Raw genomic sequence first — 60,948 nt, 5'->3', positions numbered from 1 at the left:
GTGTTCAATGGAAAAAAGCCTTGAATCAAATGACTACTGCAGTCGTTTGTATTTAAATTGTTCACTAATGGCCTGTGTTCTTACGTTTGTTTACATTATTTGTTCTTATAGGTTCATGGTATGTGACCTTAACTTTTCAGTGGATGCATCAATGTCAATTTTTCAACCTTCTATTACGACTATCTAACCATGATTTGATTCGGGTTCTTTGTCTTATATTTTGAATTCCACCTTAGTTTCACTATTCCATACAATTTCCAGAGCTGAGGCAAATCCACACGGTTTCATGTGACAAACAAGTGAATCTTGTAAATTGATTTAGCCTAGATTTGGTTTACATCTGAGAATCTATATTGTAAGTAATAATCATGAAACATATTGGAACCAGGTGAAAGAAAATCAAGCAAATACAGAATTTATTATCATGTTTTTTAACCCTTCTGATTAATAGCAAATTCGAAGATTAGATCATTGTCATCAAAATTTTACATAACCTAATGATAACAATAAATCGTTTTAACTGGTACATTTTTTACAAAAAAAACTATAAACCCTGCTCCTGTTCCTTAGTTCCTCGGTCTTCCATAATCTTTTTAATTCCAAGATGCACACTCAACAAGATTTACCTTTCAAGTTCACATAATCTAATAGAACAAATATATAAAGAGTATCTAAAGTATAAATGCAGACTATCCAAAGTATGAAAAGTTTTGCCATGTCGAGAGCAAAATAGCATTTCAAGTTAAAAAGCAGTTTTAACTTGTTGTCACAGACCTTCAATGGTAGGTCATTTACCAAAGGATCCCCATTTCAAACCATATAGGTAGGATGTTCTTGATTTTCAATTTCATTCTTCTCTTACTCTTCTTCATCTTCCTTCTCTCTCACAACAAAATCCTTCATCTTAGTTGATGATTTTGACTTTATTATTCTCTCGGCAAGCTTCTTAAACTTCCATGTAGGCCTACTGTGAAAAACGATATATTACAAGACTTATTTTGATTACAGATTGAAGAAAAGTGGTAATTGATGTCCTGTGAAATATGTGCGGCAAGTTAACAACCTCATGGCCATTAAGTAATGGAGAAGAGAATAGAACAGAAGCTTAACAATCGCGACAAGGCTAAATGGAGGGGTGTAGAAGTCGTAAACATGTTATACCTAGTGAACTTGCAGTGCCATATAAAAATCAGAAGCTGGAATTTCATATAATATTTTAGTGACAAGAATGTCAATTATTGATCTAATCAATGAATGTATTATTATTGTGTTATATTTCAGTCCTCTGTGGCTATGTGTATTTATCTAAGGCCTAGCTAACGCATTGGCTCTTTTTCTTCCTGTGGAATGGGTAGAGACATAACCAACATACATTGCTATCTTCTCATAGCCATTAGTAAAAAGCCCAATGTAATTCAGCTTCAATTTCAAACCTGCAAATTGTAAATTGGGTAGAGAACAAGAATCCACAGAAAGACCATTGGATTAGAGTAGATGCAACACACATCATTTTAATTCAATGTTCGAACTAAGATGCAATTCAAAATATAAATTAAAGAAGTCGTGTCAAATCATACAGTTATAATACAGACCTCATTTTGTTCCTCTCTGTCTGCAATGCATCAAGAATGTTATTGAGAATCTTTGTAGCCCGGACAGCATGCGGATGTGAAGGAGGCAACAATGCGTTTCGTTGGAAACTTTGTTTGAATTCTTCAAACTGCCTCTCACCGCTTTTTGGCCGGGACTGCCGTCAACTCCAGATTGCGTCTTTTTCATTGTAAGTTACGCTCTCGATGGATTGGACCATTCAGAGTTACAAGAGTAATGCAATTTGGTGCTGTTGAGATTCAAAACCAATCATCGGGTCCTTTTATTGTAAGTGGGCAAAGACTCCAACATTATACTAGCAAAGATAATCCATCTTACTACCCATGCGACACATTGACAAAGCCTCCGTTTGTTACATTTACATCCTGATTTTGAGGCCTAGACAACCGTTGAGCTACAGACGATAAACAAAGTGTTGTGTGGGAGACAACCAACATATTTCTTTTCACTTTATTTCATTTCTAGTTTTTGCTAATAAATATCTAACTTGTGTGTTTCTCTTCTCAGGGACACTGCATTTTCGCTTATAGTCTATTTGGTAAAACTAACTGGTAGCTGGTGATTGGTGACTGGTAGCTGGTGATCGGTGATGACTGGTAGCTGGTAGTTGGTGACCGATAGCTGGTAACTGATGACTGATAGCTAATAAGTTAATTTAAGTGTTTGGTAAATTAACTGTTACACTAGCTGATACAAAATGACACAAAAGAACATTCTTATTATTAAGAAATTTGTGATTTATTTATCTTATTATTAAGAAATTTGTGATTTATTTATCTTATCATATTATATTTATTATATTATTGAATTAATTTATATTTGATAAAAATAAATATATTAATACAAACTTTCAAAGCAATTTTAATATATATGATTTGAATATATGTGAAAAATTTAAGAAACATCATAATATTTTAAAGGGTTAAATACTATTTACCCCCTGGCCAAATTAGCGAGATTCGGTTTTCCCCCTTATTAAAAAAATATTTAGCCTTGACCCCTTAACAAAAAAGATTCTGTTTTCAGGACCTCCTGTTCCATGTTTGGCTGACTGGGCTTGTGGAATCTTCCTAGTTGGCACAGCCTTGACCCCTTAACAAAAAAGATTTTGTTTTCAGTCACATGCACTCCCTCTACCACTAGGCTATAGAAGCTTTCATGTTTTAAATATAGAAGGATCTGTATATGTAACATACTTTCTACTTTTCTACTTTTTTTTCAATAATAGTATATATTCATTATAAAATAATGTATTATTTATTTATAAATTTATTATTAATATGTATATATTACTTTATGCATTACTTATTCATTTATTTATTTATTTATTTTATATAAACGTTTTTTTAATAATTTTATTTAAATGTTTTTTTAATAATTTTTTTAATTAACGTTTTTTTATAATTATATAAATGTAATATTTAATAATTTATATAAACATTTTTTTAATAATTTTTATAAACACTTTTATTCAGTTTTTTTAATTTATATAAACGTTTTTTTAATAATTTTATTTAAATGGTTTTTAATAATTTTTTTAATTAACGTTTTTTTATAATTATATAAATGTAATATTTAATAATTTATATAAACATTTTTTTAATAATTTTCATAAACATTTTTATTCAGTTTTTTTTAATTTATATAAACGTTTTTTTAATAATTTTATTTAATTTTTTTTTTTAATAATTTTTTTTAATTTACGTTTTTTTAATAATTTTATTTAGTTTTTTAATTAACTTTTTTATTTATTTATTTATTTTATTTATTATTAATATTTATATATTTATTATTAATATTTATATATTTATTTATTTATTTATTTATTATTAATATTTATATATTTATTTTATTTATTTATTTATTTATTATTAATATTTATATATTTATATATTTATTATTAATATTTATATATTTATTTTATTTATTTATTATTAATATTATTAATATTTATTTATTACTTAATTAATTAATTAATAAATAATACATAAAGTAATATATACATATTAATAATAAATTTATAAATAAATAATACATTATAAATATGAATATATACTATTATTGAAAAAAAAAGTAGAAAAGTAGAAAATATGTTACATATACAGATCCTTCCATATTTAAAACATGAAAGCTTTTATACCCTAGTGGTAGAGGGAGTGCATGTGAACCCCTTGGAGGTGGGTTCGAATCCTCCCCATGGTGTTTTATTACTTGTGTTTTTTCAAGTTTTTCCAAGCTTTTTCAAGTCCGCAAGCGCCACGTAAGAAGATTCTGTCCTAACTAGGAAGATTCCACAAGCCCAGTCAGCCAAACATGGAACAGAGGATCCTTTTTCAAGTTTTTCCAAGATTTTTCAAGTCAGCAAGCGCTAGGAAGATTCCACAAGCCCAGTCAGCCAAACATGGAACAGAGGATCCTTTTTCAAGTTTTTCCAAGCTTTTTCAAGTCAGCAAGCGCCACGTAAGAAGATTTTGTGCCAACTAGGAAGATTCCACAAGCCCAGTCAGCCAAACATGGAACAGGGGTGCTGAAAACAGAATCTTTTTTGTTAAGGGGTCAAGGCTAAATTTTTTTTTAATAAGGGGGAAAACCGAATTTCGCTAATTTGGCAGGGGGTAAATAGTATTTAACCCTATTTTAAATTTGTATATAAATTATATAAATAAATTTAACAAAATACATGAAATTAGTTAAATTAATCAAAATTAATGATAAAAATAAGTTTATTATTTAATATTATACTATAAAAATATAACAAAAATTTTAATTTTCTTCGTCTCGGTTAATCTCACTAATTCTTCGATTACGTTTCACTAACTTGAGAATTATCAACACTATTTCAAAATTTATTATATACTTTAGATGTTATTAAAAATATTAAAGATTAAAAAAACATTAAACATTGAATCATAATATATCGAAGGGTAAAAATAGATTTTTGTTAAAATAATAAGAGTATAAATGGAAGAAAAAGTCACAAGTTAAAAGCTACAAGTTCAAAAGCTACTTCAAATAGCTTTTAAAAAAAAGAAAAGACAAAAGCTAGTAAAAAAGCTAAAAGCTAAAAATAGTTACCAAACAAAGCTTTTTTATTTATATGAGCTGAAAAACTAAAAACTCTTTTTATGACTTTACCAAACAGACTCTTAGTCAGATTTTTTCCACTAATATTATTTCAGGATGCTGACACCCGACAAAATGATGATCATTTAAAAAAAAAAAAGAGGACTAGAGAAAGTGCTTTGATATCCTAGCTGAGAAAACCATCTCACCTACCCGATACCTGGATTTTTCCTCTTTATTTTCCCTAAGTCTTATTGATAGCGTCCTTTTTATGTTCACCCTGATGAGTTTGGATAAATTTTCAGTTGCAAAACACCCAACGTACATAAACCTCACAGTGGAATTCTTAAGTTCATTATGTTTCCAGCCCCACATGGGATACAAGCAAGATAGAGGCTTAGCCACATTTAGACTTTTTGGCCGGGAATGTCGTCAACAAATAGAGAAATAGTCGGGTTCCTTGCTTTTCAACATAGACCCCTAGCTTATTCCAAAGTGTAGGATGATATGCAAGGCGAGTTAGACCATTTCTGAGGAGAAATCACTGAAGATCTTCACCCCGATCATGAGGCTATGAATAATACTCTCATCAATAATCTCGCCATTCAGAATTTTCATATAGTTACAGCCCAAACATTCTTCGGAAAAGCGCCAAATCAAAATCGTGTGAACAAAGAAGAGATGTTCTTCATCCTGAGTGTTTTCTGGAACCACCCTGTAAACTCTGCAACCTTCCTATTGACAAATCTAAATAAGCTTGCCAATTAAATTGTAGAAAACATCTATGTGGGCGGACTAGTAACCCACATTGCTGTAGCACTAAGCCTACACAATTGTTTGACTTACTAAATACCTGCTTGACATCAACCACTGCATAGACTATAGCTTAGTAAGGTGCAAAGGACCTGACAAATTCAAAATTCTTACTCTCTCCGTTCCTTTTTAATTGTCACACTTGTCAAAAAAATTTGTTTCTATTTAATTGTCACTTTATAGGTATAATATCAAGTATACCCTTGTTTTTTTTATAGAAAAGCGGAATGGTGGGCTGAATAAAGATAAAGGTAAGGGTAAATTAGGAAAAAAGGTGAATATTTTTGTTCTTTTTTTGTTTTCTTGGTTATAGAGATTTTGGCAATTGTGACAATTAAAAAGGAACGGATGGAGTATTAATTATGAAGTAGTCCATCATTTCACGTTACCCAACACCGAGTTTACTAGCATCTATGGTGTCTAAATTTGGAGGATTATCGCTTGTTTACCAAAATCAAGGATAAACTATCATGTTAGTATTCTAAAATTTAAATGTGACTTGGCGGGATACTTGATTGATAATGTAAAAATATTTTATTCTCTACGTACATATTTTTTTTCTCATTAAAAAAATGAAATAAAAGAACTAAAAACCGAGATTATAAAATATAGAGATTAAAATTTAAAAATAATAATAAAGAAATCAAAATTGCTATAAAGAAATCAAAAATGAAAGAGCAATTAGGTTTGAACACAAGACAGCAGCACAAGACTTACACTAAACTGAATCACGAAGCGCTATTGTTTTCATATCAATGTCGTTTTCCAATTTGAGATGTCTTGTTTTCTCTCTTTTTATTCCCAATTTTCGACGTTCAAACCCTAAAATCATTCCTAATTTTCATCACTCAAACCCTAAATTCATTCATCACTTTCCATTTTCAAACTCAACAAGAAGGTTGTACTCTCGATTACATGAAGAAGAAGAAGACGAAGACACACTCGTTTCCTCATTCAATCGCTTGCTCAATCAGAATCCTACCCCACCCATCATCCATTTCGGTCAGATTTTAGGTTCCCTTGTTAAGGCCAACCATTACTCCACTGCTGTTTCACTTCATCGACAATTGGAATTAACAGGAATTGCTTCAAACTTAGTCACCTTGAGCATCTTGATCAATTGCTTTTGTCAATTGGGTCATAATTCTCTTTCTTTTTCTGTATTTGCCAACATTCTTAAGAAAGGTTTTCACCCAAATGCTGTAACTTTGACTACAATCATCAAGGGTCTCTGTCTCAAAGGTCAAGTCCATCAAGCATTGCACTTTCATGATAAGGTGGTAGCGCTTGGATTTCAATTGAATCACGTTAGCTATGGGACGCTTATCAACGGATTATGTGAAGTTGGAGAAACAAGAACAGCCCTACAGTTGCTCAGACGAGTTGATGGGAAATTGGTTCAACCTAATGTGGTAATGTACAACACAATTATTGATAGTATGTGCAAAGATAAACTTGTCAAAGATGCTTTTGATTTATATTTTGAAATGCTTGCTAGGAGAATTGCTCCCGATGTTGTCACTTACAATGCTTTAATTAGTGGCTTTTGCATTGTTGGTAAATTGGAAGAGGCAATTGCTTTGTTTAATAACATGATTTTGGAAAACATCAACCCCAATGTCTATACCTTTAGTATATTGGTTGATGCATTTTGTAAGGAAGGAAATGTGAAAGAAGCCAAAAATGTGTTTGCTATGATGATGAAAAGAGGCATAAAACCTAACATTGTTACTTATAACTGTTTAATGGATGGATATTGCCTAGTGAAAAAAGTGAATAAGGCCATGGATATATTCAACACTATGACCCAGAGAGGAGTGAGTGCGAATGTTCGGAGCTATAATATCATGATCAATGGACTGTGTAAGATTCAAATGGTTGATGAAGCTATGGGTCTCTTCAAAGAAATTCGTTGTAGAAAAATTATTGTTGATACTATAACTTATAATTCTCTTATTGATGGCTTATGCAAATCAGGGAGAATCTCATTTGCTCATGAGCTTCTTCATGAGATGTGCGAAAGAGGTCAACTACCTGATACAATTACCTACAATTCTATATTGGGTGGTTTATGCAAAAAGTATCATGTTGAAGAGGCAATTGCGTTGTTAAGAAAATTTAAAGACCAAGGTATTCAACCAAATTTGTGTACATATACTATTCTTATTAATGGACTGTGCCAAAGTGGAAGGCTTAAGAATGCACAAGAGGTTTTTCAAAATCTTTTAATCAAAGGCTACAATCTAAATGTCTATACTTATACCGTTATGATCCAAGGGTTGTGTGGCAAGGGTTTGTTTGATGAAGCGTTGGCGTTGCTATCAAAAATGAAAGACAATGGATGTGTTCCAGATGCTGTAACTTATGAAATAATCGTCCGTTCATTATTTTATAAAGGTGAACATGATAAGGCAGAGAAACTTCTTCGTGAAATGATTGCGAGAGGTCTTCTGGAAAATTGAAATTAGGTAAACAGATCTCTTGTTACACATTTTTATTTTGAAATTATATTTCATTTTTATGACATTATTTAGTTTTGGTAGTTGCATCGCCTAATGAGAAACAAACTTCTATTATTCTTGTTTCTTTTGTTGAGTGTGTTTATACGGCTAAAACCGAGAGATAGTGAGTTTGAACTTAAGAGGAAGTTGTAGAATTATACTATAATAGTTGGTGTTGTCTTGAAAATATTGCTGTGTTGGGATTTTACAAATAGTACTTCACTTTCTACAGTTCCAGGAGACTTGACTTAAAATTCAATTTGCTTTGCTGGAGTTACCATTCTTCTTTTTCAGAAGTTTTGTTGATTCCTTAAATGGAGTACATGTTGAGATTTACAGTTTAAAAACATGTTGAAAACGGGCTTTCTTTTGAATTTTTCATGTTTCTAAATCTAGAGAAATATAACTTGTTCTATTTCCTACATTATCCTTATTAATATAGGAACTTGTTATGGCTTGTATCATGTTATGGATATACTAGAAGTGATTTAAAACGGCTAGTAATTCTGAATGCCCTGGAGATTGATTGCATTTCCGAGGCTTGTTATTCTTAGAAGTACTTACATTTATAATCAAGGACACAAGTGTGGCGGGCATTGGAGCGGCTAGAGTTGATTATTTGGATGACTTTGTTGTGGATAAAAGTAAGAACCAAAAGTACTAATGTTGTGAATAGATAAGGGATGATATGATAAGTATTCATGTATGATTTATGTATAGTTAAGAATACATAAATAAGCCTATATGCAAAATTTGAGGGGATTTAAACTTGAATTACTCGGTTTGGACAAATTAGTTACAATTCTGAATTTAGTGACTACAGTAGCAAAATTGGCTGCACAACTTCTGATACCAGTTAGGTTCTGAACTCTAATAAAGTCCAACAAGTTTTGATCACATATAGGAATCTTGCTACCAAATTTAAGAGGATTTCTACCAGTTTCATATACTCAATTATGAAACTACAGGTACACTTTTCATCAACGACGACGAACGTCCGGAAGTAAAGCTTGGAAGTGGATATTCGAGTTTTATCGATCTATACGTGAGTGTGAAACAAGGAGGTGTGAAAGTGTGGTCAGTAGTTCAAGAGGATAAGTTTGCGTTAGACAAAGGTTTGACCATGTTAGATGGAAAACCTTTAATTGGTAAGTCAGGTTTGGATGTTACAACTTCTGAACATGTGGATTTGAATGGTGAAAGAAATGGAGAAAGTAAGACTGTGATGGTTGCATTGAGAGGGTTGAGCATTCATGTTGCCACATTCCTAGTAAGGTGTGGAACCTATATTGAGCAAAGGAAACCAAACTTGAAACAATGCTGTGCTAAAGAAAAATGACATTCATTATTTATCAAATAAACGATTGACACTAGTATACTTTATTGATCCTCGTTGGTAAAGTTATATTAGTATACTTACAATATCTTTAGTCAATATAAAATTAACTTTTAATGTTTATTTCCTACAAATATTTATTCAATCTTAGAAAGTGTGACATTTTCTAAGAATAAAACAACACTTAATCCTTTCAAGAGTTGTTGTACCTCCTCATTTTTTGCACATGCTTTGAATATTTCTGAGTGAGCAGCTTCATTTTTTGTTACATTACTCTCTCACTCACCACTAGTCATTTTTGGAACAAGAAAACCCAATGAGAAATCTCACTTTTCATGTTTCTAACAGATTAGCTTCAAGAAATGTTGGCATTAACAATCCATTTGTTACTATGGCCAAAATATTTTACTGCATGGAATCTGAAAAAGTGCCTGAAGGCTTCATCGATTTTTTAAAGTGGAAATTCAGAACATACGAAACTGTTCCTTACACTAAACGATCACGTTATCTTTATCTATCCATGGCTTTAGAGAGAAAAGGCGGTGAGAAGCAGTTTGAAGAATTCAAACAAAGTTTCCTAGGAGAAGCATTGTTGCCTCCTTTACATCCACATACTGTCCGGGCTACAAAGATTCTCAATAATATTTTTGATGCATTGCAGACAGAGAGGAACAAAATGAGGTCTGCTTCTGATTATAGCTTTTTGCAACTTGTTTGGTTGCGTCTTATTCGAAGGCCACCTCCTTCTATGTCGCATTTGGATGGATTAAATTGGGAGATTTTGGTTGTCAATGCTTCTGATTTAACTTGCCAATGTTACCCCGGTGGGAAGGTGATTCTATCCGAGGTTGCCATTCACCATTTTTCAACTGATGCAGAGATTGCAACTTTTATTTCACACGAGGTATTTGATTATTTTCTTTTGTTTTTTTCATTTTATTTATTATATGACGATGGTTTTAAATTGCTTCCGCAGTTGTTAATCTTTATGTCATAGAGCTTACACCTCGCAACTTGCTAATTTTAACTAATGATAGCAAACACTTAGTAGCTTATGTTGGTTTTCGTGTTAATTATAGGTTGCACATATTGTGGCTCGACACATTGCAGAAAAAGTTGTAAAAGTAAAGAGTGTGTGGACTTTAATTGTGCATATGGTGCTTGAGAAATTTATCAGCATTGATTATTATAAGCAAGTGTGGCCACTTGTCTCAAGACTACCTTTCAACCGACGGTATGATTAATTCATTTTTTCTCTTTTTGTATTCCATTCATATTCATTTCATTGATTTGTGACTTTATCTTTTCTATTGATGCGTCTATATCAATTTTGTAACATTCTGTTATGGCGGCATGGCTTCTTTAGTTCATTTGAATTGCACTTCACTTGGAGCATGAAATTAGAATGCTGTGATCCAATAGATCTTTCTGCAAGTCAATGTTATCTTCATCAAATATATGCCTGTGCATGTTCTCAACCTAATCTATTCACAATTTTCAGGTTTGAAATCGAAGCTGATTACATCGGGCTTCTACTAATGGCAGCAGCTGGCTATGATCCTCGGGTGGCACTTAAAGTATACGAAAAGATTGGAACATTAGAAAGACATGACAACGATTCTATGCTTACACGTTTTTTCGTTACCCATCCTTCAGGAAGAAAAAGAGCCAAAGCATTGGCTCGGCCCAAGATAATGAAAGAAGCTCTTGTTTTATATAATGACGTAACCACAAGGTGTGGGGTTGAATGATTTCATTCTATAGGACTGCACATTCACCATGTCCACAAACTACAAATTCATGTAGTTGAAGCCTGTCATAAATATTATGTTTTCAATTCTAGTTTAATTTCATCTATATTTGCAATTAACTTCTATGTTTGTTTCAGTTTCTATTGAATTCAGCATGTTAAAGAAACCTAGTACCACCATAAATACTCAACTGCATCTCGTGCTAAAGTTCGTAGTGATTTAATTAAAACTAGCCTAACCTATTTCGTTAAAGAAAACATTATTTGCTAAACATGACAACCTATTCAAATTGTGAGTAAAACACACGCTATTTCTTCTGAGTATTACACTTAATGTTTTATGTGCTTGCTTGCTACTAATTTTGAATGATATAATACTACTGCACCTTAAAGGAAAATGCATGAAAGAAAAAGTAAAGCAGTGGATACTAAAAGTGTTCAATGGAAAAAAGCCTTGAATCAAATGACATGTGTTCTTGTGTTTGTTTATACTACTTGTTCTTATAGGTTCATGGTATGTGATCTTAACTTTTCCGTGGATGCATCAATGTCAATTTTTCAACCTTCTATTATGACTATCTAACCATGATTTGACACTGCTTCTTTAGTTTATATTTTTTAAAACCTACTTTAATCAAAAGAGAAAGATACAAGTACATAAAGTGTGAAATCATTATCGTCTCTGCTCTCGTTTTAACAGTATGAGGAAACAATGCGTTTCCTTGGAAACTTTGTTTGAAATCTTCAAACTGTGTCTCACCGATTTGTCTCTCTAAACCCATGGATAGATAAAGATTTTCAGAATCCACACAGTAAAATATTTTGGCCGTAGTAACAAATGGATTGTTAATGACAACATTTCTTGAAGAGAGCACATGAAGAGTGAGATTTCTCATTATGTTTTCTTCTTCTAAAACAGACTAGTAGTGAGTGAGACTGTGAGAGTAATGTAACACAAAAATTAAAAGAATGAGTAGGTACAACAACTCTTGAAAGAATTTAACAACCATTAAGTAGTTGTGACACATTAAAACTTTCAGAATATGAATGATCAACCCTCTTCAATTTTTATAACTAATTCATCTTAATAACTTTTTTTTGGAATAAAATAAAGGATTAAATATTGTTTTTTATTATTTAAAAAGTGTCACACTTTCTAAGTTTACTTTCACAGATAAGTTGTTCAGTATTAATTATAAATTTTTTGTGTAATTCTTTTTAAATAAGAATTAAGATTGAAGAATTTTTGTAGAAACGAAACATTAAAAATTGTCAATGATGCAGATAGAGTTTTGGTTACAACAAAAAAAAAAAGAAACAAAAATTTTATATGTAGTGTGTAACCAAAAAATATATGAAAATTTCTTTAGCCACCTCCCTATGGGGGTCACCCTCCGCAAAAAACCCAAAATACCCCTGCTTCGGAAATGAACTTCCGAAGCATTGATTTTTTTAAAAAAAATTCCACAATTCGGAAGTGCATCTCCGAAAACACCTCATGGGGGCGTGTTCGGAGATGAACTTCCGAAAACACCTCATGGGGGGGTGTGTTCGGAGATGAACTTCCGAAAACACCTTTGTTCAGATTTTGAGGGGTTTCGAAAATGCACTTCCGAATTATGCAGAAACAGAGAATTTTTTTTATGTTTTTCTTAACAGTTTCGTATTTTTAATTAAAAGAAACCGGGAAATAAAATAAACGACATATAAAGGTGAAAATACTAATATGATAAAAAAAGAAATATATACAAGCTCAACCAAATCCAAATAATAATAATAATGTGCTAAAGATACAATCCGAAAACAAAAAATAAATAAACCCGACCACTACTGGGTGTGCCTAACCCTCTCTCCTTGGGACCTCCTCTGCCGCCTGTATGTCGCCGCACGGCCCGCATCAGTGACGATCATCTCCATCACGGCGACTGCCTCTGGACCGCCCTGCTGAACGACACCTCGATCCAACGCGTCCCGCCCAAGCATCTCTATCCACTGGCAGATCGGCATGAGATCAATGGCGTGGTCATCCTCGGCCTGCTGGTTCTCCAAGATCTCCTCGTGTGCTGGCCTAGGAGCGCCGGGAACGTCGGGTCTCAGAAGAGGATGTGACACCCGGTAGAACCATGTGACGTATCCCTCCTCACTGTGCCAGTCCTGGGTGACCCGAATGCGACGATACTCCTCTGGTACCACATGACGCTCCCAATCCTCCCATATGGCAGTGAGCTGCACTCGGGTCACAGTGTCGGGAGCAGCCTCAAAGGGTGACCTGGGTATCCGCTGCACGAATCCGAACTGACGCATGCACCGCTCAGGGAGATACCGGACCATGATGCCGGTCCCGCATGCCAGCCAGCCTGAATATAGAGCAATGCCGTCAAAGGGGACAATCTGAGCGTAGTCGCTGAACGGCCTCCAGGTGACGTCGTCGTGCATCGTGCGGTTCAAGTACAAACGGTATGGTCCCACCGCATCGTTCCCCATCTGGAGAACGTATCTGGCGGCCCTGGGCATGGCGTCCACGTACGCAGGATCGATGTGAAAGTCGTGGATGCGGGAGAAGTAGGAGATGATCCAGCTCTGAAACAGAAACACGATAATGTATTAAAATTAAAAATAAATACAAAACATAAATAAATACGAAACAATTAAAATGAAACGTACCGTAAGCAGTGTGTAGGATCCGACCAATTGCCTCGTCCTCCAGTTGGAGGCCTCATTCAGCTTCTGGTAGAGATATGCCAGAGTAGCTGCCCCCCAGTTCCACTGGTGAACGATATCCAGGTCCATGAAGTAGCGGAGGTAGGTCACGTCGACGTACCTTGCACTCTTGTCCACAAAGCAAGCAGCGCCTACCACATGCATGTACCAGCACCGGAGAGCGCAGCCGCGGTGGTACTGTGTGAATAGCTCGTCACCTGCCTGCTCGGCATCGGCCGCCGCGTCCAGGTGGTGCTCGAAATAAGCGCTCAGTGTGGTGAACCGGACATGAGGCCCAGATGCCGTGATGCACTCGAAGTCAGCAACTTCGGGCTCCATGCCCAAATAGAGCGTCATCCACTGACTGGCCTCGACCCTCTGGATCCGGGAGTGTGTCAACAGCGGCCCCCTGATGGGCAGGTGAAGAAGACACTGCACGTCATGCAAGGTGATCGTCATCTCCCCCACCGGCAAGTGGAAAGAAGACGTCTCCTTGTGCCAGCGCTCCACAAATGCCCCCTGCATGCCGGTGCTGGTGGTGGTGTACCCCGTCATGCAGAGCCCGCTAAGCCCTGAACCTCGCACATGGTCGTTAAACCACTCAGCTGCTGGTTTAAACAGACTGAAAATCTTGCGGGCGTGGTTCACCATTTTCAACGGCTTTCTCTCCTGTTACAAAAAAAAACAAATAAGCGACATATATTAAATAAGCGACAAATAAACGGTTAAATTATAAAAAATGGTGACAAATAAACGGTTAAATTATAAAAAAATACCTCTCCCTCCCAGATCCGCCGAGCGACGTGATCGTGGTAGTGAATCAGCACGGAAGTGTCAAAGGGCCCTCCCGGATAGCTGTCCCCCTGCTCATTCTCCTCCCCGGCTGGAGGGTCAACATCCGGTACCCCCTTCGGCAAGTGGTATGGCACTGCCACCTCCTCCTCCTCCTCCTCTCGCTGGCGGGAAGAAGATACCCGAGCCAGCCGACTCCTAGATCCAGATGAAGAGGTACCCTCTCCCACGTCCACGGGAACTCGCACACGTCGTCCCCGGCCCTTCCCTCGTCCCTGTGTCGACGCCAGCTGCGCCGCCGCCCGCTCGCGTCTAGCCGACGCAGTCTGGGTCTCCCTACCATGTCTGATGTGTGCTGGTTGGTTGTCTGACATGTTCCTGTAAACAATTGAAATCGATTAATATGCGAGACAAAAGAAAAAACTAAAAAATTTGAACTTCTGATACAATTCGGAAGTTCATTTCCGAAAACTGGGATGGAGGTGTTTTCGGAAATGAACTTCCGAAACACCCCTTGCGATGAAGTTTTCTGCAACTTCCATGGCAGACCCCAAAACCAGACTTAAAAACAACTCAAAATGCTTATAAACAACCTAAATACTACTAACAACCAACCCATATATCATTTATGCAATTGAAAACCTAAATAACATGCATTTGAATAATGGATCTAACAAATTCAAAACTTACAAATTGAGTGATTTGAGGGCTTTTGAATGTTGTATAGCAATGTGATTGGAGCTTTGATGCAGCCTTGGAAGTGTGTTTGCACTAAATTTCTCCTTTGGTTGTGTTTGATGTTGAATTAGGGTAAATGAATGGGGGAGGGGGAGTGTTTTGATAAATCTGCAAAACGCGCAGTATTTCGGAAGTTCATTTCCGAAATGTTGTTTTCGGAAATGAACTTCCGAAATAAGAAAAAATTTTCAAAAAAAAGGCGCTTTCGGAGATGCATCTCCGAAAACACCTTTTTCTTGCATTTCGGAAATGCATTTCCGAAGTCAGGGGTACTTTGGGGTTTTCACCAGAGGTGGACTAGAAGGTAGGGAGGTGGCCAAAGAAATTTTCAAAATATATATCGAGTAAGTCTCACCAAAAACAAAAAGAGATATTGTGTGAGTTTTATAACTGAAAACTATTGAACAAGGTAATAATTTGAATGCCTTATAGCAAACTTTGTGTGCACTCAACCACCATAAACAACATCCTTTTGCAAGTAGGGGTGGGAATAGGCCAGGCCGGCCTACAGGGGCCTATAGCCTAGCCTACTTAAGGCCAGGCCAGGCCAGACCTATTTAATAAAAAGGTCAGGCTTGAGCTTTTTTAAAAGCCTATTTAATAAAATAGGTCAGGCCTAGACTATTAAAAAAGCCTATAAAGCCTTGTAGGTCGGCCTATATTTTCCTATATATTAAAATTAGTCTAAATAGATTGGCCTATATATATGCATATATATTAGAAAAAGTGTTAATTAGATTGGTCTATATATGCATATATATTAGAAAAAAATGCTAAATAGGTTGGTCTAAATGTTCATATATATGCGATCTATAAGGCTTCTTAAGTAATATGAATTAATTGAAAACATTAATAAGAAATAGGCTTTTAAATAGGCTTTCAGGTCAGGCCAGGCTTTTAAAAAGGCCAGGTCAGGCTGAAAAAACGAGCCTATAGTAGGCCATAGGCCAGGCTCAGGCCTTGTAAATTTATCGAAGGCCAGACCCAGGCCTTATAAAGCCTAGCCTAGCCTATTCCCACCCCTATTTGCAAGTGCATATGCTTAGGGCCTATGAAGCACGGACACGTCTAGGAGTAGGCGTGTCCCAGTGTCGGATACGCGTCAGTGTCTGACACTTGTATAACACCCGTACGTCACGTGTCGGAAAAGTCAGTGAAGTGTCGGAAAAGTCAGACCGGTGTCCTCAAATAAATGATTTATTTTTATTGTTTCGACACTTTTTAAATTGGTATTCAACACCCGGTTGACACTCATACAATACGTGTCGGACAATTTAGACAAATATTTAAAAAAGAATTTGTTTTTTCTTTCCTTCAACATACCTTATACATTCTTTAATACAAATCTCACACAATTTAAAGGGTTAAACATGTATTTGAAGCAATGTTATCAATGAAAAATTAAAGACAATAACTTTGATTAAGATATTTTTAACTCTTTTGATAATAAATAGATAAATAAATTTTAAATATTATCATATATGTAGCGGTATCGGTGTCCTGTGTTTTTTACATTAGCAGTGTCGAAGTGTCCGTATCGTGTCGTGTCCTGGTGTCAGAGTCTATGCTTCATAGCTTAGGGCACAGTTGTAAGAATTATGTCATGCTTTCCACATAGAACTCTGCCAAAAGTCAAAATTGGATCATTGGGTCTTCATATTCTGAAAGTTTTAATGTGTCACAACTACATAATGGTTGTTAAATGAATTATTGTAATGTTTCATCAAGTAGATGCATGCAAAAGGTAAAATACACAAAGCAGATGGCAAAAATCAATACTCATTCATAAGAATGAATTGTGTCGAATCAAATGTTCTCACTGAAGTCACATTACAACACACATAATACGCCTCTAATGCGCTCCTTCACTCTCTCATACCGCATATAAAATAGTACATGTGGTTCTAATCCTATATCATATGCATTAGAAGAAGAAACTGAGGTAACCACAATCAATTTTCGGAGAACAGGGCCTCGGTCATTGTAAAATTATATACACATAACATAAGATTCATTAGCAAACATTAAGCTACAATCACTCATTTGCTTACAACAAAACTCTCATTTGATAAGCAACCAAGAGACGGAATGGCGGTCCATAATATCATTTGCAACCCAACGGCAATATAAAGGTCTTACATGTCTTCTCAAAGGCATCGCAAATGCAATTGTGGTCATTTTAATTCAATATCATAGTATGTAATATGATCACAACCGCGACCCCAAAACCTTTAATAGAGAATGAACCTAATCACAATTTTAGACTGATTTTATCAGGCAAACTAGTAAGACCAATTGACTTTCCTTACACAGCCTTACAAGCAAACCATCTTTCTTTAACATGGAACACCCTGACTTTCTCTAATCAAGTATATGGAAAACATTGACTTCCCTTTAATGTGTGTGTTTCTCCTGATATAACAGAAAAAATACTAAAGTTTTAGTGTGTATTATCCCTTATAATGCCTCAATAAGGTTCTTGAATATTGATATGAACACAGTGACATTTATTATCTTGATTTGCATCTCTAAAGACCCCAATTTTGAGCCAACACATTTACTAAACCTTATAATATGTTTTGACCCTTCTATAAGTTATAATTTAGTCCACTATCATACCAATTCGTCCATGCCAACCTTGTATCCATGCAACATCAGAAATGTGAAATAATTTCCTAAAATAGATTTTTCTGAGTCAAAAAAAAGTAGAATCTTTCTCTATATTTTGAACTAACTCAAACCTACTCTTGTTATATATAGTTTTTTTGTTGAGCAACTTGTTCTAGTTCAACAACCTATATTATCAGGAAAATCTGATAAACCAACTTTAATAATCCCGTCTCTTCCAAAAAGAAACTAATTAAGAAAAAATAGAAAATCTAAGTGAGACAAACATTTTGGGCTCTGCTTTGTAGTACTGCTTTCTGTTGTCAGTAGTAAGAACAACCCTTTCTCGAACAACCTTTTTCACCGATGCACACAAGAGGCACACCAAGTTTGCTGCACCATTGTTTGAGATTGATGATTTTCATAGAGGAGCATGGGTACAATGCATTTGCATTCCTACAAACAAACAGGTACACACTATTGTTTAAATCTATTCATCTTTTGTATGCTCATAGATTTTTTGAATTCTCGGCATTACTTTACTTAATAAGAAGCAAGGCTAGGCAAGATTCAATAATCTCTTATAATCACTTTTCATGGCATGATAAACAATGCACACCTCACCAAAACCTAAATCAAATCACAGAAGTTGTCGGTCTATAAGTCTAAGTGGGCAGCTACGGCCATAATTTAAGAAAGATATTTTTTTTAAAAAAAAAAAGATGCACAAAACATATGTTTTATCAAGAACAATTAAAATGCAATGGCATGCCCCCCAATCATTGCTTCAATTTAAAATGAACCTACGAAAACAAAGGTAAAATGAAATATACAACAAAGAAAATAGCTTTTAAACTAATCTAACTTTAGGCTTCATCAATCTTGTCTACCTACAATAAAATGAATACTTCAAACATAAGGCCAGCATATCTTGTCTACCCACAGTGAGATAAACGATGACCGAACCCTGGGCGGAATGATTTATCAAAGGGGTTGTCACAACTCCATTTTGGCTGGAGGGATATTTGCGATCAGTCTTGATCTTGACCCGTAATTATACAGATAGAGTGATAGACTACATATACAAACCCCAACTATGTATCAAACTTTTCCGCTCCTTCTCTCTAACTCTGCCATATATTTATGTTATCATTCTCCATACCTAATTGCTGCCATTTCACCCACTCATTACCTTACTACTGTATTTTCTATCCAGACTAGACTTTCAATATTTTAGGGATGTTATTGGTCTATAGGTTACTAAAAGACTAACTGATTCATCCTATAGGGCTGCCATTGGTCTATGGATCACCATTCATATTTTCTATTTTTTGAAGGTATTGGCTAGAGGTGTAAAAACAAAATGACAAAAATCCTTTTTTCTCATTAGGTGAAGCAACTACATATATGAAATGATGAAATAATATGAAACATAAATTCAAAAAAAAAAAAAAAAAGAGTATGAAAAGAAATATATTTTACCTATTTTCCGTCTTGTAGTAGACCTCTCCCAATCATTTCACGAAGAAGTTTCTCCGCTTTATCGTTTTCATCTTTTTCAAAGAGAGAAATAATAATTGTTTCATAAGTTTTAGCATTCGGAATGCAACCACCGTCTTTCATTTTTTATAGCATGGCCAATGCCTCATCAAACAAGTCATTTTTACAAAAGCCCTTGATCATAATAGTATATGTCCAGACATCTAGATTGTAGCCTTTGACCAAAAGATCTTCAAAAACTTTTTGTGCATCCTCAAGTCTTCCACTTTTACACAATCCTTGAATAAGAATAGTATATGTGAACATATCTGGTTGAATACCAATTTCCTTAAGTTTTGTTATTAATGCAATTGCCTTATCAACATAATGGTTTTTGCATAAACCACCCAATATAGAATTGTAAGTAATTATATCAAGAGGTTGACCTCTATCATGCATCTCGTCGACAAGCTCCAGAGCATATGAGATTCTCCCAGATTTGCTCAAACCATCAATAAGGGAGTTGTAAGTTACCACATCAGGAATAATGTTTTTACAATGCATTTGTTCAAATAGATTCATGGCTTCATCAACCATTTGAATCTTACACAATCCATTAATCATGATATTGTAGCTCCAAACATCCGCACTCACTCCTCTTTGGGTCATAGTGTTGAATATATCCATGGCCTTATTCACTTTTTTCACTAGGCAATATCCATCCATCAGAGAGTTATAAGTAACAATGTCAGGTATTATGTCTTTTTTCATCATCACAGCAAACACAATTTTGGCTTCTTTCACTTTTCCTTCCTTACAAAATGCATCAACCAATATATTAAAGCTATAGACATTGGGGTTGATGTTTTCCCATATCATCATATTAAACAAAGCAATTGCCTCTTCCAATTTACCAACAATGCAAAAGCCACTAATTAAAGCATTGTAAGTGACAACATCGGTAGACATTCTCTTAGCAAGCATTTCAAAATATAAATCAAAAGCATAATTAACAAGTTTACCACATCAGGCTGAACCAATTTCTCATCAACTAGTCTGAGCAACTGTAGAGCTGCTCTTGTTTCTCCAACTTTACATAACCCGTTGATAACTAACTTGGTTGAGATGAAATCCCAACGCTAGGAGCTTTTCATGAAAGTGCAATGCTTGATGGATTTGACCTTTGAGACAGAGACCATTGATGATTGTAGTGAAGGTTATGGCATCTGGATGAAAACCCTTCTTAATAATGTTGGCAAACACAGAAAATGAAAGAGAGTTATAACCCAATTGACAAAAGCAATTGATCAAGATGTTCAGAGTGACTAAGTTTGATGCGACTCCCATTAGTTCCATTTGACGATGAAGTGAGACAACAGCGGAGTAATGGTTGATGAATGCCGTACGATTCTGATGGAGCAAGCGGTTGAATGAGGAAACCAGATTGTCTTTGTCTTCTTCTTCATCACGTAATCGAGAGTACATCTTCCTCGGAATGAATTTAGGGTTTGGATGTCGAAAATTGGGAATGAAAAGAGAGGAAACAACGCATCTACAATTGGAAAACCACATTGCAATGAAAACAATGCTTGATGGATCTGAAATGAATATGAATTTTGGGTTTGGGCGTCCTATCTAATTGCTTTTTTATCAACTTGTTTTAGGTTCTGTTTCATAGATCCAATATCATAAAATTAAATAGAATTTTGATTTCTATATTATTATTTTTAAATTTTACTCTCCTTAAATTTTTAGGGTCTGTTTGGTTGAGAGTAGATGGAAGGGAGATGAAAAAATATTTATAAATATAAGTCTTTGGTTCATTTTTTTTATAAGAGAAGAGGGGGGCAAAATTCGTCGTAAACTTATTTTTTTCTCTTAAACTTACTTTTTGCTCTCCTTCAAATTGGAGGGATTTGGAGGCGAGGTGAGATTGATTAATCTTAATTTTATTATTTTTCTTATTTTAACCTCAATTATTTTTTAATTTCGAGATTGTCCTTATTGAATTATTAAAGACTATATTTTTTTTCTCTGTGTTATTTCACGTTTATTTTTCTCTATTATTCGATTACTATTCGTGCGTTGTTGCTCTCAAGTGAATTTTTTTTCTTTTTATTTTGTTGAGTTTCTCTTTTTGATATTTTGTTGTTTTTTTTATAATAATAACTTACTTATATCAGTTCATAATATATAATAATAATAAAGTTTTTTTAATAATAATAATAATAATAACAATATGCAAAACATGTAAATATAATATATACTCGTTGATATTTTGATAATAATTATATTAGCTCTTTTAGATATTTTGTTGTTTTTTTTATAATAATAACTTGCATGGAGTACATGTTGCTTACCATTAGTCATATTTTCTGTAGTACTTAACTGAAGCCTCCTTTTGTTACATCTTACAACATATACTCATAATACATGGAAACATGATTCATGCCTTCAACTTAATTTGATTCTCTTCCTTGGATGCTAGTTGAAAAAGATGATTTAGTTCCTTTGAGTCTTGCAACATTCATTTGGTACCATAACCATACCACCAATCAACATTCTGGTTCAATAACATTTGGGAATTGCTCAAGTTTGAAAGCACTTGCAAACATTCATCAAAAGTGACCAAGAAGCTTGATGGATTTAAGAGAGTAAATATCTAAAAATTTAAATGGAAAAAATCTTTTTTATTTTTAAATTATAGTAGCCCTCATCTCTCAATATACAGTTATTTCACACTGGGAACTATAAGCACAACTAAATACTTATTAGACTATACAATGAGTTCTTCAATTTATACACTTACCCTAGTTACCATGCAACAAAACGTAACAGATTTTTCTATAAAATTCAATTAAAATTTTCAAAAAATTTCATGGATGAATATAAAATGATTAGTGGTCAATTATATATAATAAAAAAAAAAGTATTTTTATGAAAATATTTTATGAACTGATGTAACAAAATGACTTGGTTGTGTGATTTTATCAGGGCAATTAAGGTTGTTTCCATAAGCTTTTTTATATATTTTTTATTGTATGAACTTTGAAGTTTAAGAAACAAAATTTAATGCTTATATTTTTGCTGTTTTTTTTTTGTGTTGATAAATCAGGTATCTTCTACGCACAACCGTTGAGACTAACCCTCGAGTCTGAAAAATTCTCCTTAAAGAGATTTAACATTTTTGTGTGCCTAAGACTGAGTTCGAATCCAAGATTTCTAGATAAGTTGGAAGAGATCTCTATCATTTTAACCGAGTGTTCTTGAGTTTAGCAGTTTTTCTTTGAAAACTTGTGGATGAATGTGTTTGTTCTTTCAATCCAAATTTATACATGCTTGTTATAATCGTCAGAAAATGCATCAATTGCATAGATGTATGGTATAAAAGGGCATGTTATTCAAACACATAAAGAGAAATGAAAACACTTGAAACGAGTTGGATCCCCTTTTTTTGTGTTGAGATCTTTGATCTCGAGTCATAATGCTTTGCACTACGTGACCATTTTCACATCATGACAATTAATTCATGAATTCTTGCTCAAACATAAGTATACAAATTCTGGAAAAAAAACTTGCATGTCAGGTAATAAATCTATGCCTTTTCACCAATAGGTGATTTTGTGATTGTTCTGCACTACTGTAAATGTTCACCATCATCCTTTAAGTGCTTTTCATTTCTGACAAAGAAGGATAAGGGAATTGAATACCCTTTGATTTGGTTTCTAAACTATTAATCTCTTTCGCACTTTGTCTTTGAACTAAACAAATATAGCAAATAGTCTCTAAACTATTGTCAATCCATTAAATTATTTCCTAGTTATTGTCTAATTCAGAGAATGATAGTTCAGGAAATAACTTATTATATTGAAAATAATTTAATAACTGTTTATAAAAATGTCTATAATTCAAGGATAAAATGGAAAATGATAGTTTTGGAACCATCTTGAAGGTTTTTTCTAAGAAACATTATTCTATACTAGGAAATGTTAAATAAGAGACAAGAAGAAATGGAAAATCTGATTCAGTAGCATGCTTCTACTCATGGCAGACAAAGATTTACATTTTAATGCAGATAAACGCTTTAACTTTGATGGAATGCCTTGAATTTCTCAGAGATACTTGCAACCATTTCGGAAGAGTTGTGAAATTATTCCTTGTCAGATCCAAATATTCCAACATTAACAAACCATGTTAGAATTAATGGAAGAAATTCATCTGACAGGTTACATTTTGAAAGTCCAAACATTTGTACATTTGAAGACACTTTCAAGCACAATTTATCATTTGGTTTTGGCGATAGACAACCTGAAGCATCTGTTGATAATTTTGGCTTCATGAGAATGCTATTTTGTAGTATGTGTTTTCCACGTGCCCATAATCTTACGAAGTCAAGTAAGATTTTGAAATGAAAATGGCAATTCTTGGATGGAAGTGTCCACAAAAAAAATGTATGTTAAATTGTCCATCTGTCCTAACATTTGGTTTATCCGTTATCAGACTTCACAGGATTCATATACAAGTGATAGATGCTCTTATTCATTTCTACAAGATATATTAAGTTGACGGTTTGACATACATTTATTATGATTATATGTTGCAGCAAAAGAAGGCTTCAGTTAAGCAACATATGTATGTTCCAAGTAAACTCCAAAAAACAGGAGAAAAGGAACTGATTGTGATATTGATCCACAGGTGTAGGTTTACAATTGTATATGGATCCAATCTTAAATTAGTGCAGACTATATTCAAGTTTTTATTCATTGCGCGGGCGCGCGCACACAATTTTATCAAGAAAACTGAATCTATTATAAATTTCTTAGGAAAACATACAATGAAGTAATAAATGAAACTCCAAACTATTGTCAAAAACTAATATGGTTTAATAATGACAATGATCAAGGCAGAATATTTAATACTAATCAGTATTATGCTTACAAAAAAGAAATACTTTCATGCTAAATGCTAGTTCTCTTGTTCAGTTGTGTGGTGTAGATCTGTATAGTCCCCTTATGTCCTTCACAACAAAAAATGCTCTGATTCTCCAATACTGTATAAAAGACAAAGATAAGAAACATTAAATTATCACTAAAAATAAATGTTTCTTTCTTTTCATAATGAAACAACAATAGTAATGCAGCTCTACACAAAGTAGAAAATCACAATTCTCCTCAAGCACGTGTACAATAATGAAGCATGGGTAATTGCTAAACAATGATGTACTTGTATCGGGAAAATATCTGGTACCGGTACTTGTCTGATACTCCGTTTTTTCTCATTATTTTGTTGTGACGGAAATTTGTGGCTTTCTCAAATTAACATAATAATATAATATTTAGTGTATTTGAGTTGTTTTATCGTGAAGTGAACAATTTAGTGTATTTGTGATGATTTCATTTTATCTCGCATCAACACCACCTTTTCAGTAGTCTGCTGGACAATTTCCGGTCCAAGTACAACACTCTTTTCAGATTCATACCAACCCAGAGGTGTTTTACACCTCCGAGTGTACAATGCTTTAAACGGTGTCATTCCAATGCTAGAATAAAAATTGTTATTATAAGTGAACTCGATCAATGGCAGATGATTATCCTAAGTAGAGGTGTTCGTGGTGCGGTTTGGACGGTTTTAACGGAAAAAATCATCCGAACCGCAAGAGAAAAAAATCGTGCGGTTTGATTTGGTTCGGTTGACTTTTAAAAAAAATCCGAACCAAACCAAACTAATGCGGTTTGGTTCGGTTCGGTTGGTTTGGTTTTTTACAAATATTTTATTGAGCCATACATACACATATAGATGATAACATAATTTTGTATTTAGACATTCATACACTATCAAATAACAACAAAACTCGTCATATTTTGACAACAATTTTCCATTTAATATGTAAAACTTTAATTAGACAAAAGTGAAATATTGAACATAAAATAATAGCATAAAACAATATAAAAATTATTATAATGAAAAGAAAAAAAATAGAAGAGACGAGAGATTAGTGAAGGTGAAAAAGAAAAAGAAAAAGAGTTGAGAGATTAGAGAAGATGTGCGATAAAAACGAAACTGAAATACGGAACATTTACATAAAAATGAGAAGGTGAAAAAGAAAGAATATAAGAGAGTAGATATTATAGAAGAAGAATGAATATGTATGTGGCAAAGAAGGTGCGATAATGTTATTAGAGATTTGAGAAGATCGAGACTGAAATTATATATGTAAGGATGAGAAAATTGTTCGTAATCATAAGGCTAAGGTATTATAGGTTTAAGTTTGGGTTGGATGTGAGTTAAGTAAAAGTTAGGTTGTAATATAATGCGGTTTGATTCGGTTTGGTTCGGTTTACAAAATACAAACCGTAAACCGAAGCAAACAGTGCGGTTTTGTTAATAGATGACCCAAACTAATCCAAACCAAATGCGGTTTTTTGCGGTTTCGGTTTGGTTTGGTTTGGTTTGCGATTTTCTATTGGGTTAGTTTGATTTTGAACACCCCTAATCCTAAGTACCTCGTTGTTCGAGTTCACAAGCCCTCAACAAGTCCTTCAATGACTGAATAGTTCTTTCTGTCTGACCACTAGTCTACGGATGATAAGCAGAACTGAATCTCAGCGTAGGAGCTAAAGCTTCCAGCAAACTTCCCCAAAATCTGGATGTGAACTGTGGGTCTCTATCGGAAACTATACTCGACGGGACACCATGTAACTTCACAATTACCCTGATATAAATCTCAACCAACTTCTTTGTTAACTCTCTGAAGCTCTCTTCACAATGAATATCCCACACATAGGCGTGACCCTTTCGAGTCAACTGAGTTAACAGAAGGGCTAAATTTGAGAACCCATAGATAAACCTACGATAATAACCTGTCAACCCCATGAAACTTCTGACCTTTATAACCGATTTAGGAGCCTCCCAATGTAGCACTACGTCTACTTTGGATGGATCCACTCCAATGACATTACCAGAAATAACATGCACGAAGAAACCCACCTCTTGCAACCAGAACTCACACTTTAATAACTTCGCAAACAACTTATTCTCTTTTAACACCTGTAATACAATCCTCAAATGCTCTGCATGTTCTTCATTCGATTTAGAATAAATAAGAATATCGTCGATAAAGACTACGACAAACTGATCAAGATAAGGATGAAAAATATGATCAGAATTTCACAAGTTCCTCGAACCTGACAGCATACTCAGCAACAGTAGAATTCCCAAATTTTTAGATTCACAAGTAATGAAACTTCCCAAAAAGTTGCAGAAAAATTAAGTATTTTTTACTCTACCTTATTTCAATATTAAAAATAGGTCTTCACATCTATTTAAACTGATGCTCTGTGTCCCCCAATTATAAATGTCCAAGCATCAAATTATCTTAATTCTATTCATTTACATCTTGGATTTTCCAGCCTATTGCAAGGAGATACAGTATAATATATCTTGTTAAAATGAACTTAAAACTACACTTCTAAATTTAAACAAGGGGGAACAAACCTTTAATTTTGATTCACTTCACTTCCTATTCAATCTTTCATCACCTAATCAAAATTTTAGATTGATTTTTATCTAGGTTCATATATAAACAAATTTAAACCAAAATTTAAGATAAGTGAGTACTCATTCAAAATTGCAAAAGCAGCAATATAGAAAATAGAACCATTGGTTCTAGAAAAGCATTCAAGTTCTAAACTATAAGTCTTGTTACTAGTGATCAAAGAATTTGAAGACCACAATTATATAGAGAATGCAGCTTTCATTCGACCCAGTAATTTAATGTAGCCACAAGAATAATTGAAGTCATTCTCATTCTCAGCTTACTTCATTTAGGTGCCAAAGTTTGTGTACAATTCAGGTTTTAGAAATTCAATCTTAAATTTATCATTCTAAAAGAGTTAAATTTTTGTAAGATTAAAATTATTATTATGCAGGAGTATTATAATGAAAAAAGAAAGTTACCTACTATGTGCCTATTCATTTTAGTTGCAAAGATAGGACCAACAAGAAAAATCTAAACCATTTTCCTACGACCAATACCTCTTCATGTCCAAATGAATTTAAAACTACACCTCTCTTTCAAACCACAGTTCTAAATTAAGGTCCACAGCCGCATTTGCAACCCAATCGCGATATAAAGGTTATGCAACAAAGGCATCAGTAATGCATTTGTGGTCGTATTTGTCAGCATTTTTATTCAATATCATAGTGTTAGGAACCCAATTCAAGCGATAAAAGAAATATAATATTAATGATAAAAGGTAACTATTAATGAGAATAAATTCCCTATAATCCAATGGCAAATCTCCTCAAAGGAAGAAGAAACCCTCCCCTTGCCCAATCCTAACGTTATAATACAAATGATACTGAATAATTCCACTATTTCCCTTTCACATACCTCATATACTCCCCCTTCACGTGTAACTTCCCCACTCGATCTAACCAACTCACGTGTAACTTCCCCACTCGCTCTAACCAACTTGCCAACTCAGCACTTCCCCACTCCATCTAGGCCTCTTTCTCTTAATGGGTCCTATTAAAGCCACCCTCTTATTAACAACCTTGTCCCCAAGGTTGGAAGTGGTCTCTATTCCTCTTCTTGATGCTAGGAGTAGTCATTGAAGAACCGAGGCCGACATCATTTGCACCCAAAAGCTTGAGGACCAAAACTTTCCTCTATCATAAATCAAATTAAGCAAACTATAGATGGAGGGAAAATTTCTCCATATAACTCTTCTTGTGCCAGTGTAGTGGAAGATCAAGTGTCTTACTCTGGGGTGGCTGTTGCGAGTTTGACGCACTAGCTTCAAACATTTGACCACTCCACACAATTTCAACCCCATTGCATTTAGAAGACATGCTGCAATTACTTTCTACTACAAGCAGAGAGACAAATGTCTCATCAATCACAGCTTTGGTTAAGAGAACAACAATGTTGAGTTCAAAGTTTGGTTCATAATACTAAAATCATTCTTCCATGTAGTTACATTCACAGTCTTCCCTTTGTGCTCAATTAAAAACTGGCTACCATAATGTCTTTTAAAAATTCCACCTTCGCAATTAGAGAAATCATAACTTACCTGATTCACCAGCCAAGCAACATGCAAAGACCAAGTTCATAGGAACCACAGAATGTAAATTGAGCCAGCCTGTATGCATTTCCCCAAATTTATCTCTTCCAACAGCAAGTTGCAGTAGAGTTTCAAGGTTGGAGGTGAGAAGACTAAGGTCAATCATTTCCATTTTTGAATTAAGGGTTGAAATAGTCCCAATGTTGGTTACAATTCTTGTGGTTTTGCTAGGAAAACCTTCCAGATTACTAGCTAAACCAAATATGGACTGCAAAACAGTAGTGGAAGCAGAGAAAACAATGTTGAAAACCGAGACAATCAGCCAAACTCCAGTTCCAGTGTGTCTATGCACCCACTTGTTACTTTTTTGGATAACTTGGATATGGTAATTTGCAAGAACATGTATCCAAGTTTGCCACTTGACCTTTGATGCCTTGTTACTTGTAAAATAGGAAATGCCTATGACAGTAAAATAGTAATCTAAAACTGCTTCCACTCTTGCAGCTATGGTCTTCTCTTCACCTACCAATTCTGTATAGTTAAAATCTTTGAATTCAGGAAATGCATAAGATATTGCTTACCTACTCCGAACCCATATTTTCCGGTCATCCAAAAGGACCAATTCATGGTAACATTTACAGCACGATAAAAGACAATGAAACATAATAAACACATTAAGATTGCTACCAACTATGGAGTTTCTAGGCACTTGCCCACATGAACAGTCCGCATCACATGGAAACATAATAATAAGTTCAGTGTCATCCATTGGCCAAGGAGAAGACCATTAAATAATTGAGTTGACACTGCAATAATCATAAAATTAAGCAGCTCTATGTGTAGGAGAAACCTGTTGGAACTAACCTCTATTGATGTTATAAGGTTCAATACCTTTTGCACAATATGAACTACACTACCTTGATTTGATAAATTATCCATTTTGCTGATATTTTCCCATTTTCCTGCAGCTGCGTTATTAAACACAGAGCCATGCCCACACAATGTTTTTTCCCCACACAATGTTTTTTCCCCAAGTGCTTAAAAGATTCCCTGCAGATGCTTGGTTGATCAATCCCAATAATTAGGGAATTCCTATGGTTAGTACTATCAGGAAACATCAGGTTGCCTTTAACTTTTGAATGTGACTTACTTCCATATGCGATATTAATATTTATATTTAACAAAGCACAAAAAAGTGAATTAACATGTAAATACAGGCTGCTGAGTAATTGGTGACAAAATACAAATATCATAAATCTGCAATATAACATGAGTTATTGACTTTATTGTATCAAAGAACAATTAAAATACAATTGCATGGCCTCAATCATTGCTTCCATTTAAAATGAACCTATGAATACAAAGGTAAATGAAATATATATACTGCAAACATGAGGCCAGCATACCTCACTCATTGCAGAAACAGCGGGCCAGCCCCTTGCTACTCCTTGGCATGAATACTGCAAACATGAGGCCAGCATACCTCACTCATTGCAGAAACAGCGGGCCAGCCCCTTGCTACTCCTTGGCATGATTTGTCTAAAGGGTCCCCACAGATTGAGTTTGGTTGGAGCAATATTGCAACCAGACCTTCTTAAACTGTAATTATTCAGTAGACACATGTTTAGATCCTTCATTCCCTATTTTTCTTTCAAGTCTTAGGAATGTGCCTAAACTATAAACACCTTGCACACGGTGTTGACTGTATTTTTTTACAAATAGACTAAATAATGTTTGTAAATTTACAAACACTCTGAGAAATGACTACTGGATTTCTCCCAAATCTAATGCTACCAACGTAACAAACTTTTCCACACCATCTCTCTCTAACTCTGCCACATATTTATATTATCATTCTCCATACTTAACTACCTCCATCTCACCCTTCCTCACTCATTACCTCACAACTCATATTTTCATTCTAGATTAGGCTTTCAATATTTAAAGGCTGCTATTGGTCTATTGACTACTACAGGACTAAATGAATCATCCTTTAGGGCTGTCATTGGTCTATGGGTCATGACTCATATTTTCTATTTTTGAAGGTATTGGCTATAGGTGTAAAAACAAAATAACAAAAGCCTCTTTTCTCATTAGGTGAAGCAACTGCATATATGAAATGATGAAATAACGCTGAAACATAAATTAAAAAAATTATAAAAAAAAAAAGAGTATGAAAAGAAATATATTTATAAGGATATTGTAGGAAATACATGATACAAGCCATAATAAGTTCCTATATTAATAAGGATATTGTAGGAAATACAATAAGTTATATTTCTCTAAATTTAGAAACATGAAAAATTCAAAAGAAAGCCCGTTTTCAACATGTTTTTAAACTGTAAATCTCAACATGTACTCCATTTAAGGAATCAACAATACTTCTGAAAAAGAAGAATGGTAAATCCAGCAAGTTGAATTTTAAGTCAATCTTCTGGAACTGTAGAAAGTGTAGTACAATTTGTAAAATCCCAACACAACAATATTTTCAAGACAACACCAACTATTATAGTATAATTCTACAACTTCCTCTTAAGTTTAAACTCATTGATCTCTCGGTTTTTACCGTATAAATATACTCAACAAAAGAAACATGAATAATATAAGTTTGTTTCTCATTAGGCGATGTAACTACCAAAACTAAATAATGTCATAAAAATCAAATATATTTTCAAAAGAAATATGTGTAACAAGTGATCTGTTTACCTAATTTCAATCTTCCAGAAGACCTCTCGCAATCATTTCACGAAGAAGTTTCTCTGCCTTATCATTTTCACCTTTATCAAATAGTGAACGGACGATTATTTCATAAGTTACAGCATTTGGAACACATCCATTGTCTTTCATTTTTGACAGCAACGCCAACGCTTCATCAAACAAACCCTTGCCACACAACCCTTGGATCATAACGGTATAAGTATAGACATTTAGATTGTAGCCTTTGATTAAAAGATCTTGAAAAACCTCTTGTGCATTCTTAAGCCTTCCACTTTGGCACAGTCCATTAATAAGAATATTATATGTACACAAATTCGGTTGAATACCTTGGTCTTTAAATTTTCTTAACAACGCAATTGCCTCTCCAACATGATACTTTTTGCATAAACCACCCAATATAGAATTGTAGGTAATTATATCAGGTAGTTGATCTCTTTCGCACATCTCATGAAGAAGCTCCTGAGCATGAGATTCTCCCTGATTTGCATAAGCCATCAATAAGAGAACTATAAGTTATAGTATCGGCAATAATTTTTCTACGACACATTTCTTTGAAAAGACCCATAGCTTCATCAACCATTTGAATCTTACACAGTCCATTGATCATGATAGTGTAGCTCCGAACATCCGCACTCACTCCTCTTTGGGTCATAGTGTTGAATATATCCATGGCCTTATTCACTTTTTTCACTAGGCAATATCCATCCATCAAAGAGCTATAAGTAACAATGTCAGGTATTACATCTTTTTTCATCATCAAAGAAAACACATTTTTGGCTTCTTTCACCTTTCCTTCCTTACAAAATGCATCAACCAATATATTAAAGGTATAGACATTGGGGTTGATGTTTTCCAAAATCATGTTATTAAACAAAGCAATTGCCGCTTCCAATTTACCAACAATGCAAAAGCCACTAATTAAAGCAGTGTAAGTGACAACATTGGGAGAAATTCTCTTAGCAAGCATTTCAAAATATAAATCAAAAGCTTCATTGACAAGTTTATCTTTGCACATACTATCAATAATTGTGCTGTACATTACCACATCAGGCTGAACCAATTTCCCATCAACTTGTCTCAGCAATTGCAAGGCAGCTCGTGTTTCTCCGACTTTACATAATCCGTTGATAAGTGTCCCATAACTAACTAGGTTGAGATGAAATCCCAACGCTACCACCTTATCATGAAACTGCAATGCTTGATGGAGTTGACCTTTGAGACAGAGACCCTTGATGATTGTAGTCAAAGTTACGGCATTTGGGTGAAAACCCTTCTTAAGAATGTTGGCAAATACAGAAAAAGAAAGAGAATTATGACCCATTTGACAAAAGCAATTGATCAAGATGCTCAATGTGACTAAGTTTGAAGCAATTCCCATTAGTTCCATTTGTCGATGAAGTGAGGCGGCAGTGGAATAATGGTTGGCCTTGACAAGGGAACCTAAAATCTTACCAAAATGGATGATGGGTGGGGTAGGATTCTGATGGAGCAAGCGATTGAATGAAGAAACAAGAATGTGTTCGTCTTCTTCTTCACGTAATCGAGAGTACATCTTCCTCGGAATGAATTTAGGGTTTGGATGTCGAAAATTGGGAATGAAAAGAGAGAAAACAACGCATCTCGAATTGGGAAACGACATTGCAATGAAATGGATATCAGAATGAAAACAATGCTTGATGGATCTGAAATGAATATGAATTTAGGGTTTGGGTGTCCTATCTAATTGCATTTTTATCAACTTGTTTTAGGTTCTATGAAATTAAATAAAACTAGTGTGTATACCGTGCAAGGAATAGATTTAAATTTAGTATGTATATCTCTTTCAAACACACATCTACCTATAATCTACCTATCTATCTATCTATCTATCTACCTATCTACCTATAATATAAGAAAATTTACTGTTCTAGATTTCTCAAAAATACCCTTTGATTAACTTAGTCTAAAGAAATAATTTTGGGGCAAAAAAAGTATTTTTCTTATTTACATAGTTATAGTAATAATAACAATTAAGTTTTTGTCAGCCAAATTTATTTTTTCCAAACTGCTTTTCTCCTCTACACGACAATCTAACGCACGTTTATCAAATTTATTTTTCCAAAACCTCTTTTCTCCTTTACGACTAATCAAATCCATGCTCTTCCCCAAAAACAAGTTGTTCTGCCTTTCAAAGCAATCCAAAACACACACGCAACAGTCTATTCTCTCTCATCAGAACCACCTTTCTCTTCTCATTCCTCACTCTTCAACTCAACCTTCAGCTTTGTTCTTCTTCTTCTACTTTTGATTCTCAAACACCTTAAGCATTTTCGATTTTTACCATTCCAAAATCCTCTCTATTTTTCGAACTACAACTATGTTTTTCACTCTTGCTTTTGTTTTAGATTGGACTCTGCGTGTTTGATTTTAACGAATCATTCTTTTGTTTTTTAGGTTATTCAAGTGTCATATATTGCTTTGTAGCTAAGTTCTTCGTCAACTGAAGTATGGAGGTTTCTAGGAATCTTGATAGAGATAAGTTTATGGGTTTCAATCTTTCGTTCAAAAATGTGAAAAAAGGTATGAATTTTGATGAATGTAAGACAATGGGTTCAAGAACGGGGTTGTTTTGAATGTAAGACAATGGGTTGAAGAATGAGAAAGTTAGGGTTTTGATTTTCTTGGTGTTGATAATGAAAAGGGGATAATTTGTAGTTGGTGTTGATAATGAAAAAGGGATAATTTGTAGTTAGGGTTTTTATAATAGAAAATTGGTTTGATGACTTTGAGTGATGATATGTTATTTTCTATGTATTATGTTTATATTGATTTTATATCTAAAAGCATGTACTGGTTTTAAATTGAAGAATCAGATGTTTTTAGAATAATTATTTAACTGAGATTGATGTTGTACCTATAATCAGTGTTCTTTTTTTGTTTTGAACTTACATTGTTTGTAATATATATAGCATTTAGGTTGAATATTTATTGGATTTTTCTATTGTTTTCAGGTTCAATCATTTGGTCCTGGTTTGAACTCAAATTTTTATGTGTATAAGCACTAGAGTTTATAGAGTTTAGTCCTGGTACGCAGGTTTCTAATGTACACTACTAGATTTGTTTTCACTGCAACGTCAAACTCGTGTGGGATGTACGTTTCTGATAACTCAATTCACTCTCTTAACTGTTGATTTCTTTTCATTTGCAGAGGGCAGTGTCAACAATTCATCCTTAAGGAGAGTGCTAACTTCTTTAGATGAACTGAATTAGATGCAGAGGGCAGTGTGATGCAGAGGACAGTGTCAACAATTTTTACTGATTTAGATGAGTTGGTGTTAAATTAGTTATCTTTGGTTTGTTGTGTGCTAACTGCTAAGTTATACTTTGAAACTATCTTTGCAATATCTATGGAGACTCATTTGGCCTTAATTTTTAGCTTATTAAGAAAGTCTTATTTGTTTCAGGTCCATTTGTGAAAAAACCAGGTGGCATAGCTGAAGAATTTGAATAAAATGATATTTTCTGAGATATACTATTGACTACACTGACTTCAATGCCGTAACATCATTGTTTTACCTGTCACTAATTCTTCTTGGTTGGCAAAGTCTGGCTTCAGATTGTACTTGACAGTAGTGTATCTAAGATAATCTTGGTGTTGGCAATCTAAAGTTTCACAATCTTTAGATTTTAATTTAGAATTATCATTGAAGCTTGTACTTTTCATGTTTAATTTGTGTGTAGTTTAGATATGTTCAGTTATTTATATTCTATCCATGCCTCTGATCTATTTAGTGTATTCATCATGGAAGTGAGAATTTTGTGATTTCGTTTACTGATTTGTTTTGTTTTGTTTTGTTTTTCTGTCAGTTACCACCATGTGTTTGATGATGTTTGATAACACGAGGTTCTTTGGTTCCCATGGAGAAGGAGATATTTTTATCAGGCAAATCAAACCAAATATGGTGGTTGAGGATGATTATAGTGATGGAGAAAGAGATTTAGATAGCTTGAGCGAAGGATGTGGAGGGACAAAAGGCGTCTGAAGCGATTGAGAGAACAAACCAAGGCTAAAGAAGGGATTGATGCAGCGAAGGTGAGGCAGACTCAAGAACATGCAAGGATGAAAAAGATGTCAAAAAATCAAGAACAGACAATGAGGAAAAAGATGTCAAGAGCTCAGGATGAAGTATTCAAGTACAAACCAAGGTTAAATAAGAAATTTGTGATACTGCAATATTAAATTAAGTTATAAGATGATAATAATAGAGTTGATTAAATAAACAAATATTCTACAATATATTATAAGTAGAAAATATGTAATTTAATTTGTATAAGTATGTGTATATCATATATGTGAGTTCATATGTATAATGTACTCACATGTACTATAATTAATAAATCGTGAGGGGATAAGTTCCAGTCATGTTAAGAAAAATTAAGATATATATTGTGTCACATTGTTTTATCATTAAACACTGTCCCCCATATTATTAGGTGGTTATACATTTTGGCTTTGCTCCCTGCTCTTGTACTTTGTTGTAATCGATGCTTTTCACTTTAATGTAAAATGCGATATATTGTTGTAATCTATGCCTTTCACTTTGATGCAAGTCATGTGTTTTTGTGGCACTATCTGTTTTATGGGAAATGAAAGATGAGAAAAGAGCACAAGTCTTTTCTATTTTATGGAGTTGTACTCTTACAACTTTGTTTCCACAATGGACATAATTTCTGCTATTGAATTTGACAAGTCTGGTGATCATCTTGCTACCGGTGATCGCGGTGGTCGAGTAGTTCTCTTTGAACGGACAGATTCAAAAGATGTAAGTCTGATTTTTTGCTTCTCTTGTTTTATTTATTTATTTTCAAACAAATGTATCAACTTAGTTTTGAATGAATCCTTGTAACCAACTTGGTATAGTTACTATCTATGTATTTATTATGTAATTTAGCAGCATGGATCAAGAAAGGATTTGGAAAGTACCGACTATTCTAATAGTCGACATCCTGAATTCAGATATAAAACCGAGTTTCAGAGTCACGAGCCTGAGGTAATTTTTTATCACCAGGCACCCGTTAATGCTGCTAAAACTATCCGTGGCTCAGAAATTTTGATGTATATAATACAATGATTGTTGTTTCAGTTTTACTATCTTAAGAGCTTGGAAATCGAAGAGAAAATTAACAAAATCAAATGGTGCCAAACAGCTAATGGTTCTGTATTCCTCCTATCTACAAATGACAAAACAATCAAATTTTGGAAGGTATGATGAAACGAATGCACACCCTTGACATGCTGAGTGTTAGTTTTTGAATGAATTCATATGAATCATTTGTCTCCTACGACGCTTATTCTTATCGTCTTTATCTGAGTTGAACAGGTTCAAGAAAAGAATGTGAAGAAAATTTCTGACATGAATATTGACCCTTCAAAAGCAAATGGAAATGGATAATATACCATAGATATGCTATAATTCAGTAGAACATAATAGAAATATTTTTGGTGACTGAATATATTGTTTTGTTTGGATAAATTTCTATAGGTGGATTTGTCACAGCACATGCAGCTGCTCGATTAGTTAAATTATTTATATAAATATTTAATTTAAATCTTTTTTTATAAATATTTTGAAGTTGTAAAAAAGACTTGAAGCACCTATTCAATAGAGACAAGATAGAATTTTTTTCATCAATATATGAAATTTCCATTTTAGTGCATATGATAGAGAAGTTATTAAGTGTAGAGGAGTTGAGGCAGAATTGTGTAATATAGGTGTTACTGTTATCGATAAAAAATTTGTGTGAACTATTTTTTACTGGATAATATGTCAATTATATTAATTTGTTTCCTTCATGAATGATGATCAGGTGTTGTGGCCTAAATATGGTTGGCAACTGGTTGGTTTAACTGATTTGATTACAGCTGCTGCTGTTAAAAAAGCTTACAGGAAAACTATTTTGTGCATTCATCCTGATAAAGTGCAGCAGAAAGGTGCCACTCTTCAGCAGAAAGGAATGCCATTGCCATTGATGGGATCACCCTATGGACCTCTTGGCATGCTTCCGCCTATGTAGAATCTTGCCCATGGTATGTTTCCCAGTCCTCCAATGTCCCTAGGAGTCTTCATGTCACCATTTAACCCGGCTGTTTGGCCTGGACTATCCTAAGCTTAGGGAGCTTACACAAAAAAAGGATGATATTGTGGAAAAATCTGCATCCACTCCCATGTATTACAAGTGTAATCCAAAAGAGTTTGAACTAGCTCCAGAGTTCTTTAGGATCAAGTTTGATGTCATTCTTGTGGATCCCCCATGGGAGGAGCATGCGCATCGAGCCCTTGGTGTTGCTGAACACACGGAGTGCTGGACATTTGAAGAAATAATTAATCTCAAGATTGAGGTAAGCTATTATTATATTTTCATAACATTTTATTTTCTTAGTCTTATTGTATTTTGAATTAGATTAGATATGTTATTTGTTCTGTTAATTTCTTAAGGCTATAGCAGATACTCCTTTCATCTTCCTTTGGGTTGGTGACGGTGTAGACCTTGAACAAGGCCGTCAATGTCTAAAAAAGGTACACAATCTGCTGCAATTGTTAATGGCATTTGACTTTAATAATCGGTTATGATTCATATATCCTATTTATTATTTCTACTGATTCATCTCTATACATTTTGTTTTTCTTAACCGGGATTAGGACTGCGTTTCTACATCGAGGATTTCGTATGTGTGAAGATATATGTTGGATGAAGACAAATAAAAGTACTGCAACTCCAGGGCTGCGGCATGATTCACATACTTTATTTCAACATTCGTTAGTTTAAATTTATTTTTTATAGTTGTACACCCACAGGTTCCAACTTCATTTCATCATTTGAGATTTTTGTTTTGATGTCAAATATAGTAGTATTTCCTAAACTGTTTGATTTTGTTGTGGTCAAGGAACACTGCTTGATGGGCATTAAAGGAACAGTTCGTCGAAGTACTGATGGGCATATTATTCATGCCAACATTGACACGAATGTAATTATTGCCAAAGAACCTCCTTATGATGGGTGACATGTTAGACTTTTTTCTATAGTTAGGTTTACATTACATAATCATATATTTAGCTGATAGTTCTTTAAATTGTCATTTTAAATCGGGCATCATTTGAACAAAGTGGTAAACAAGCGGCAAAAACATATATGTCAATTTGGAACCGGTGTGGAAAAGTTTCTGTATACCGTGAATTATTTGGTCAAACATACCGAGAATGCAAAAAGTTTGCCGAAAGGGAAAATTTTCATATCAAGTCAATCACAAAACATCTTTTAAAAGGTTCTGATTTTTAAAAATTTCCTTGAGACATACTTCTAGATATAGAAGACACAATATTGAAAAAATTGTAGATGCAACACAAAGGTTTTCAAATAGTCTCAAAATTGGTGAAGGAGCGTGTCCTGAATTTGGTTGTATAGTGTATGGGTACATTGCTAATGGAAGTTTGGTTGATTGGTTCTTCAGGAGAGGAAATGCAGTTGATAATTCAAATGAATTGTTGGTGTGAGTGAGCCATAAGATGTAACTTTCTATATAGGCACCTCCTATATGATGTAATTTTCTATAATTTATGAACGTATATGATGTAATTTTCCACAAAATTTTAAGGTACAATACACATCATTTTGTAAACAAAAGATGCATGTTTTGCTCTTATTTTGATTTTTTTCATAATAACTCAATATATAAATTTTATAGGATCAAAATATATTTAATAGATAATTATATTTGATATCATTTGCAACTTAGGTTCATAAACAATCTAAGCTTTACTAATGAAAATCATATTTTTATTTTGGATTCAATTTTTTTCCCTTTAAAATAAATGTCATCTTATACCAATGCGCGTACCGTACTAGAACCCGTGCGTATGCACGGGTTTGTTACTAGTTTAAATTTATAAGAAAAAACTATTTTAGATTTATCTATAATTTATAATTTAAAATAAAAAAGTTTTAATTATTAATATATATAAATTTAAAATATTTTTTAAAATTTAAAATAAAAATAATTTAAAAACAACACATTTTCTCGTGTTCGAATTCATACATTATTTTAAATATATTTACTTGTAGTTACTATAATTGTGGAAAATAAGTTATTAATATAAAATATTTTATTAATTAATAAAATAGTTAAAATGTTAATGGGACAATTTTATACAAGTATTTAAAAAAAAAAATTGTGTTTTACATAAAAATAATGTTGGCCAAATATATAAATATTTTTCACTATGTGTTTGTGGATAGTATAAAAAGTATAGTGTTTACAGTGTAAAAAGTATAGTGCGTACTTATAAGACTATGGGTGCGTTTGATTTGCTAAAAACCGAGGTATTGGACAGGACAACTTTTTTTATACTCTGTTTGATGCAGAAACTAATCATGGTACTAGACAAAAAATATGGCAAGGTACTCGACAAAATCATAATTTCTTGTCCCCCACTAAACCATGGGACAACTTTTTGTCCCAAGCACTAATTATCAACAAAATATCAAAAAGTTAATTTTTATTCTCTTTCTTATTATTTAATATTTTAATTCATAAATATAATATTAATATGTTATATATCAAAAAAATGTTATAATAAAAATTATACTATTTTTATTCGGTTCATTGACATATCAAATAAAGTAGAGAAAAAAAATCTCAATTTATTATTTTTCTTCTCTTCTCATTATTTAATATTTTGATTCAAAAATATTAATAAAAAAATATTATATAAGAAATTATATTATTTTGTCTGCTGCATAAATATATTAAACAAAGTAGAGTAAAAAAATTATTTCTTCATCTTTTTTCCTCCTTATTATTTAATATTTTGATTCATAAATATTATATTTTATATATCAATAAATAATATTATATTAAAAATTGTATTATTTTGTCTGATGCATGGACATATCAAGCAAAATCCAGAAAATAGTTGTCCAGTCCAATAACCATCAAACACAGTACAATACAAAAAGTTGTTTTGTACTGTTCTGTACTGTCTAGTACTGTTCTGTCCAGTACTTCATAATTTACAAATCAAACGCACCCATAGTGATTAATGTAGTTATTAACGTCCAAATTTAATAAACTATTAATTGTGAATGTACTCTCAAAGTGATGTAGGTAGTATTTTTGTGCATTATGTTTTGTTTCTATGGTCGAGGTAACTCATTAGTCCAATTATTATATCATTTCTCTCGCTAAACAATACTAATGAAATGAATTATTAATATTAAGGTGTATTATAAGCTATCTGAATGTCTTGTAAGATTAGATACATTATATGAATAGAATTATATACAAAGCAGGCGCGGGCACATGTTGCTATGAAACAAAAAAACCAGCCTGATATCAAACACAACAAATCAAAGAAAAATCTAGAAACAACTCTCTAACATCAGCTCTAACTAATTAAAAAAGGTTTAACCAATAACAATTTCTCAGTGTAACACAACGTGAAAAAAGGTTTAACACAATTAGAACAACACATCAAATAAGGTTTAACAAAACTAGATCATTTTGTTTTGAAATGTTTTAACTTGGTGGCTGATTCTTTAGGAGTTAGGAAGTCAGTTGCATATAGGTCTTCAAGTCCAATTGAAATTCCATCCCTCTTAGCAGGAGTATTAATTGAACTGACCTGTAGATTCGATTTTTGCTAGCATGGCACAATTGGTTGGGAAGAGATAAAATAAACAAAGATGTAAACCTGTAGACAACTGCTTTAATCATTTTATAGCACATAATTCATGGCCAAAATGTGGCTAAAAGAGAAAAGAAATGTATTCCTCACACAAAAATATACATGAACATCCGCATAAATGCCGAGCATCCAAAGACATGCCATGATACCTCATTGATTTCTCATGACCAGACCTGCAAAGTTATACCAGTTCAACGTAGGAACATCAAGGTGCACATAAACTGATCATCACAAAGCCAGATGCCAAAACTTGCATAACCCACAAAAACCAGCACAAATGATCATTTTTCAACATGACCTACCATAGTGCCATTCAACCATAACATAAGCAACCACATACAACTAACATCATCATCATGCCAACATTCAATATCAGATTTCATACAGTCATACATACACTTTCAAAATACGATTCACACATATACGAAACCAAACAAACAAACAAACAAATTTCATCCAAACAAACAACTAACAGTTTCCTCATCATTAAGTGAAAATGAAACCAAGCTACAAACTAACAATTAACATATCCAAAACCATATAATAAAAATCTCTAACTAACCAACCTAAGTTCTAGCATTAACACCTCACAAACTTCCTCCAAAACTAATTCAGTTCAGTCCAGATTCACAATGGAATTCAAATCAAAAAAGCCAACCAAATGAAACTCATACTCATCTGCTTTTCATATTCAGGTTCCTCAACGATACCCGTGATCGCAATATTGTAAAATTGTCATACCTATGCATTTAGCAAAGATAACGCGTGGAAGATATCCATCTATGGGAGCAGTAAACTTCTCAAACTCTTTCTCAACTTAACTCTAATACTACCTATAACTAAATATATTCAAATCAAGTACCATTTTAGTAAAGCATAAGACCATTTTGTCATTACCGTATTGCCCCAAGAATCAAAATTTTGCATATAATGGAGAACCTGAGTGAAGAAGGAACCACCCTTGATCTGCCAAAAGACATTAAAGAAAACATGAAGAAATTAGCCAAATGAGTTATATATAAGACTAGCTACTTGTTTAGAACCAAATTTAGTTTTACTATATCACAATAGCACATTGATTTTGTTAAAATCTCAATAGTACACTGCAAATAAATAGTTTTGAACCTTCCTGTGAAAATAGTGACAGGGAGAACAGAAACCATTGATGACAGCTAAAGTCAATCGCTGGAAAGATGCATCCTAATACTTTGAATATGAAATGATTCATGATTCATATAACAATAACTTATAGCAGATGAAGAGTCACTTGTTAAACTCGGAATGACCACAACAATGGGAGTAGATTCGTCGTCTTTCGTAACACCATCCACATGGACATCACTGTCAGAAACTGTAACATGGTCATATACAAAATTCTAAAAGGTCAACCATGTAAAATAAATAGATCATGTCAACATTCAATATATGTATATACCGTCAGAGTACGTAATCCAGTCCAGGGCAATAGTTCCATCGTCAGAAGTAATAAAAAATTATCTGAAATTGAATGAACAAAGGATATAGTTAGTTTCATGAAACCAAACTGATTAATTAATTAGTTTATAAATAAGAAAGGAATTATTGTGACCTTTTGTACTTGAAAGACGGAGGATTTCCGAAGAAGTTGAGGAAAATAGTTTGAAGATGAGTACGGGAGACCCAAGGTGTGACGGAATATCAGATTATGGGGGGAAAACCTGCAATATTGAATGCTATGTGGTGCTGTTATAGCAGATTACGGCAGAAAAACCTGCAATATCGGTTGATATTTACTATTGCGGCGAGTTCAAAAACCATCACGTATACCCACCTTAGCACCGCCGTTGCGGATATTTGATAACACTAAAACAGGGCCAAGAGTAAAGGATACAAATATACAAATACGCATCAAATTATGACAAACCAAGCCAAACCCATAATTCCAACTAAAATAACAAAAAAAAAAAACATACTTCATTTCATACAAACAATTGCAGTAACAAATCTTAAACCAATCACCACATCAATCAATAATGAAATAAAATGGCATATTAAAAAAAAATCACAAACAATAAAAAACACACAAACAAAAAAACAAAGAGAAATGAAATAGTTACTTTTATAAACAGTTTGTTTGGCATTATTAACAACAAGTTCAAGAAGATCATGGTTAATAGACGCCAATCCCTAAGGATCCTTCAACTTCCTCTCCAAAAACTTAGTCAAAGTTGCTGCTTTATTCGTCGCAACAGGTCCACCGGGATAAGCCAATATGTCCCATGAATAAAAAATTCAAATCAGAACCACTAAAATTAAAGGGGCTAGAAAGGAAACTATGAATTCAAAATAAAATTTTTAAACCAATGGATTTTGATAGTTCTGAATTGTAAAATTGAAGGAGAAACCGTAAGAAAAAAAGAGAAGAAAGAAGAACCTAGGTTTGGGTTTATTGGAGTGAGGAAGGGTGGGAAGAGGGGCGAATTTGCTTCCGCGATGTGCGCGTCTTTCGTCTTCTGTGAGAGATTCGATTTCTTTCGCCATTTTCGAATTTTAAGATTTTTTTTCGTTGGTTTTCTTTTTTTTTATTTTTTTCCGTAGGAGGAGTTTGTAGGTGTCGGAAGAAGAGGGTGGAATGAGTTGGAGGTTGGAGCAGTTGCAATTCATGGAATTTGTCAGTGGATTTGAGTGAGAGAGCATGGAAAATGAAAATGAATTGTGAAGAAGAGGAGAAGACCGAAGAGAGAGAAGATGGGAGAAGAAGAGATGGCAGAAGATAGAAAGGGATGGGAAAAGAGGAGGCGTTTGGTATAGTATCGTGAAAGATTATAGAAAAACTAATAAATTTTGGCTGCTATTGTGCGTGGAAACTAAAAAAATTGGGAAAGGGCTCATGTATCCGAATGGACAATCAGATGAAAAAGTTGGTAAGTGGAAATTAAAGAAATAGAAATAATAATAATAATAATAATAATAATAATAATAATAATAATAATAATAATAAGAGAAATGCTAAGAACTCTCTCTTTTCAACACTCTCTCAAACACTCACTCTCTTATTGGTTGAAACATGTGTGAGTCCTACCACTTTACGTGGGACCTATTTTCAAAGTGAGGGACCCACACATGTTTCAACCAATAAGAAAGTGGGTGTTTGAGAGAGTGTTGAAAAGAGACTGTTGCTAGCACTCCTCTAATAATAATAATAACAAAAATAGAAAGAATTACTTAAAATGAAAACTTTGAAAATAGCATGGCACCTAAAACGATGACACTTGGCTGACTTGCCAAAGTTCTCATCTAACTTTTTTTATTATGAATGATTTTGATTTCTATATTATTATTTTTAAATTTAATCTCTCTAGATTTTTAGTTCTTTTATTTCATTTTTTAATTTTAGTTATAGTTCTTCATCTTATTTGAATGTCGTTTTTTTTACTTTGATGTGACCGCTCAATTGATGTTGTAAAATATTTGAGAAACTCTAACCACACCTCATAGATAAGAAATTAACTTGTCATTCTCTTTTTTATACTTGTCATCCTCCAATTTTACATTATATCCAAAATGCCTCTGATATTATTTATTTAAAATTTTTATTTTTTTTAGAAAAAAATTACTGTTGCCAAAATCATCAAAAAGTAAATTTCTGGTACCGCAGAGCAAATTTTCGGTACCTCTTTTTGGTCGATAACGGATTTTTTTTTTTTTTACAAAATTTTGATATCCATTTACTGGAATTTTCAAAATTTATGGTGCAATTTAAAAAGTTAAGTCTCAATATTACCGAAAATTTCAAATTTCTGATACTTCTCTTTTCTACATAACGTAAATTTGAAAAATCTTAAATCAAATATGATATGATATGTTCTTTCCTAATTTGTTCGAATTTTATTGGAATATAAATCTTAAATCAAACATTGGTGTCTTTTCCTTTAAATCATAGAGTTATACTTCATGAGCAACTTTGATTAGGTGAAACTTTTCTATGTTATGTCAGACTCCAAATTGCGATCGAGCACTTAGTATTGAATAATAAATTTGTCTTCACTCACAAATCAATTTGTGACTAAAACATTATAAAATTGTATATTTATTTAATATATTTAGCATAAATTGACAACAAATGGCAATTAACGCGTATGAGTCGATATCACTATCACACACCAAATTGACAATTAACATATTCAAAGTCAAATATCTACCTAAAGAAAACAATGAATCATTTTTGGTCTCATATGGAACAAAGCAATTACCATTTTTGCAAGCAGATTACAAAGTCTTAGCGCGTGTTTGGTTATGCGGTGAATAAAATTGATTTCGAGTAAATTGATTATGTAAAATTGATTCTGGATAAAAGTGAGTTAAAGGTAAAGTGATTTATGTTTGGAGAATTTTTTGCAAAAGTGAGTTGAACAATAAATTCTAGTGTAAAAATCACGTTTGATCAAAAGCTACAAATCCTAGCTTCAAGTAGAATCAATTTTGGAAAGCATAATCAATTCTGCTCGAGATCAACCAAACACGTCAAAATCAATTCTAGACGTCCATAATCAATTCTAGATGCCTCAAACGTGAAACCAAACATAGGCTTAGTGGGCCTAATTGATATTGACCTAATGAGTCATGATGGGTAAAATAAAGCACTAGAGTTGGTCAAAGTGTGAAGAACCATACAAAAAAAATTACCTAACCCTACTTGCCATGCTAAGTAATCAAATCCTTTTTCACATCTTTTCCAAGATGCTTACTAGTTAAATACTTTATCCTAATCCTTCATTCTAGTTCTTTATCATTAGTCACATGTCATTACAAAATAGTAGGTTATGGTTTTGACAATTTACTTCAAGAAACACATATTTTATTTTCATGAACTAATAAATAAATTAGCATTTTTGAATGTCATTTGCTTTGAAATATGAATTAAAAAAATACAATTTATATTGTTTTAAATGTTTAAATATAATCCCTCCATTTTTATTTGTAAATTTTAAACTTTTTTTTTATTTAATAATTAATGTATCTAACCTATATATAGTCTAAATACATTATTTATTCAATGAACGTAAAAAGTCAAAATTTACTTATAAATAGGAATTGGGGGAGTGTGTACTTTTTATGATATAGTAAATTTTTTTAATAATTCAAATATTAATTAAGAAAAAAATGTTCATGGAGGATTTTAAAAATAATAATTAATACAAAATGTATGTTTTAAATGTTTAACGTATATTATAATGTAAATCAAAATAAAAAATCTTTAGAAATTAAGATATAAAATCCCTCGATAAAAATACCACATGATCCATCAAAGAAATTATTTTACGCATTTTTATCTTTTAGTGTTAATGTCTTTATCTTTTATTTTTAAGAATTTCTAGTTTAGTAGTTCAAACTCAAAAATAGTTTAACACTCTTGAGACTAGTTAAGCAACTCATATATAAGAAACAAATTTTTCCAATAATATAACCGTTTGAAGAAAAGAGAATCATCTACAATATAAGAAAGTTAACTGCTCTGGAAAATACCGATTTGCCCTCCTGCTTCCATGTTGTTCCACGTGGACAACTTACTTGCAAAGCTTCCCAATCTACCTCATGGAATTACGTTTCTCTCTCATTTTTTCTCTTTCACGTTTCTCTTTCTCTCTCACTTTTTCTCTTTTTCTCTTTTTCTCTCTTTTTCTCTTTCTCTCTACCGAAGGCGGGGTTGTTCTTCCTCTTCCTCAATCTTCTCCATAAAACTTCTTCCTCTTTCTATCTCTCTTCCCTCTATTTGTTATTCTCTTTCTCTATCGTTGAGATGAAACTCTGATATCTGATTATGTAACGATGCACAAAATTAGGGTTTCAAAAATCTTATTTAGCCTAAAAGAAGAAATACGAAATCAGGACTTTGGAGAAAGCACCGGTATCCTTTTTGTATTCTACGTACCATGGTGAGTCTCGATTTCGATTCCGTAACTTATGTGAAAGAACAATCAAAGCATTCATCGAAACAATAGGCTATGGTGATACTGAATACTGAAAAATTGTTTATTTGTGATTCATTTTTATAAAAACTGAATGTTTGTTTATTTGCTGTTATTGTTGTTGTTTTTGTCATTTTAAGAAGATTGAATCTAATATGAAGTTTTTAATTTTTGATTTTTTTTCTCTGCAGATGTGAGAGTGATGGAGTTTGCATATGGTGAACAATATCCGTTTTTTGAGAACTGTGTCTTGAATGCTTATATATGCAGAAAAATTAGGGTTTAATATTTGTTAACAGGCCTTTCTGCAATCATCCTCTCTCTCTCTCTATTCTTAAAACACGTGCTCATTTTATGTTGTTTTCTCGAGTATTTTCTTTGACTCATTTCGGTTTTTTGAACTGATACGGATTCTATTTTTTTACTGGTGCAGGTCCGGTTTGAATGTGTATTTGGACTCATAAGCTCGGTTTGGACTATCTACGTTTTTTCGGTGTAGATTCATACTTATTCTGTTTTATTGAAAAACCTTTTATCATCTAGAAATTGGAGGAAGTATTTAGAGGTAATTGCTATCTCACTCTTTCTTTATGTCTCATTTGTGTGCACTTAATTAAGATTTAATATAATAATGATACATGTTGAATTTAACGTAGAGCGCTTCAAAGGATAGTGCAGGCAGAGAGTTTTTAGGGAGTGGAGTTTGACTGAGATATCTGTGGAGTGAGAGAGGACTAAGGTTCGAGAGAAATCAGGGATTGGAGGTGGACTTAGAAGTTGAGGGAATCGTGGGATTGAGGTGGCTCAAAGTCCCTATTTTCCAGGCTTTTCAAATATGAATCATGAGGCTGTGATTCAAATCTTACTAATGTACGTTTTTTTGTTTTCAATTGGTTCTCGATGTCAACACAAAAGGTTGATCTCAATTGATTTTTTTTGACTTGCAGGATAACATATTGTGTAAAAAAATGAGGAAGATGATGATGAAATAGGGTTTCATGAATGTTAGTGTTGTATCAGGTTTACTCAGTTGCTATGATTCCAAGAGTACATTTGAGGAAAGAGAGGAGATAGGGCAGCATCGAAGGTAATCGTTTCCCCTTCTATCAATCTAAATGATCGTCGATTAGTTGTATAACTTAATCTGAATTTTTAGGGCGAAATATGTTGAATGGGAGGAAGAATGTCGCCAATTATTTCCGCTTGTGGGAAGTGGTAGATTTATCACACCACCTGTAGTTACTAACGATGGTCAACCGATTGAATATCCAATTGTTCTGTTAGAAAATAATCCATAAAATGGAGTAATTATATGGTTTAGTTTATGCCTTTTGATGTTTAGGGTTCAGTTTATTCTTTTTAATTATATAGGTTTGGATGAAGAATAGTTGAAGGTGTTAACTTTCCATAGGATGGGTGCGCGTATCAACCGATGGTTTGGTGATATTTACTGGTAAGAGCATTTTATGGAATTTTAATTGGTCTATCTATTGGTTGAAACTGACAGTGATAATGTTGTCAGCTTTGTTTGTGTGATTCACTGTTAAGGAAAAGGTTGTGATTATTCCAATTATTCTAGGCATGATAGTTCTCATTGTATCACTATCTCATGGTACATTGTCTAACTATGTTATAGGGGATTGTGGCAGCATGTCTTACGCAATACAGAGCTTACTCCGCCGATGAAGTAATATCCCAAATCATCCTCGTACTTTGAAAGTTTAAACGGTTGTTTGAACCCTCAGAGATGATTTTTGATTTACTTTGTTCCTTCTACTTCAGGTGATGGCATTGCTTCAGCAGGGAAATCGTAATAGAACTACGGAACCAACTCGTGCAAATGAAACAACTTCACGTTCTCATGTTGTTTTGCAGGTACACTTTTGAAGGTTGTTTATGGAAAAAATGCAAAAACCCTTCTATGTTGTGATTGTAACGTATGCTTAATTAGAGGTTAAAAATCATAAACAAATGGAGGATAGCAGCAAACCCAATTCCCGTCGGAAGGGTCTCCGACCAAAATCATCGAAGGGTCTTTGAACCGGCTGAAGTTAGTCTGTTTGTAATTATATAAAACAAATACTGAGGCTGAACTTAGGTTACTGAGCTCTATCAAATGTATAACCACTAAATCATGTTATATTATGTTATTTAGGTTATTAGGTCTTATCACGGCCATCTTAGTGGTGTTTATTGCTTGGCTATTTATCCCACAATTGACATTTTGCTGACTGGGGGACGTGATTCTGTCTGCCGGGTATGGACATTGTTGATATAGTTACTTGATAATATATTTAGATTTAGGTGGAAGCAATGTTTTCTGCTCATTCATTCCATTATTTACTTAAATATATTATAAAGGAAGTAGAATGTGATCATTATACTTTGATGATGCTAAATTTTCAGGTCTGGGACATATGTAATAAAATGTAGATTCACGCTCTTTCAGGTCATGAGAACACCGTCTGCTATGTGTTCATGCGGCCAATGGTATGTAGATTCTTCTGTTGTCTATATTTTTTATTTTGACAATCATAATGTTGTACGGTCAGTAGTCTACATGTCCCCAGTTCTGTCCTCTGACATGCCGATATCAGTAACACTGGCATGTAGGTTATCTTCTGACTGGCTTAGTTCCACTACAAGCTCTTTGATATGATAGATGTGTGCACATACTTTAGCATTCAAGTTCAGCTTTGAGATATGTCCTAATATAGTTTTATACTTTTAAACCTTCATTTTTCCCTACTCTGGCTTGGGTTTATTTGCAAAAAGGCGACTAAAAAACAGCGGACGAACATTATAGGTAAGCATTTTGTTAGATGGAATCAAATGCATTTTCTGATTTTTGTTTTCCTTTATCGACAACTAAATATTAGTCATACTGTCATTACTTTTTTTTTTAAAAAATTATAATTGAAATTGTTGAACTAATTGTTTCCTTAATCTTTTGCTATTCACAGCTCTCAGAAGTATTAAGCATGCATTCAATCCTGATCATCATCGTGAAGGTAGTGTGTATGTTTTTTTAATTTTATGCTACTAATGGATGAAATTGTATGTGAACTTTCGTGTTTCAGTTTACCGATTTAAGGCATGTCTGAGCTTGCCCTCCACGTGTTTGATGAAAAGCAAGAATGACGCAGTGGTTTTCGTTGCTGCGTTTCATGGTCTGAGGATTGAAAGGCCCGGTCAGGATCTCTAAAATTTATGTGAAGCTTGAGAGAAGCAGAGCACAGGCTGATCCCGGTATTCAAATTGTGAGAAGTCAGGAAATAGATGAAAATTAGAGGTTGAATTAAAATTAGATTCCAAACATTTAAAGAATGCGACACGTCGGTTGAATTAAAACATGCTGCAGAGAGAGAATGATCATTCAAACTGGAAGAAGACACGAGTCACAATACCATCGGCGACAAGGAAAGCGAAGAAATTTTCTATTGGCTTCTTAAAGGTGAATAATATCCAACGAGTCTTTCTCTAAGCATTTTAGGTAATTCTTATATAGTGAAAAGACCCATCTTTATGTTTATATGTAATGCTTCGATTTAGTTATATCATTGTTGATTTTCTTTCTCTAGGCCGACAGTTCTTCTATTTTCTGAACATATATTTCCCTGTTACAGTTATATATTTCCATTGGTTGGTAGAGAGATTTTTGACTTGAATTCTCCAGTTTTCTGTTTGATGTTTGTTTATGTTTATGCATAATTGTTTGCAAGACCACCATATAACACAATTAATCTACCTTGCTATTTGGTCTACATTCATAGATTCTGATCAAGATGCAACAAAAGCCTTATTAACATATATTGATGTTTGAAGTTTGTTATTTTGTGTTATCACTGCCACTGTCAGGAACAGACAATAGAATTTTCCTCACAAGCTTCAAAGTCAGAGGAGTTGCTCTGAATTTGACTGCATCATCTCAATGCAAGTTATTTAAATTCTCTTCTTCTACTTATGATATTGTGTTCTATTGATTTTGATTTTGCTTCTCCTTTGTCATGTTAAGGTTTCACAAAACTGGGTTGATGGGTTGAGGACAACAACCTCGCCCACATCCGGTTTATTATGACAACTCTCTTATGTCCCTCATTTGTAAGATGCACATACAAAATAACATTTTCACTTATACAATGGCTCCTATTCAAAGTAAAAACAAACTATAGTGCAAAAAAAAGGTTTCAAATATGTCGTCATTCAATCTAAATCAAAATGAAAAGAGAATTTGAGATACCAATTGAATTTTTCTTCTATACTGTCCATATTTAGATTGATGGCGAGTATCTGCTATTTCTAAGTGAATGAAGGTGGAGATAATTGCAGAACATCCTTATTTTTAGTTTGTCGGTGTTTCACTATTTTTATTTCTTTCTTCAATATTTGAAACAAGGAAACAAAAGAGATTTAGAAGAAGAGAAATTATGAGAAATTGACTCCTGGAGTGTTTGTTGGTGGTGCAATGTTATCTCTTGCAAGTGTTGTGTTTGGAATTATCTATTCGAGACCCGGTATTCGTCCACGAAGACACGTACATCAGAAGAGAGTTCACATGATTGACGAACGAGTCAGGTGTCTGTCATTAAAAGCTCGGGGTTGTGTTACTTGGTTTTTAAAGCTTGAATTTGGTACTGAAAGTTGTGCCAGGTTTCCCAAAAAGATGTTATAAGGTTATGTTGCATGAAATGTTGAAATAGATGTTATAAGGGGAAGAAGTGCAGTTGATTAACAAGTTAGCATATAATAGGCTAGCATTATTTCATATGCAAGTTTTAAACTAATTGTCCTATCTTACCATTCAATATTAAGAGATTTTAACATTGTTTTTTCAACAGCCTACTACTTACTATTTTTTAGAGCTGAAAAATGGAATAGGATCCACCATATCTTTACACGATGATGATGGAGTTGTAACTTGCAAAATGAAGGGAAAAGGATCACTATTACGTTGAATTTGTAGTGTAAAGAATTATTAGAAAGGGGAAAGAATGATGTATGGTCGTGTACGTGAGAGTGAGTACAATGATCGTACATGAGAGTGCGTCTATAGCACAGGTATATATTGTGTACACATCTCTTTCAATAACATCTTATTGGAGTTCTTGAGTCCTGAAATAAGTTGGACGTCATTGGTACAGGAAATATGGACATACTTACTTCCACATGAATACTCTTGCTACAAATATAATATGAAAATAATGTTTCTTTTATGGATTTTTTTAACTGCCAATGAGGTTTTTAACTATGTTGCATTCATTTTTAACATGGTATTCTGTCATTGAGATTTTTAACTATGTATAAGATATTCTGTCATTGAAATTCTATTATATTATGAAGTTCATATAAGCTCTGCATAAGCTGTTTTTGGAAGCAATTATGGGGGCTTAGGATCATATTTCCGCAGGTTTGGAAGTTTGCTCACATGTGAATCTTTTCATGCAAATGTACATGCTGGAAATCCGTGGCTTCTATGTGATGGCCGTATTGAATTTCTTGACTTTGGTATGCTTTTTCTGTGAGAATCAATGAAATTAGAAATATCTAAATATGTCTTAAGGGATAGTTGTTCATGACATACATAACATTTTGATGAATTGATGTTTATAGGATTAACTGTTAGCCTATAAGTTATTTTGTATAATATTTTACTAAGGTATTCTTACTGATCCTACGCGTTATATTTTAATGGTCCATTAATAGTTAGTTTTCTAATTAGCATTTTATTAGGGATTCAGTTACTACTGTAACCATTATATAATGATATGATTCATTTCATTCTATAATTTTGTTTTTCATATTTATATTTTTACTACAATTTTGTTTTTCTTAACTTATATATTTATCTTTAACTACTTTTCATATTTTTCATTTCTTACAATTTAATTTAAATGTTTTCTATTTTAAGTATCTCAATATGAGAAAATATATATGTCTCTTATAAATTAATTTAGGTGGACAATTATATTCAGACAGAGGGAATATAATATTAATTGGAAAGAGTTATTTTTAAATTAATAAATATATTTTAATATATTTTTTAATAAATGGGAACAATTTTTTTAAATCCAAATATAAATTAAAATATGTTTTTTAATAAACTCTTTCGGTTAAATAATTTAATATTTCTTTTTTACATTCTTATTATATTGATTATTAACGGGACATGAAGTTATTGATCAAAATATTGATTATTAACGGGATATGAAGTTACTAATCAAAATATTTTTTATTAATTCTATCTTGAATTATTATTTTTTCATGGATAACCAGACATTCTTTATTAAAAAATATATATCTGAAACAAATGCGTGTCACGTATCAGAACCCGTGCGAACGCACGGGTTTGTTACTAGTTATTGAGAGTTATTAGTCGATCTCTCACATGACTTTCAAGTTAAAAATCAATTTGGCACATTTAATGAGACGTTACAATCAAAACTGCTAAAAAGTCTAGTTTTCCAATGTTATTAGGAAAAAAATTATATGCAATATGAATACACCACTTCACTAACATCAAAGAGGTCAAACCCACAAAGACCTAATGAACCTCCACAAGCGTTGGGAATACCAACATATCCTGATCCTCTAAATGCTTCTATATTAACACGCGTTGATTCATCTGAAGCAACACTAATAATGAAAAATTCTTTTATAAGACAATAGATGGACATGAGGATACATGACACCGTGTATCAAGTTTGTCAACATTTCAATGATGTTGTTAATCATATAGTTCATATAAAGATTCAGCTATCTAGTGATTTTTTTTGGCTAAATGAGACAATTCAAGTGACAATTTTGTAACTTCCTTAATTTAAGAAATTCAAGATAACTTTGACCACGAAGGCATTGTTACTTAAAATAATTATATTGTTGAAATGGTAGGAACATCACAAGCTCGGTTGGTTCTTATATAACATGTAAATTTTATTTATTTAAACTCTTAACCTAATACTTTCCTCACAACTAATCATGGGGCATACATAATGCCAAACAATATGTTTAACATGGCTAGTCTTCAAATCGCATAGGTACATATGGAAAAATGTTAAGTGAAGGTGTTTGAGAAATTGGCATGTCGCAAGTTTCGCCTTATTATAATACTCTACAGGGAAACAATGTGCCATGTACTGGAGGACAAGTTTTTGGCCTAATAGTTGGAACACGGAGATTAGTTAAGGATTACTCGATTCAACAACAACATGGTCACTACATAATTGTATCTATTAATCTAACAACATATGTGTCAAGATATGATGTAGTTAATCCAACCTTGGTGAGTTCAATCACGTTAAGATCAATTGGTGATTATATTTGAGAATATCAAAGGATTGATAATCCATTTTTCCAACATAATGCGAGAGTGATAACAGGAGCTCCTGTGCGAAACAATTTTGAGATGAAATAGGAAAAACCACTACAACTAATAACACTTTTTATGACAAAAATTATACCTCGAACAATGAAAAAACGAGGGTATAAGTCATGGGAGCGCGCCATGATTTATTATTATTTTTAATAAAAAACTTTAGCACTCGGATATTTAGTAAAACCGAGGTAAGTTAGCAATAAGGGATCTCGCTTCAACACTTAGTTGCTGCATTTTATTTTTTTTTCTCAATTGTTTAATAGGTATTTCTCATTTGGTGCCTTTCCAATGAAGTTTTTTTTTTTATTTGTTCTAACTGAGAGGTAAAATATTTTGCATTAACAATTTCAAAATACTAATTTCAAAATCTTATTTTAATAATTTATTTAATATACTTTAACCCCTCGATGTTATGAAATAAACGACGTGGTATATCTTTTTAATGAATTTCCAGAATATGGCGCTATGAAATTGTTTTTATATTTCATATTTTTAATAATCGATTTTTGTATAAAACTGACATGGCACTTATTTTGCATGAAAACTTCAGAGTACTATTTAGTTTCAAACTTTTCATTTACCTATAACCACCCAAATGTCAGTTCGTCATTTCGCAAAAAACCTAGGCGATTTTCAAGCAGATATTCATCAAAACTCTTCCAAAAGATATTCATCAAATGTCATTTTCGCAAGTAGGTTTTTCTTCAATGAAGCGTTATTTTGTATATTCATCAACATTAGTTTTTCACTGAAATAGTCTCTTTATCATGTTGCACTACAAACGAAATGCGTAAATTAAGGTGGTTATATCCTGAAGATTGTGGCGGTTTCAGCCCCACAATTGATTAAAATGGCATTTTAAAAAACGTCATAAATTCGACTGCCGCTAGGTAAACAACTGCAATCTAAAAATAGACGTCGTACAAACCGCCACTATGTACATGATATAAAATGGCGGTTTTTTATTGAAAATTGTGGTAGTTTTAAAGGCAATTATTCATATAAACAAAGAGTTAAAAGGTAGTGCACTGACAGTGTAAAATAGTTTTACACTGTCATCCAATAGAAAATCATAAATGTTTCATGTCATTAATTTTTTTTTAAATAAAAAAGTGATTTAATTAGATACATGGGTGGGGATTGCTTGACAGTGTAAAAGTATTTTACACTGTCAGTGCATCACCCATTTTCTCATAAACAAAAATATCAATGACTTATACGTTGTTTGAAACCACCATATTATCCTAAAAATTATGTTAGATAAAACTTCCACAATTTACTACTAGCAATAGTTTAAAATAATTTAAATATTCTTTATTTTTGACCCTGCATAAGTGCTAGGACCGCTACAGTACTGGACTTTAAATTTTAGGGGGTCCTATTATTTTCTAAGGAAAAAATAAAAAAATAAAAAAACAAAAAACTTATATAAAAAAATTTATAATTTAAATAATATTTTAAATTTTTTATGTTTTGTTTGATTAATACACAATTGTATTTTTTTTATATATTATTTTTAATTATTAAAGTTATATTTTTTTAAAAATTAAAACAGGGCTTCAAAATTGATTGGGTCGGCCCAACACACACACACACATATACCAAGGTAAGGTTAGAGCGAGAAGAATTGTTGGAATGATCGTGTCTAGAGAAAGAGAGAAGCAGAGTTAGGGCTAAAGGAATCTCCATTAGAGGAATTTGAAGAATATTTACCAAGGTTACCAAGGTAAGGTTAAGGTTTCAACTCTATAAGGGTATTATATAATGATGGGAATATAGGGTTGTTGTGGATTTTATTCATGAAAATTGCCTTTGTGTGTTTGAATGCATTTGATGAATGTTTCACATAACTTTGATTGAATTGGTGAAATTTGGTGTTATGGAGTGGTTGAATTTGTTGTATAATGTGTAGTATTAATTTATGAATAGTGATAACTTGTTTTGATTCAATTTTTGGGAGTTTTGAGGTTGAAGGGTTTGAAAATCGCAACCTGAAAATATAAATTTTTTCTACTGGTACAGTGAAGTAACCGGTTACTTGAATTGAAGTAACCGGTTACCTGACTCAAAATTTGAAAACAGTGACTACTGTAAGTTGAAGTAACATGTTACTTGAAATTAATTAACCGGTTACCTAAGCCAGAATTTGCCTAATAAAGGCATGAAGAGGTTGAAGTAACCATTTACCTGGTATGAAGTAACCAGTTACTTTGGTACAAAAATCAATTTTTCTAAACTTTGAAAATTCATATCTTTTGACTCAGGTGTCCGTTTAACATACCGCTTGGACAGTTAGAAAGCTAAAAATATTCTCTTTAACATGATAATAATTTTGGTATTTGAAAATGATGTTTTTCTGTTGGAGACTTATGCCTCGCGTGTCAGTGTTGTACGGAGTGCGACGAATTTTGTTGTGATTTAACAATGATATTGCAGGAATGATGATCGAATAAATTGCATAGTATAATGCATAATGATGTTGTTGTTGTTGGCCAAGAATGGCAGAATGTTGAGAGCTTACGCTCTTTAATTCAATAATTATGACGTTGCATGTTAGTGTTGCATGCATACATTGTTGAAGGCTTATGCCTTGTTGATGGTCTGGATTGGCAAATTATTGAGGGTTTAAGCCCTATTGCTGCCCAAATTGGCATTATGGAGAGAGCTTATGCTTTGTTGGTACCACATGCATCGAGTCAGGTTAGTCTCATAACATGAAGATGAATGATTTGCATGATGTTGAGTTGTATTAAAGCATGAATTATATGCTAATGTGAACAATGAGTCGAGTATGTTTATGTGATTATTATGTATTTGAATTGTTGATGTGTATTGTGATAACCTGCATGAGATATCCATAGCATACTTATTATTTTTATAATCTATTATATTGTTGTGATATCTCACCCTTTTGTTGGAATGATGCTTTATATGACATCGTGCAGATAATCAGGAGTAGTCCGAGGTTACGAAGTCCAGGAGATGTTGCTCTTCTTATTTTATGAGTCGATGTCTGTGCATTGATACGTAACATCGGGGGTGGTGAACGCTTGTCTATTTTGTTGTGTTAACATTTTAATTTTGTTGATTTGTTGGAGTATTGAGAACTCCCTTTTATTAAATAGATGTTGCTATTATATTGTTGAAGATTTTTGAAGAATTAATATGTTTCTTTCTGTTGTGTTAATGAAGCTAAAGTTGAGAACTATGTTGAATGGTTATTGGTTCATCCACCTGATATGTTACATATCTATTTATGTTGTTTATGCATACTTGGAAAGGTTTTGGATAGGTTTTGAAGTGTAGCATCCTAATTGTTGTGTTTGAATTTAAGAAATAAATTACTCTGATTTTATTAAATAAACATTGTGGAGTTATGGTGTTACACCAATTGTTCCTGGTAGGGTTTGAGGCAAGGGGATCCCTTATCCCCATATCTTTTTATCTTATGTTCTGAAGGTCTTACAACTCTGATTAAGAAGGCAGAAGCCAGAGGCGATATCTGCAGTTTAAAAGTTTGTAAAAATGCTCCAATTATATCCCATTTACTTTTTGCAGATGATTGTTTTCTGTTCTTCAAAGCTGCTCAAAAGGAAGCTATAGAGATTAAGAAAATTCTAGTCACTTATGAAGGGGCGTATGAAAAATCTATCAGCTTGCAAAGATTTGAGCTCTTTTGTAGCAGGAACGTTGCTATAGATATTAAAAATATGTTGGCTGATACTTTAAGGGTTCAGCAAGTGTTAGGGACGGGTAAGTACCTCGGTGTCCCATCTATGATTGGCAGAAGTAGGAAAGCAACTTTCAAATGTATTAAAGACAGAGTTTGGCAAAAGATTAACTCTTGGAGTAGTAGAAGTATTTCTCAAGCAGGTAGAGAAACCCTAATCAAATTCGTATTACAAGCTATTCCATTATATATTATGCGTATATTCCTATTACCTTCATCTTTAAGTGACGAGATCGAGAAAATGCTGAATTCCTTTTGGCAGAGTCATAACCGGGATATGGCTAAAGGATTAAATTGGCTCTCTTGAGATAAATTGTCTATGACTAAGAGGGAAGAATGTATGGGCTTTAGAAATCTCAGTGCTTTTAATTATAAAATGCTAGGTAAAAAAGCTTGGAACCTCATGATAAATCCTGATAATCTTGTTACTGATTGTTTAAAGTGAGATACTTTCCCAACTGCGGTTTTATTGATTCAGTTATCGTGAATAATCCAAGTTATGTTTGGAGGATTCCAAATTTGTGATTCGAGGAGGGTATTAGTGGAGCATTGGTTCGGGAGAGAGTATTCTTGTCTGGGGTCATGATTGGCAGCATGATGGGACCTCCCTGATTAATCCATGGCCGAACAACCCTGAAATAACCAGGCTGAAAGTTGCGAACTTAATGAGTCCAAATACCTAGTTGTGGAATCCCGATTTGATTTATCCTCTAGTTGGGAGGGTCTCTGCGAATAAAGTTCTTAATATGTCGTTATTTGAGGCGGTCGATATGGATAAAATTATTTGGAAGTTAGACGGAGAAGGTAAATATTCTGTGTAGGGATGTCAACGGGGCAGATATTGTTCGGAGGATGCTTCTCCACTCCCCGCCCCGCCCCTAAATTTAGTCCCCATCCCCATCCCCAATCCCCGCCACGGTGGAATATTTCCCTCCATCCCCATCCCCACAGATCCCCACGGATATCCACGGAGATCAAATTTTAAGAAAATTTCTACACTTTTTGATCAAAACTATGACACTAGTATTTTGTTTTTTTTCCGTATTTTTTAAAACGCATATATGTGCATCTTTATTTTATAAAAAAAATCAAAATACATCTTGCATCAATAATAAATAAAAAAAGCAAAAGAACTTGATGTTGCTAATATTTTTTATGTAAAAATAAATAAATAGTAACATAACTTCTTGCTACCGTGCTTCCACTAATTTACTACCACAATACCGATGTCGTCCAGCGCAAGTGGTTGATTATGTGTGACAAATCTATAACTTCTAATGACTCATCATTTTCTAATACATTGTAAAATTATATAATTATATAATATATAAAATATATAAATTAACATATATCTTCGGAGTCGGGGAATCCACGGGGACAGAGGATACTTTCCCAATCCCCGCCCCAAAGTGTTATCGGGGGAACTTTTCCCTCCATCCCCATCCCCACGGGGAAAAAAATCTCCAACTTCGGATCTCCGCACAGATATTCCCCACAGGGATCCCCATTAACAGATGCAATTGACATCCCTAATTCTGTGAGGAGTGCTTACTGATTTTGCATAAATGAAGTTATAAACACCTCTCACCTCAGAGCAGGTGGGAATTGGGATTTACTATGGAATTTAAATATTCCGCCAAAAGTAAAAAAAATTGTGGCGGTTTTGTAGAAATTGTATTCCTACCAGAGTACAACTTATAGATAAAGGAGTTGATTGTCCGACTACTTGTGGTATTTGTGGGATTGAGGAAGAGAACAATCACTATTTATTTTTTTAATGCTCTAAAAGCATAGAGTGTTGGGAAAGTGTGGGATTATGGTCAAAATTACAACTTATGCAGAATACCCAAGTACCTGTTCCTTCGATTTTGTTCTCTTTTTTGCAGGTAGCCAACCAAGAGGAATAAACCACTTTCTCTGTTATTTTGTGGAGTTTATGGAATTATAGAAATAATCTGATATGGAACCAAACTGAAGAATCTCAAGATATCATTTGTAATCGAGCTCTGCACTTATTATTTGGGTGGACAAATGTTCAACAGACCAGGAAATCACATAAATCCCAAACTCATATTCCAGTTTATTCTTTATGGAGCAAATCGTTGGTTGGTCGTTTCAAATGCAACATTGACGCTTCATTTTCTAATAATAAAGTGGGTATAGGTGCTTGTATCAGAGATGACAATGATTTATTTATCACAGCCAAAACGGAGTGGTTCTCTCCTATCACTTAAGTTGCAGTTGGGGAAGCTTTAGGGGTTACTATCGTGTATCAAATAGGTGCATGCACTTGGTTGTGATAGTGTGGATTTTTAGTTGGATGTTAAATGCGTTGTGGATAATGTGAATAGGATCCATCCAATTGATAAGTGCCAAAATGTTGTTATTTTGAGTATATAATTGTGGCAAATATCGATTCTATTCATTCCGATTTTGTAATAAAATCCCCACTTTTGTGTATATATTCGCATACTTTAGTTTTCATTTGTTTTATGTATCACTTACTAGCTTTTCTTTATGTTTTTGTAGGTATTTTATATTTTGGGAAGCTTGGAATGAAGCGGGCAAGTTTGGAACACTTTGGAGCCATTTTGGAGAAGTTTTGTTCAGCAAGCTCCGCTGAGCACCCGTCCAGCGCGCTTTCCAGTGGAAACCAATTTTCCTGGCCGCTAAGCGGAGGTCTGGCTGCTGAGCGGACCCCTGTTTACTGTTCTAGATATTTTTGTAATAAGTGTAGTCCGCTCAGCGAGGTTTGCCCGCTTAGCGGACCTGCGCAGAATTGTCTTTATATTTCTTCAATTGAACCATTTTAGGGTTATGGTTTTGGGAAAACTTTAGTTCCAACTCCATCATTTTCATTCTCAGATCAAGATTAGCTTAGAAAACAACATTGGGTCATGCACTTGGAAGATCGGAGGTGGATTTCTCATCAACCGGAGCTGACAACCCGCGAGATGTTTGGTTTATCTCTTCTATTCTTTGTGTATTTCTTTGTGTTGGGTT

General features: G+C 33.4%; 3 protein-coding genes, 3 long non-coding RNA genes and 2 pseudogenes across 36 annotated transcripts; 4 read left to right on the top strand and 4 right to left on the bottom strand.

Annotated features, from left to right (window-relative positions):
- Positions 1-444: 444 nt before the first annotated feature.
- On the bottom strand, positions 445-2,077 carry LOC131647621 (uncharacterized). Its single transcript, XR_009297888.1, has 2 exons — positions 1,593-2,077; positions 445-967 (listed from the first exon to the last, which is right to left on the bottom strand). It is a non-coding gene; the product is annotated as an uncharacterized LOC131647621 (long non-coding RNA).
- A 4,088-nt stretch (positions 2,078-6,165) lies between these two features.
- LOC131653210 (putative pentatricopeptide repeat-containing protein At1g12700, mitochondrial) lies at positions 6,166-11,376 on the top strand. The gene is made up of 4 exons (XM_058923297.1): positions 6,166-7,955; positions 9,673-10,228; positions 10,404-10,558; positions 10,826-11,376. The coding sequence occupies exon 1, from the start codon at positions 6,243-6,245 to the stop codon at positions 7,947-7,949; it is 1,707 nt and encodes a 568-aa protein (XP_058779280.1). The 5' UTR covers positions 6,166-6,242; the 3' UTR covers positions 7,950-7,955; positions 9,673-10,228; positions 10,404-10,558; positions 10,826-11,376.
- Positions 8,733-11,075, top strand: LOC131650821 (mitochondrial metalloendopeptidase OMA1-like). Its single transcript, XM_058920533.1, has 5 exons — positions 8,733-8,769; positions 8,957-9,263; positions 9,673-10,228; positions 10,404-10,558; positions 10,826-11,075. Exons 1-5 carry the CDS (start codon positions 8,733-8,735, stop codon positions 11,073-11,075), a joined length of 1,305 nt encoding a protein of 434 aa, XP_058776516.1.
- A 4,756-nt stretch (positions 11,377-16,132) lies between the features above and the next one.
- Positions 16,133-20,962, bottom strand: LOC131650820 (pentatricopeptide repeat-containing protein At1g62680, mitochondrial-like; annotated as a pseudogene).
- An 8,722-nt stretch (positions 20,963-29,684) lies between these two features.
- On the bottom strand, positions 29,685-32,927 carry LOC131653209 (pentatricopeptide repeat-containing protein At1g12300, mitochondrial-like; annotated as a pseudogene).
- A 2,884-nt stretch (positions 32,928-35,811) lies between these two features.
- On the top strand, positions 35,812-36,605 carry LOC131650819 (serine/threonine protein phosphatase 2A 55 kDa regulatory subunit B beta isoform-like). The gene is made up of 4 exons (XM_058920532.1): positions 35,812-35,975; positions 36,108-36,203; positions 36,297-36,416; positions 36,534-36,605. Exons 1-4 carry the CDS (start codon positions 35,838-35,840, stop codon positions 36,603-36,605), a joined length of 426 nt encoding a protein of 141 aa, XP_058776515.1. The 5' UTR covers positions 35,812-35,837.
- A 3,847-nt stretch (positions 36,606-40,452) lies between these two features.
- LOC131653208 (uncharacterized) lies at positions 40,453-43,759 on the bottom strand. 9 transcript variants are annotated; one of them, XR_009299032.1, is made up of 5 exons: positions 42,484-43,759; positions 42,331-42,392; positions 42,021-42,246; positions 41,793-41,861; positions 40,453-41,068 (listed from the first exon to the last, which is right to left on the bottom strand). It is a non-coding gene; the product is annotated as an uncharacterized LOC131653208 (long non-coding RNA). The 9 variants fall into 9 exon arrangements; XR_009299028.1 differs by having other exon boundaries at positions 40,453-40,911; positions 40,986-42,246; XR_009299033.1 differs by having other exon boundaries at positions 40,453-40,901; positions 40,986-42,246.
- A 2,692-nt stretch (positions 43,760-46,451) lies between these two features.
- On the top strand, positions 46,452-53,432 carry LOC131653206 (uncharacterized). Of its 23 annotated transcripts, none has more exons than XR_009299012.1 (10): positions 46,453-46,810; positions 47,035-47,408; positions 47,500-47,713; positions 47,791-48,296; positions 48,480-48,530; positions 48,626-49,100; positions 49,250-49,649; positions 49,807-50,297; positions 51,682-51,901; positions 52,251-53,432. It is a non-coding gene; the product is annotated as an uncharacterized LOC131653206 (long non-coding RNA). The 23 variants fall into 23 exon arrangements; XR_009299020.1 differs by lacking the exons at positions 51,682-51,901; positions 52,251-53,432 and having other exon boundaries at positions 46,459-46,810; positions 47,791-47,930; positions 48,000-48,058; positions 48,215-48,296; positions 49,807-50,423; XR_009299019.1 differs by lacking the exons at positions 51,682-51,901; positions 52,251-53,432 and having other exon boundaries at positions 46,459-46,810; positions 48,626-48,718; positions 48,795-48,893; positions 48,999-49,100; positions 49,807-50,423.
- The last annotated feature ends 7,516 nt before the right edge of the window (positions 53,433-60,948 follow it).

Source organism: Vicia villosa, linkage group LG2 (genome assembly GCF_029867415.1).
Source record: "Vicia villosa cultivar HV-30 ecotype Madison, WI linkage group LG2, Vvil1.0, whole genome shotgun sequence".
Taxonomy (NCBI): Eukaryota; Viridiplantae; Streptophyta; class Magnoliopsida; order Fabales; family Fabaceae; genus Vicia; species Vicia villosa.
The sequence above is the reverse complement of the archived record's forward strand: the minus strand, read 5'-3'. Positions and strand labels throughout refer to the sequence as shown.

Excerpts from the sequence above, each read along its gene's own strand:
- LOC131653210 (XM_058923297.1), top strand. The coding sequence starts at position 6,243 with ATGTCGTTTTCCAATTTGAGATGTCTTGTTTTCTCTCTTTTTATTCCC.
- LOC131650821 (XM_058920533.1), top strand. The coding sequence starts at position 8,733 with ATGCAAAATTTGAGGGGATTTAAACTTGAATTACTCG. Across the intron at positions 10,229-10,403 it reads CAACTTTTATTTCACACGAG|GTTGCACATATTGTGGCTCG; the intron begins GTATTTGATTAT and ends TGTTAATTATAG. Across the intron at positions 10,559-10,825 it reads AGACTACCTTTCAACCGACG|GTTTGAAATCGAAGCTGATT; the intron begins GTATGATTAATT and ends CACAATTTTCAG.
- LOC131650819 (XM_058920532.1), top strand. The coding sequence starts at position 35,838 with ATGGAGTTGTACTCTTACAACTTTGTTTCCACAATGGACATAATTTCT. Across the intron at positions 36,204-36,296 it reads TTCAGAGTCACGAGCCTGAG|TTTTACTATCTTAAGAGCTT; the intron begins GTAATTTTTTAT and ends TTGTTGTTTCAG. Across the intron at positions 36,417-36,533 it reads AAACAATCAAATTTTGGAAG|GTTCAAGAAAAGAATGTGAA; the intron begins GTATGATGAAAC and ends TGAGTTGAACAG.